The sequence below is a fragment of the Argiope bruennichi genome, chromosome X1 (assembly GCF_947563725.1).
Source record: "Argiope bruennichi chromosome X1, qqArgBrue1.1, whole genome shotgun sequence".
NCBI lineage: Eukaryota > Metazoa > Arthropoda > Arachnida > Araneae > Araneidae > Argiope > Argiope bruennichi.
This window is the reverse complement of record NC_079162.1, coordinates 47,324,515-47,396,603: the sequence shown is the minus strand read 5'-3', so window position 1 is coordinate 47,396,603 and position 72,089 is coordinate 47,324,515. Positions and strand designations below refer to the sequence as shown.

The window sequence follows — 72,089 nt, the reverse complement described above, 5'->3', positions numbered from 1 at the left end:
AGAGTTAGAACTAGCTATGTAATGTTTTAACTTATTTTAATTAATGTACTTGGTCGAACCATCCGGCAATTTAATTAAAAAAAGAGTGGGGATTACGTTTCTCAACGATGGTTGCAGGACCTTGCCATCTGGCAAGTCCTTATTATTCGAATCTGGTATTAACAATATCACCTGATCTCCAACTTTGAACACTCTGTTAGACGATCTTAAATTGTGATAATATGCTGCTTTTTCCTTTTGTACTCCTGAAACAAGCTTAGATTGCTCTACAGCCTTCTCAAGTTTTAATTTCAGATCTTCCAAATATTTGGAAACGGAAGTACTATTGAATTATACATTATTATGTTTTCCAGTCAACGTAGATTTTAAGATTGTCAAAAGACCGTGTGGTTGTCTACCATACAGTAATTGAAATAGAGACACACCAGTGGGTGAATGGGGTATTTCTCTGTACGCCCATAGCACATAAGGAATTTGTAAGTGCCATCCTCTATTTTCTCTCCTAACTACATTATCTAGCATGTTTTTCAAGGTTCTATTAAACCTTTCAACCATTCCATTTGATTGTGGATATCCTGGAGTAGAGAACCTTGGAGTGCTCTCTATTCGTTTTCGAATTCTTTTATCAGTTAGGCTATGTAATTCTTACCGATATCAGACGCGATAACATTCGGTATATCTGTCCTTGAAAATATACTTAAGAAAGCTTCACACGTTGCCTTTACACTAAAACTAGTCCACGGTATGGCTTCGCCTCACCTAGTATGCTTATCAACCAAGCACAATATGTATGTATGCGCTTTCGCACTTGGAGGATCAATCGGACCTATCAGGTCTATATTCACTACCTGAAATGATAATTTAGGCCTTACGACAGGTGTAATTAGCGTTCTGTCACTAAATATAACTGTTTGAGTAAGTTGACACTCATTACACGAGTCGTGAAATTTTTTGACAGCAGTCCTCATATCTTCTCAGAAGAATGAGTACTTGATTCGTTCTAGAGTCTTTTTAAGACCCATATGACAACTAAATACTGAGATATGAGCAAGTTTCAGTACCTCATTTCGTCTACATTTTGGAATTACAAGCTGGTCAATACTCTCGTCGAGTATTTTGTCTCTGTGAAATAGATAACCGTCTACTTCATAGTAGTTACTTTTGCCTTCTTTAGCATGCTTCTAGTCATTGCTAACTCGGCACACTGCTCATGCTCAGAACGAAAAGTATCAGCCACAATACTTCCCTTACCCTTCCCTTCCATCAAAATTTCCTGAGTCACCCCTCAGGTACTGAGAACTCTGAGTCAGTGAATTTTCTTCACTCCGGGGCCCTCTCAACAGGTATAGGACATCCGGTGGAAGTAACACATCCTCCACCAAAACAATTGCTAAAGCACATAAAACTTGCTGATACACCACACTAACCTGGTCACCAGTAACAAGACTTAACGGAACGTACATCAAAGAACATTTAACTACTAGAACAAAAATACTCTTCAAGTACATTGTAAAAGCTCCTTCGACTAAATTTCAATAACTAAGTCCCGTTTGACAACCGTAATTTCCGCATCAGAATCCATCAATGCTTCAGCTAGTATCCCAGTTACACTGATAGATGTCTTTTCCAGCTTACTAGATTTGTCTTCAATAGTCTGCCCAGGAATAACTTAACTAAGTAAATCTACCCTAGCAGCTACTGTACTGAAATGTTCTGAAAAACTGTCATTACTGAAATAATACATAGGTGTACGTACACACTTGAAGATTTTTTTTTAAATTTTAACTTTAAAAATCCAGTTTTTTCACAGTAGGTTATTAATATATGTTTAAACTCATTTCAGTGAGAAAAAACCATATTACACTAATTATTAATTAATTAAATAATATTTAATGAGCTAATTAGCCTATTTTTTGAAACATGATATCTTGAATTCTAATTTGTACAGACACACAATTCTAGTTGGGAATTATGCCTAATATTAGTCTTCATGTTGTCTGCCTCAAACAAGTTATAAAAATGTATAGTTTTTTTTAAACAATTTTTTCATCAACAATGAATAGAAAAAACGAGATTTTTTCTGCAATTTTAACTTTTAAACAGCTATTAAAAATTTATTTCTATAAATATAACTTTGATTGAGGCACAAAACATCCGCTATTTCATAAAGATTATTTTGATATATAAATAACTGTGTTTGGTTCATTTCTTGTTGAGCTATGATTGTTTCAATGAAGCAACATAGTGGAAAAATATCATTCTCCATAAAATGAGTTTTAAAAACACCGTAACTAGAGTTTTTAATAAAAGCACCTCAAGAAAAATAATTATAACTCGAGAAATATTTCGAATATTGACAACATCTTGGTATCGTTTGAAAGCTAAAGGATCACAGAACATTATTAAACAATAAAAAAAAAAAATTCGATATTTTGAACGATGTTCGAAGTTTCAAGTGTGTACATACACCTTTATAATATGCCGAAAATGATAACTGCTACTACAAAGCTTTAATGTTTATGTATTGAATATTTTGAAGAAACACTCCTTGCATGGAACCTGAATATTACAGTATTTTCTTTAAAACTTCTTCTTGTAATGCTGGGAATATCCGTCTTTATCTTAAATTTCTGTGTCTGCTATATTAACGGAGAAAAAGTAATATATTTTTAGACTTTGTTTTTCGCACCTATTTACAAAAAAAAAAAAAAAAAAAAAAATTATGAACAAAACTGTTCGCATCTCTGAAGGAAATGAATGTTTTTGGTGTTTTTCAGCATAGTCATATTTTTTATCCTTTTTTTTTTATTTTCAGATGACATGGAGATGGATTTTGAAAGTTCTCAATCAGTTAATTGTGTGAATCTCTTTTTAAAAATTGCAATCGTAAAATCAAATGAGATTGAAATACTATTTCATAAACATATTTTCAAGTTATTTAATTATTCTCTCATATATATTGCAGTATTTACTGTAACACTGTCATCATTGAAACAATGTATTCAGTAAAATTTGCATAAAATTACAGCTTCTACTACAAAGCGATTGACAAAAGAATTTTTATTCTTTACACATATGTGTTGGTTGTTTTGAAGAGACAGTGCTTGTATTGAAACTGAATTTTACAGGCCTTTCTCTAAAATTGCTTCTTGTAATACCAAGAATATCCGTCTTTATCATCAATTTATATGTGTGGTATGCGAATAGAAAAAAAAAGTAATATGTCCGAACAATATTTGGACTTTGCTTGCCGCACCTATATTCAAAAATATTTTACAGTAAAGATATTTTATGAACCAATTTAAAAATCTGAACTAGAACCGATGTAATGTTTTAATGTTTAGGAACTAGGGAATTTTATTTAGGTGTCGTATGAGACGTATTAAGCCAAAGTATTTCACTATCAAAAGTATTTACTTGCTCTTGATTTTTAAAGATATTTTACGGTGTACCTTCAAATGCTGTATGAGTATGATTCAGTATAATGAAAAAAATATTTCACAATTTCGCCTTTCTTATAAATAAGCTTTGGTGCAGTAGTGATTTAGCTTGTAGAGTTAAGTAAATTTTTCGTATAATTATCTTCAGAGATTTTCTTTTTGCAGTTGCTCCTCTATCGTTAATGGAATCTTTCAATGCATAGGGATTTTAGCATATTTGCATTGATTTTCTTTCTGATTGTAGTATTTATATATTCTTATTTTTCGTCATTTTAGAAAGAAACCCTGACACTGTTGCTGATGCTGGTAAATATGTTGTGAATTTTTTATGAGACCTAAGTAACTTATTCTATAGTTGTTACTTGTAATTGGGAGAATGTCCTCCTTTTTCCTTAGATTTCTGTCTCTGGCATATTAATGGGAGAAAATCATATTTTATAATAATTTGTATGGTTTTCTGATTATACAGTCACAAAAAATTTATTGTGCACAAATAACTCTTAAGCAAAACAATTAGATTCTTTATTATCTTTGAGATGTTGTACTCCAATTTAGAAGGTAAATACTTTTTTAGTGTTTGTGAGCATTATATTATTATTTTAATATTTCGCCTAAAGCATATGCATTTGACCCCATAGTGTGCACGTGAGCAGTTTTATGACCTTGTCAATGGACATCAAGGAAGAATGCTAGCTAGCGAATGATATGCTAGGCATGCTATGTTATATAGACAGATACCTCATTTGAATATTAATGGAAACATTAGTTTGTTTAGAAAATATAATATTAAATACAAACGAATAACGACGATTAATGAAATTAATATTTTCTTACTGATACTTGACGTCTCGTCGTTTTTACCATATTTCTTATTTCAAGAGATATCTTCTCCTTATTTATTCATTTCAAAACTGTGGTATAAACCTTTCTTATTTCCTTTCGTAAGTGACAATCAAATCATTAAGTGCTTCTAAACACGGAAAAAGTTTCGCATGCCAATTTTTATAGTGCAAGAATTCAGCAAAATCAGGAATACTGAAAATTGAGCTATACGATTGTAACTTTCCGAGAAAGAAAACAAAATGTACATAAAATAGCTAATGATAATATTTACAATTTCTAAATTTCTTAAATGATGAACCATGCAGTATCGCTGCATCATTTAAAATCGGAACCGTTTGAATTGCTTTTCTGCGGACATGGTAGGGAATTGTCTGAATTATTCGAAACGTATTGAGATAAAGTATTTGTTTTTCATCAATACTTGCTCTTGACTTTTAAAAATATTTTACGGATTGTTTTTGAGAATAATTCTAGACTTATATCAGAATTAAACCAGTGAATTTGATTACTTTTAACAGTTGATTTGCCTTTTAAAATGTTTTACAGTTCATCTTGTGCGTTTCAGTATTTTATCAATTTTAATAACAAATAAGGCTGTACAGTTTCACCTTCCTAACGCATAATTTTTAATTTTATGATTTAGCGTTCATACGGAATTAAATTTTTCAAATGAAGTTGTTTTTTCTGGTCGATTTTCTTTTTGTATTTGCTGTTTCTTTGTTAACTGAAAATATCAATAAATTCAATTTTGCTATAAACAAAAATAGCATTAACTTAATTCTGTCATCTAATACTTTTTATATTTATATTTTTATTCTTTTGTATTTTCAGAAGATGCGGGTGAAGAAAATGCATTTAACTTCGGTAAGTTCATGGTTTTTTGTTTGTTGTTTTGCAAATTAAAATTGTAAAATCAAATGCTTTAAAAACAATTTATTAAAATATATCTGTAAAAAAAAGGCCCTCTTCGCGTAATAATTCTTTAGTGTGAGCAGTAGATACAGTGATCATTTCAAAATTTAGTCCCAAATTTTTATTCAAATTTTTGATAGGGATACAACACAAAAGTAAAACAGAAAATACGAAAAAACGCAAACACTCACTTTCATAGACCACCATTTTCATGTTCGGTTCCAGTCCACTTCTCTCACTCTGCGTTTGGAAAGCGGGATTGTCAAAATTGGCGTGCCTTACACGCCCCACTTAAGCTTACAATTAGCCCACATTGGCTGATTTTATTATATATATGTATACAAAAATACAATCACATAACTTGCAAAATCAAAACAAATAAATTCAAAAAGGTAAAAATGAACACAATTTATACTCAGGAACATACATATGCAAATATCAAAAATACAGAAAAATGTAATGTTTGCATGTTAAAAAAGAAAGAAATCATAAATATTCATATATATATATATGGTAACAAATAAGGCTGTACGATTCCACCTATCTAACGTCTAATTTTTAATTTAGATATGATTTAGTGTTCATATTGAATTAAATTTTTCAAGTGATGTTTTTTCTGAAATATTTTCTTTTTGTAGTTGCTCTTTCTTTCTTGACCGAGAATTTCAATAAATTCAATTTTGCTATAAACAAAAGTAACTTTAACTTAAATTCTGTCATCTAATGCTTTTTATATTTATATTTTTATTCCTTTTGTATTTTCAGAAGATGAAGTAGAAAATGTTTATGGCTTCGGTAAGTACATGTTTTTTTTTTTTTTTTTTTTTTTTTTTGCAAATTAAAATTGTAAAAGCAAATACTTTAAAAAAAATTATTAAAATATATTTATAAAAAAAAAACCTCTTCGCGTAATATTTCTTTAGTATGAGCTGTAGATACAGTGATCATTTCAAAATTTAGTCCCAAATTTTTATTCATATTTTTGATACGGGGTACAGCACAAAAGTAAAACATAAAATACGGAAAAACGCAAACACTGACTTTAAGAGACCACCATTTTCATGTTCGGTTCCAGTCCACTTCTCCCACTCTCCGTTTGGAAAGCGGGATAGTCAAAATTGGCGTGCCTTACACGCCCCACTTAAGCTTACAATTAGTCCACATTGATGATTTTATTATATATATGTATACAAAAATACAATCACATAACTTGGAAAATCAAAACAAATAAATTCAAAAAGGTAAAAATTAATACAACTTATGCTCAGGAACATACATATGCAACTTTATCTTAATTTATAGCCCATCGTAACTTCATTCTAAAAAATTCTCTAATTTCTTGATCCAATTCTACTTTCGGTCTAATTAATCCCCTTGTAAAAATAATTCGCCATCAGAACTACGTTTCAAATGAGAGTGATACTTCGGTACCGTTGAAAAGGTGTCAAAGGTCATTTCTTCGGCGCGTGGCCGGAAATCCTATGTTATATAAAGCAGTGATCATCTGTTCGTCCCTTTTTTCGCTCTTCTGCTTTGTGCAACGCTGCGTTTTCTTTTATATGATCATGCCTGCCACTCTGAATAGAATAAAACGAAATAAAAAATACCAAGTCTCTTCACTGTTTCGATATATATATATATATATATATATATATATATATATATATATATATATATATATATATATATATATATATATATATATATATATATATATATATATATATATATATATATATATATATGGTAACAAATAAGGCTGTACGATTTCACCTATCTAACATCTAACTCATAATTTTTAATTTTGATATAATTTAGTGTTCATATTGAATTAAATATTTCAAGTGATGTTTTTTCTGATCGATTTTCTTTTTGTAGTTGCTTTTTCTTTGTTGACCGAGAATTTGAATAAATTCAATTTTGTTGTAAACAACTTAACTTAAATTCTGTCATCTAATACTTTTTATATTTATATTTTCATCCCTTTTGTATTTTCAGAAGATGAAGTAGAAAATTATATTCCCTCCGACGGTAAGTGCATGTTTTTTTTTTTTTTTTTTTTCAAAATAAAATTGTAAAATCAAATGCTTTCAAAAATTTAATAAAACATATTTTTATTAATTCCATTAATACTACAGAATATACTAAAATACTGTCATTATTGAAATAATATATTTATATAATATGCTGAAAATGATAACTGCTACTAGAAAGCTTTAATATACATATATTGAACGTTTTGAAGAAACACTCCTTGCATGGAACCTGAATATTACAGGATTTTCTTTAAAACTTCTTCTTGTAATGCTGGGAATAGACGTCTTTATTTTAAATTTCAATGTCTACTATATTAAAGGAGAAAAGTAATATATTTCTAGACTTTGCTTTTCGCACCTACTTACAAAACAAATAATTTATGAACAAAACTGTTAAATTCTAAATTATCTAAAAAATGTGGCATTTGCATCGCTGTAGGAAATGAATGTTTTTGGTGTTTTTAAGCGTAATCATAATTATATCCTTTTTTTTTAATTTTAAGATGATGTGGAGATTATTTTTGACAGTTCTCAATCAGGTAAGTGTGTGAATCTCTTTTTATAAATTGCAAATGTAAAATCAAATCAGATTGAAACGCTATTTCATAAACATATTTTCAAGTTATTTAATTGTTCTCTCATATATATTACAGTTTTTACTGAAAAACTGTATTCATTGAAATATTACGTTCAGTAAAATTTGCTTCAAATGATAGTTTCTACTACAAAGCCAGTGATTTTTTTTATTATTATTTTTCCTTTGAATGTATGTGTTTGACGCTTTGAAGAGGCACTGCTTGATTTGAAACTGAATTTTACATAACTTTTTCTAAAACGTTGTTGTAATACTAAGAATATCCGTCCTTATCTTAAATTTCTATATGTGGTATGCGAATGGAAAGAAAGTAATATATACGTATAATATTTAAACTTTGCTTTTCGCACCTATTTACAAAATTATTTTACAGTACAAATAATTTATGAACCTATTTAAGAATTTGAACTGTCTGTTTGGTTGACTACTAAATAGTATCTGTGTGAATAGCTGGATACGTATAATCCAACGCATTTGATTATCAAAAGTATTTGCTCTTGATTACCGTTCCATATGTACCTTTAAATATTGTATAAATATAATTTAGTTTAATGAAAAAAAATAATATTTCTCAATTTCGCCTTTCTAACAAATAAGTTTTATTGCAGAAGTTATTTAGCGTGTACAGTTATGTTAATTTTTCAAATAATTGTCTTGAGAGATTTTCTTTTTGCAGTTGCTTCTATATCGTTAATGGAATGTTTCAGTGGATACGGATTTTAGCATGTTTACATTGATTTTCTTTCTGATTGTACTATTTATATATTCATATTTGTCGTTTTTTCAGAAAGAAGCCCTGATAAGGTTGCGGATGCTGATGCCGGTAAATATGTTACAAATTTCTTGTGAGACTTAGGTTACTTATTCTACGACTGTTACTTGTAATTGGAAGAATATCCTCCTCTTTCCTTAAATTTCTGTCTCTGGCATATTTTGGGGGGAAAATCAGATTTTATAATAATTTTTAACAGATAACTCTTAAGCAAAACAATTAGATTTTTAATTATTTTTGAGATGTTGCACTCCCATTTAGGAAGTAAATTAAATGGTGTGTGTGAGTGAGTATTTTTCTATTATTCGATTATGAGTGAGTGAGTGTTATACTATTATTCCAATAGTTAGGCTAAAGGATACGCATGTGACCAATAGTCTGCAAGTGAATATTTTTATGATGTTGTCATTGGATATCAGAGTAGAATGCTTGCACGCGAAATATATGCGTTTTATGGACAGATAACTCATCTTGATCAGATATATCAGGCAGAAGTCAGGAGTATTCGTTAAAATGTCTAAACATCAGTGGAAATTAGGAATGGGGGATTTCATGCTAAGCATGCACCCTATCATCGGTTTTGAGCTGTCATTTCTGGACAAACGATTGCTAATATTGCGAAATCGATCTTAGCAACAGGAAACGGACAGCTTGCTTTGAAGTTTATGGCGACATATTGGATTTTGATTATGATAAAAGGAGTGATAAGCCGATAAATAATGCTAACAGCAACCCTAATGAAACTTTTCGAGCGATCGGTTTTCACTTTCCAAAGAACAGAGAGAGTGAATAAATTATGGTTTTACATGCTTTCATCTTAGAACCTTGCAATCGTGTCATATCATTGTTAGTGTTCATGTTGAGAGAAAACTTTTGATTAATAAAAATTGTCAGTGGGTGAATAACAAAAAGCAAACTCTCGTTGCAGGAAGAATAGTTTATAATAGCATTCAAAAATACAGTATGATAAGAAATTTTGAAGTGTCAAAACAGTTGATTTTAAGTATGAGGAATTTATGGGCGAGATATGAAGCGTATAAGGAGAATGTATGAAATAAAGGAAAGGAATTAAGTGAAAATTTTGAAGAAAAGAAAAAGTAAAGGAAAGTATCATCCCAAAGAATTAATAGCAAATAATAAACTTATAGGTACTTGTGATAAAGCTGCGCTCTACAGGACAGAGCGTTTGATCTTCCAAATTTGGCTCATGTATAATTTGGTGTGTACCTGGGAGCGATTTTTAGAATTTTTAATTTGAGTTTTAATTAATTAAACATTAAGTGAAATTTCAGCATTTTTTTACGATAGCTTTCGAAAATATTATCGCAAAAAAATGATTTTTACATCAAATTAAAATTCAAAAAAATATCATTTTAATTGTACTAATGTTTTTAATCTATAAATTAAGTTAACGAGTTTTAAAAAAAATTTTAACCATATTTTTCATCAATTTATTTCACAAGAAATAAAAATAAAATTTAACCTGCACGAGCACGTTAAGCGTCAATGGGTAAAAATTAATCTTTATTAACAAGTTGCCATCTCATTGACAAAAGCTCAAATTAAAAAAATAAATCAATTATTATTGCAAATTAAACGTATAAAAGTGTAATTTTCAGCACGTGCCTGTACGAAATGAAATAAATATGAAATATGATATTTTCTAAAAAAATAAATTCAAGAAAAAATTTTCTATCTCCTTTTGCAATATCTATATTATTAATTCAATAAATCAGTTTTATTTAAGACATATGTGGTATATTTTATGTAAAATCAACAAATAAATATTTTGATGCGTTGCAAATTTTAGATTTTTACAGAGATCCTCTGATATATAAATCATATTTATAAAATATTTTTTAAAAGCTAATATTTTAAATTTAAAAAAGTTACAATCGAATTAACTGAATCAGTCACTAAAATGGAATGATTTATGAAAATCGGAATATCACTATTCTATAAAATCGGACGATTTTATATCTTTTCGTCCATCGTCGTAAAGAAAATACTCCAATCAGCGCCTGGAATTTCACCAAGGGTGATTATTAGATGCATGGGTGTCTGTGTTAGCGCGCGTGTGTGTATGTGTTGGCGCTTTATACGCCAGATCATATGACCTTGAGCTACCAAACTTGGCCCATATATACTTTGGAAAGGGAAGTGTGCTCCTCACATTCTTTTTTTAAAGTTTTATAAAGTAAAAGGTAACCATAATTCTGACGATAACTTTCGAAAGTAGTACAACTCAAAACAGATTTTCACATAATCAGAAAGTTCAAAAAATAATGTATTCAATGATATCAATGTTTTAAGAAATAAATTATTTATATTTTTAATGATTTTTTAAAAATATTTTATTTAGATTTTCCATTGGGGATGTTTTTTTCTGAAAGATTTTCTTTTTGTTGTTGCTGTTTCTTTCTTGACCGAGAATTTGAATAAATTCAATTTTGCTATAAACAAATGTAACTTTAACTTAAATTCTGTGATCTAATGCTTTTTATATTTATATTTTTATCCCTTTTGTATTTTCAGAAGATGAAGTAGAAAGTGTTTATGGCTTCGGTATGTACATGTTTTTTTTTTTTTTTTGTTTTTTTTTGCAAATTAAATTTGTAAAATCAAATGCTTTAAAAACAATTTATTAAAATATATTTATAAAAAAAAAACCCTCTTCGCATAATATTTCTTTAGTGTGAGCTGTAGATACAGTGATCATTTCAAAATTTAGTCCCAAATTTTTATTCATATTTTTGATACGGGATACAGCACAAAAGTAAAACATAAAATACGAAAAAACGCAAACACTCACTTTCACAGACCACCATTTTCATGTTCGGTTCCAGTCCACTTCTCCCACTCTCCGTTTGGAAAGCGGGATTGTCAAAATTGGCGTGCCTTACACGCCCCACTTAAGCTTACAATAAGCCCACATTGGCTGATTTTATTATATATATGTATACAAAAATACAATCACATAACTTGGAAAATCAAAACAAATAAATTGAAAAAGGTAAAAATTAATACAACTTATGCTCAGGAACATACTTATGCAAATATCAAAAGTATAGGAAAATGTAATGTTTGCATGTTAAAAAAAGAAAGAAATCATATATATATGTGTGTGTGTGTGTGTGTAATGATATTTTAATTCTAATTCTAATTTTATTAATTTCCAAAACTTTATCTTCATTTATAGCGCATCGTAACTTCATTCTAAAATATTCTCTTATCTCTTGATCCAATTCCACTTTCTGTCTAATTAATCCCTTTGTAAAAATAATGCGCCATCAGAACTACGTTTCAAATGAAAGTGATACTTCGGTACCCTTGAAAAAATGTCAAAGGTCATTCCCTCGGCGCGTGGCCGGAAATCCTATGTTATATAAGGCAGTGATCATCTGTTCATCCCATTTTTCGCTCTACTGCTTTGTGCCACGCTGCGTTTTCTTTTATATAATCATGCCTGCCACTCGGAATAGAATAAAACGAAATTAAAAATACCAAGTCTCTTAACTGTTTCGGAACCTGCATTCTACTTCAATCAAAATATGTTACATATTATTTAGCCGACAGGATTTTACGAAATTCATTACATATTATTTAGTCGACAAGGATAGTTTTCTGTGAAAAAAATGTTCAAATGAATGAAAGGAATTAAATCCCTGGAATGAGAGGCAATTTGATGTTACGGCACGGCTCCTTGATTCGCCGGTAATCTGAAGATGATTCCGTGCTGGCTTTTGCCGGGTTAGCGTATTCAAATCATGGCATAACTTCTTCAGATAGATTCTCCACGTAGCTGAAATTCTACTTCCGTTTTTGTTACCGCATCTTCTTTACTCCTGCCGCATAAACCTGTGACATCATCCGACACTCTGGCTCAATAACATGGTGTCTTTGTACTCCTTGTCATCATGGGGAAGTTCCGGTTAATCAGTGTTCAAAATTACCTTTTGGGATTTCTTAAAAAGACGATTCGTGCTTCATGGGTCAACGGGTGAAGGTAAAGATTTTTATTGTCTGATTTTCTTTTAATTTTCATATTTTGATTTTATTATTATTGCAAATTATTTTATAGTATTATTTAAAATATTGAATTTTTAGTCTTTTATCGAGTCTATTTTTAAAATTGTGTGCATAAATTAATAATGTTTTTTATGTGAAAAGTATTTTAATGTTGTTAAGATCTGGAAAAATGGCTGACCAAGATAAAACAAATGTGTCTGACCCTCAAAATTCAGAAAATAAAATTGATAAAGAAGAAAATGATCAAATAGAACCCTCCATAATCCCTTTTCATTCCGAAAATGGGATGAAAATGGATTTATGGTTGGGATATTTCAATAAAATTTGTCAAGAAAATAACAAAACTGATTTGTGGAAAATTAAAAATATTGCTAAATTTTTAAAAGGGTCAGCTTTAACTCATTATATAAATAGTTGTTTAAATATTGATAATTTTGATGATTTATGTTGTATATTAACTGAACAATTTATTCAACCCAATATTGTTAATTTTTCTGACTTTTCACAATTGAAATTTGATTAAAAAAATGTTAAATTAGTTGATTATTTTCATCAAAAATTAAATTTTGGCAGACAGTTGGACCCTACTCCACAACTGATTTTAGAAGGTCCTACTGATGAACTGCCAATTCAACTAAAACAATTAGTTTGCATAAAAGCTCCTAATACACCTACAGAATGGCTTACAATAACAACTAAACTATTGAAAATGGAAGAATCTTCAGAACCAAACCCAGGCAGGGTAATGAAATTAAAATCAGAATAAGGCAACCAGCACCTTTCACACGTAGGCATAATTTTAATTATAAATTTCAAAATTCTTTTACTCCTCGAGCTCCTAATAATTTTATACAAAATTATCATAATTCAATAAAGCCACGTCCCAATAATTACAATAATTATAGTCATAATTTGCATTTTCAACAAAGATTACCCTCTTCGCCATGTATAATTTGTACTCAAAAAGGTATTCCAAATGCTTATCATTGGACCCAAGTATGCCCTTTCATCAACCCCAATTTATGGCAAATGTTCCAATAAGAGCCAATTTGACTTCCTCGTGCACAGAAGTCCCCCTTGGCTGTTCTCAAAATCCTGGAGCAAGACAAAATTCTCCTAATGAGGCCTCTGGCCCAGCACAGTTACAATTATTAGTGTCCGGACACATCTCAACTTTACCAAGTCTAGCTAACTTGGACAATGTTTATAACCCTTATAGTAATATAAATATTGTTATTGACACAAGATCCACTCTTTCAATTATATCTGCAGATATTGTAAAAAAACTGAACTTGACCAGAAAAAATGTAAACCTTATTAGAGTCAAACAACCTCATGGAACGTTCCAATTAACCCAAATTTGTGATGTATATTTAAAAATTGTCCAAATAAATAAGAAAATCATATTATATATTATGGACAATCCTTTACCATATATCATTTTAGGACTTCCAGATTATAGTTTATATAAATTAATTATCGATTGTGATAAAAACAAAATATTTCAAAATGGAAAAATAATCACAAACTTGCATACTAATAATAATTATATGTCTTTACATATTGTTGAAAAAAATAAAAGCACTGGTGATAATAAGGTCAAGGTAGTGAATACCTCAGAGGAAATGTTTCCACCTCTGACTGTAAACAAACTATCTGGACCTGTGTTATCTCTGGTGTCAGAATATTCTCATGTGTTTGCAAAAAATAAATATGATGTTGGTAGAATACGAATGGAACCCTCTAGAATAAATTTAACATCTGATTTACCAGTTTCACAAAGGGCTTATAGAACATATGCTACCGATGAAATTGAAATAAGTAAGAAAATTAAAAATTTGTTAGATGCAGGTTTAATAAAAGCATCTACTAGTAACTATTCCTCCCCTGTAACTTTAGCATATAAAAGAGATGAAAATAGAAAAAATCGTCTTTGTATTGATTATCGTAAAATTAATTCTCTTTGAAAATCAAGCAGAGACTCTCCCTGGAATAGATACCTTATTAGATAAATTAAGTACGGCTAAAGTTTTTTCAACTTTAGATCTTGCATCTGGATATTGGCACATACCCTTGCATGAACAAGATAAACATAAAGTAGCATTTGTAATTACTGAAGGTTTATGAACAAGATAAACATAAATTAGCATTTGTAACTACTGAAAGTTTATATTAATTTCAAGTCCTACCTTTTGGCTTTAAAAATGCACCTGCAATATTCAATAGAACTATTCGTAGAATTTTAAATAAACATAAATTTTCAAATTTTGCATGTCACTACTTTGATGACATAGTAGTTTTCTCTAACTCATTAGAGGAACACTATGATCATTTAAAACAGATTTTTCAAATCTGTGAAAAAGAAAACATTAAATTAAAATTTTCTAAATGTGTGTTTGCTCAAGCTAAAATTAATTTCTTGGGGTATGAAGTCAAAGAAGGATGCATTTCTCCTGATAATCATAATATTGAAAGTATTAAAAAATTACAACCTCCAAAAAATGTTAAACAACTTCAAGGTTTCTTGGCTCTGTAAATGTTTATAATAAGTTTATTGATTCTTATGCTAAAATTAGAGAACCCTTAAATAACCTTCTTAAAAAAAATACATCATGGCAATGGACAGAAGACTGTCAAAAAGCTTTTGAAATGTTAAAAAATAAATTGATAACTAAACCAGTGTTACAACTATATAACCCTAATTTACCTCTTCACGTTTTTTGTGATGCATCTCAGGTAGCCATTGGAGCTGTCCTTAAACAGCCCGATTGTTCTGGTAAATTACATCCTGTATCTTATCATTCAAGAACTTTACGCCTTTATGAAAAAATTTATTGTATAACTGAGTTGGAATGTTTAGCAATAGTAGATGCTCTTGATAAATTTTATTACTATTTACATGGGAAAAAATTCATAATTCATACTGATCAGGCTGCTCTTGTTTGGCTTAAAAATGTAAAAAATTTAAGGGGAAGATTGTTTCGTTGGTCTTTAAAACTAAGCACGTTTGATTATGAAGTTAAATATTTAAAGGGAACAGCTAATGTTGAAGCTGATATGTTATCGAGGCATCCTACTGCTCAGTATGTCCAACATTCTGTGCATTTATTGGAATTGGATGAGATAAAACACTATCAAAATTTAGACAATTTAGATAATAATAAATATAAAAATATTAATGATGTACTTGTAGTTAAAAGAAAAATTTGTTTAAAATAGTTGTACCTTTTTCTCTTAGGAGAAAAGTTTTGCAAACAGCTCATGAACAATTTGGGCATTCAGGCACTCAAAAAATGATAAATTTAATTACTCCTCAGTATTATTGGCCCCATATTACTAAAGATATTGCACTTTTTGTTAAACATTGTGATATTTGTCAATTAAATAAAAAGAAAAAGCAAAAAAGATTTGGCCTTTTACAGATTGTGCCCCCCCCCCACAGATCGTCCTTTTGAATGTCTTTCTGTCGATACTGTTGGTGGATTTAATTATTACAATTCAACAAAAAAAAATTCTTCATTTAGTAATTAACTAGATATGCAACTAGATATTTAATGCAACTAGATATGTTTGGGCTTTTCCTTCCAAAAATGAAAATTCTGAAACTTATATTAATATATTAAAACAAGTTTTTCAAATTCAAGTCCCCTCCAAATTATTAACTGATAGAAACGGTGCTTTTACCTCATCTAAATTCAAACATTTCCTCAGAAATTACAGTGTCAAGCATCTGTTAACATCTTCACATCATCCACAAACTAATGGGAAATGTGAAAGAGTTAACCAGTCAATAGTAACCAAATTAAAGTGCAAAGTTAATTCTTCTTCTACTAAAATTCCTTGGACTAAACTTTTAGAACAAGTAATTAATGAATATAATTTAACACCCCATTCAGTTACAAAATTTCCTCCTGCATATTTGTTATTTGGCACTTTACCTTATCCTCCTCCCTTAACTCAAAATCAATTCTATCCTCCATTAGAAGAAGCTAGAAAATTAGCTAAAGATAATACAATAAAATATCATGCTAAAAATAAAATAAGATATGATGCTAGATTTATAGATTCTCCATTCAAACCTGGTGACATTGTAATGTATGAGGAATTTAATTTCCCAAATCGTAGAAAATTATCTCCAGTATTTTCAGGTCCATATGAAATAGTAACTAAAATTTCAGATGTAAATTATAAAATAACTAAACCAAATGCATTAACAAATAAAGCTACTGATATTGTCCATGTATCAAAATTAAGAATATATTATCCTCCAGAAAAATTAAAATTAAGTCATGAATAATAATTTTTAAAAAAAAATTCTTTTATTTCCCATGTTTTTTCCAAATAATCCCCAACTTAGGTTGGCCCGTTGTCTCCACTCGTAAGAGTTTCTTTTCGTTTCTTCATGATGATGATGTGATAGACGCCATCACAACATAAATTCAAATACAGCAGTCTTATTGAGATGCAAGTAAAGTATCAACCTCACAATTAATTTCTATCTCTTTCTATTTTTATCCTGGATATGTTGTTCTCCACTCCTGGATGAGAGTAGAGGGAGAATAAGAATTACGTTCCCCCTTCTTGATGTCCTAATTTTAGGTCATTAAGTTTCACCCACTACTAGAACTTAGTGGACAAGGTTTAACTATGCACCACTAATTAGCTGACTAGTGGGTTAAAAAAATTTTTTTTCTTTTAAAATTACACATTTTTATGTCATTTATTTTGAGTATTAATGTTTATAATAAGAGTATTTTTAATCTCACATTATTTTCAGATTAACGTGTTACATTCGAAAATCAGAACTGTGTTGATATATTGTTATTATATAAGTTGATATTATTATATATTATATACATTATTATTAAATAAGTTCAATTTGTTATTCCATTATTTTATATCCCATTTGATGATTTTGGTGAGCTTTCTACTGTTTAAAGGACACTGTGTGCAAACATTCTTTAGAGACATTTCTCACCAAATAGATACAATCTTGCAGACTGAGAGACAATTGACTGAGTTTCTGCAGAAAACCATTTTTTTTTATATTATACATTTTAATATATTTATTTTGGTGTAGTTGAATATTTAAATTTATCTAATATTTTCACAGATATCACTTCATATTTTTTCTGTTCTAAATAATCTTGTTGGCTGTATGGAAAAATGATGTCTTTATTAATGTTTGTATAATGTAAATGTAAGGGAAACTGTGGTGTCACTTTCAGTATACCTTTAAAATTAAACTTACTCAGCAATATACTTTTAATTTTTCTTACTTGAAAGCCACTGTAGGGTGCGCCGGTGTGTCGAGGGCCCCGATGCACTTACATGGCTTGCAGTGGGGGGGGGAAATGTAATGATATTTTAATTCTAATTTCAATTTAATTAATTTCCAAGATTTTATCTTAATTTAGCCCATAGTAACTTCATTCTAAAATATTCTCTTATTTCGTGATCCAATTCCACTTTCGGTTTAATTAATCCCTTTGTAAAAATAATGCGCCATAAGTACTACGTATTAAATGAAAGTGATACTTTTACCCTTCAAAAGGTGTCAAAGGTCACACGTGTATTGAATTGGTGCCTGGCCAGAAATCCAATGTTATATAAGGCTAGTGATCATCAGTTTGGGCCCTTTTTTCCCTTTTCTTACTTCTGCTCTGTGCCACGCTGCGTTTTCTTGTATATAATCATGCCTGCAACTCGGAATAGAATAAAACAAAATTAAAAATACCAAGTCTCTTCACTGTTTCGAAACCTGCATTCTACTTCTATCAAAATATGTTACATATTATTTAGCCGACAGGATTCGACGAAATTCCTTACACACACACACACACACACACACACACATATATATATATATGGTAACAAATAAGGCTGTACGATTCCACCTAGCTAACGCATAATTTTTAATTTAGATATAATTTGGTGTTCATATTGAATTAAATATTTCAAGTGATGTTTTTTCTGATCGATTTTCTTTTTGTAGTTGCTGTTTCTTTGTTGACCGAGAATTTGAATAAATTCAATTTTGTTATAAACAACTTAACTTAAATTCTGTCATCTAATGCTTTTTATATTTATATTTTCATCCCTTTTGTATTTTCAGAAGATGAAGTAGAAAATTATATTCCCTTCCCCGGTAAGTGCATGTTTTTTTTTTTTTTTTTTTTTTTTGCAAATTAAAATTGTAAAATCAAATGCTTCCAAAAATTTAATAAAATATATTTTTAAGTTAATAATTTCATTAATACTACAGTATATACTGAAATATTGTCACTATTGAAATAATATATTTATATAATATGCTTAAAATGATAACTGCTACTAGAAAGCTTTAATAAACACATATTGGATGTTTTGAAGAAACACTCCTTGCATGGAACCTGAATATTACAGGATTTTCTTTAAAACTTCTTCTTGTAATGCTGAGAATAGACGTCCTTATTTTAAATTTCAATGTCTACTATATTAACGGAGAAAAGTAATATATTTCTAGACTTTGCTTTTCGCACCTACTTACAAAACAAATAATTTATGAACAAAACTGTTCCATTCTAAATTATCTAAAAAATGTGGCATTTGCATCGCTGTAGGAAATGAATGTTTTTGGTGTTTTTAAGCATAGTCATATTTATATTCTTTTTTTTTAATTTTCAGATGAAGAGGAGATTAATTTTGAAAGGTCTCAATCAGGTAAGTGTGTGAATCTCTTTTTAAAAATTGCAATTGTAAAATCAAATCAGATTGAAACGCTATTTCATAAACATATTTTCAAGTTATTTAATTGTTCTCTCATATATATTACAGTTTTTACTGAAAAACTGTATTCATTGAAATATTACGTTCAGTAAAATTTGCTTCAAATGATAGTTTCTACTACAAAGCCAGTGATTTTTTTTTATTATTATTTTTCCTTTGAATGTATGTGTTTGATACTTTGAAGAGACACTGCTTGATTTAAAACTGAATTTTACATAACTTTTTCTAAAACTCTTTCTTGTAATACAAAGAATATCCGTCCTTATCTTAAATTTCTATATGTGGTATGCGAATGGAAAGAAACTAATATATGCGTATAATATTTAAACTTTGCTTTTCGCACCTATTTACAAAATTATTTTACAGTACAAATAATTTATGAACCTATTTAAGAATTTGAACTGCCGTTTGGTTGACTACTAAATAGTATCTGTGTGAAAAGCTGGATACGTATAATCCAACGTATTTGATTATCAAAAGTATTTGCTCTTGATTACCGTTCCATCTGTACCTTTAAATATTGTATAAGAATGATTCAGTTTAATGAAAAAAAAAATAATATTTCTCAATTTCGCCTTTCTAACAAATAAGTTTTGATGCAGAAGTTATTTAGCGTGTACAGTTAAGTTAATTTTTCTGATAATTGTCTTGAGAGATTTTCTTTTTCCAGTTGCTTCTATATCGTTAATGGAATGTTTCAGTGGATACGGATTTTAGTATGTTTATATTGATTTTCTTTCTGATTGTACTATTTATATATTCATATTTTTCGTTTTTTCAGAAAGAAGCCCTGACAAGGTTGCGGATGCTGATGCCGGTAAATATGTTACAATAGGTTACTTATTCTACGACTGTTACTTGTAATTGGAAGAATATCCTCCTCTTTTCCTAAATTTCTGTCTTTGCCATATTTTTGGGGGAAAATAAGATTTTATAATAATTTTTAACAGGTAACTCTTAAGCAAAACAATTAGATTCTTAATTATTTTTGAGATGTTGCACTCCCATTTAGGAAGTAAATTAAATGGTGTGTGTGAGTGAGTATTTTTCTATTATTCCATTATGAGTGAGTGAGTATTATACTATTATTCCAATAGTTAGGCTAAAGGATACGCATGTGACCAATAGTCTGCAAGTGAATATTTTTATTATGTTGTCAATGGATATCAGAGTAGAATGCTTGCACGCGAAATATATGCGTTTTATGGACAGATAACTCATCTTGATCAGATATATCAGGCAGAAGTCAGGAGTATTCGTTAAAATGTCTAAACATCAGTGGAAATTAGGAATGGGGGATTTCATGCTAAGCATGCACCCTATCATCGGTTTTGAGCTGTCATTTCTGGAGAAACGATTGCTAATATTGCGAAATCGATCTTAGCAACAGGAAACGGACAGCTTGCTTTGAAGTTTATGGCGACATATTGGATTTTGATTATGATAAAAGGAGTGATAAGCCGATAAATAATGCTAACAGCAACCCTAATGAAACTTTTCGAGCGATCGGTTTTCACTTTCCAAAGAACAGAGAGAGTGAATAAATTATGGTTTTACATGCTTTCATCTTAGAACCTTGCAATCGTGTCATATCATTGTTAGTGTTCATGTTGAGAGAAAACTTTTGATTAATAAAAATTGTCAGTGGGTGAATAACAAAAAGCAAACTCTCGTTGCAGGAAGAATAGTTTATAATAGCATTCAAAAATACAGTATGATAAGAAATTTTGATGTGGCAAAACAGTTGATTTTAAGTATGAGGAATTCATGGGCGAGATATGAAGCGTATAAGGAGAATGTATGAAATAAAGGAAAGGAATTAAGTGAAAATTTTGAAGAAAAGAAAAAGTAAAGGAAAGTATCATCCCAAAGAATTAATAGCAAATAATAAACTTATAGGTACTTGTGATAAAGCTGCGCTCTACAGGACAGACCGTTTGATCTTCCAAATTTGGCTCATGTATACCTTGGTGTGTGCCTTTGAGCGATTAATTGAATTTTTAATTAGAATTTTAATTAATTAAACATTATGTGAAATCTCAGCATTTTTTTACGATAGCTTTCGAAAATATTATCGCATAAAAATGATTTTTACATCAAATTAAAATTTAAAAAATATCATTTTAATTGTACTAATGTTTTTAATCTATAAATTAAGTTAACGAGTTTTTAAAAAAAATTTAAACCATATTTTTCATCAATTTATTTCACAAGAAATAAAAATAAAATTTAACCTGCACGAGCACGTTAAGCGTCAATGGGTAAAAATTAATCTTTATTAACAAGTTGCCATCTCATTGACAAAAGCTCAAATTAAAAAATAAATCAATTATTATTGCAAATTAAACGTATAAAAGTGTAATTTTCAGCACGAGCCTGTATGAAATGAAATAAAACTGAAATATGATATTTTCTAAAAAAATAAATTCAAGAAAAAATTTTCTATCTCCTTTTGCAATATCTATATTATTAATTCAATAAATCAGTTTTATTTAAGACATATGTGATATATTTTATGTAAAATAAACAAATAAATACTTTGATGCTTTGCAAATTTTAAATTTTTACAGAGATCCTCTGATATATGAATCATATTTAACAAAATATTTTTGAGAAGCTAATATTTTAAATTTTAAAAAGTTACAGTCGAATCAACTGAATCAGTCACTAAAATGGAATGATTTATTAAAATCTGAATATCACTATTCTATAAAATCGCACGATTTTATATCTTTTCGTCCATCGTCGTAAAGAACATACTCCAATCAGCGCCTGGAATTTCACCAAGACTGATTATTAGATGCATGGGTGTCTGTGTTAGCGCGCGTGTGTTATGTGTTGGTGCCAGATCATATGACCTTGAGCTACCAAACTTGGCCCATATATACTTTGGAAAGGAAAGTGTGCTCCTCACACCGATTTTTTAAAAAAATTTTTAAGTAAAAGGTAAGCAAAATTCTGACGTTTATCCATAATAACTTTCGAAAGTAGTACAACTCAAAACTGATTTTCACATAATCGGAAAGTTCAAGAAATTATCTTTTCAACGATATCAATGTTTTAACAAATAAATTATTTATATTTTTAATGTTTTTTTTTAAAATAATTTATTTAGATATTCCAACAATTAATTTCGCACAAAATGAAAATAAAAGTTAGCGTCCACGCGCACGTTTATGAGTGCGTGGAAAAAATTAGCTCTTATCAACGCGTTGTCATCACTTTAACAAAAACGCAAATTGAAAAATTAAGTTAACTCTTATTGTGAATTAAACCTAGTAAAGTGCACGTGTTTGTATGAAATATAATAAATATGAAGTGTTATATTTTCTAAAATAAAAGAAAGCGAGAAAGTTTTCTGAGACGATTTAAAATAACTATTAAACTTAATAATTTAAAATAGCTTTAAATAACTATTAACTATTATTTAAAATAACTATTATTATCATTAATTAAATAATTCTGTTTTATTTACGACATATATAGTTTAATATATACAGGATAGCCGCTCTAATCAAGGCCCAATAGTTAATTTCTAAAACTTTTAGCTGGTATATGTATCTAATAAAAATATGGTCTAAATGAAATAATTACTTTTAATGCAGTTTGAATCGATGAATATTTTGACGAATTATGAATTTTATATTTTTATGCAGATCCTCTCTTCTGTGAGTCATATTATATAACATATTGTTGAGACACTAATGATTTAAAAAAAAAAAAAAAAACTTTTCTTCAATAAAAACTGATTTAGTTATGAAAATTTGAATGTCTATATTCTAAAAAACGCGCGACTTTAGACCTCTCTATCGACAATCTTGAAGAAAATACGTCATTCTTGGCTTGGAATTTCCCCAAGACAGATTGTTTAAAATAATGTAATTGTTGATTGTCATAAAATAATTATTTTCAAAGTTTTATAACTCGGTCAAGCTTAATCTAATAAGTTTGAAATGTTAGACTGTCAATATAATTTTACTGAATATGATTTATAAGATCGAAGGGGTTTTTAAAATTTGTACTTCATAATTTTTTCGAGATGTGCATTTATTGACTTCCATAAAATAAAATATTATTTACCGCATTTAAATCTTTTTGTAGGTAAAATTGAAATTTATGACGTATCAAAAAATTTTATTCAATAATTCTTGGAAATATTGCATAAATTATATAAAAAAATATATTCTGTGGTACACATAAGATTACAATTCTGAAGAAATCAGATTTCTGTACAGTTAAGTTAATTTTTCAGATAATTGTCTTGAGAGATTTTCTTTTTGCAGTTGCTTCTATATCGTTAATGGAATGTTTCAGTGGATACGGATTTTAACATGTTTATATTGATTTTCTTTCTGATTGTAGTATTTATATATTCATATTTTTCGTTTTTTCAGAAAGAAGCCCTGAAAAGGTTGCGGATGCTGATGCCGGTAAATATGTTATTAATTTTTTATGAGACTTTGGTGATTTATTCTGTGACTGTTACTAGTAATCGGAAGAATATCCTCCTCTTTCCTTAAATTTCTGTCTCTGGCATATTTTTGGGGAAAATCAGATTTTATAATAATTTTTAAGAGATAACTCTTAAGCAAAACAATTAGATTCTTAATTATTTTTGAGATGTTGCACTCCCATTTAGGAAGTAAATGCTATGTGTGTGTGCGTGTGCGTGCGTGCGTGCGTGTGTGTGTGTGTGTGTGTGTGTGTGTGTGTGTGTGTGTGTGTGTGTGTGTGTGTGTGTGTGAGTGAGTGAGTGAGTGAGTATTTTTCTATTATTCCATTATGAGTGAGTGAGTATTATACTATTATTCCAATAATTAGGCTAAAGGATACGCATGTGACCCATTGTCTGCAAGTGAATATTTTTATGATGTTGTCAATGGATATTAAAGTAGAATGCTTGTACGCGAAAACTATGCGTTATATGGACAGATAACTCTTCTTGATCAGATATATCAGGCAGAAGTCAGGAGTATTCATTAAAATGTCTAAACATCAGTCGAAATTAAGAACGGGAGATTTCATGCTAAGCATGCACCCTATCATCGGTTTTGAGCTATCATTTCTGGACAAACGATTGCTAATATTGCGAATTCGATCTTAGCAACAGGAAACGGACAGCTTGCTGTGAAGCTTATGGCTGAATATGATTTATAAGATCGAAGGAGTTTTTAAAATTTAGACTTCATAATTTTTTTGAGATGTGCATTTATTGACTTCCATAAAATAAAATATTATTTACCTCATTTAAATCTTTTTGTAGCTAAAATTGAAATTTATGACGAATCAAAAAATTTTATTGAATAACTCTTGGAAATATTGCATAAATTATATTAAAAAATATTCTGTGGTACGCATAAGATTACAATGCTGAAGGAATCCGATTTCTGTAATCTGTTTTTCTGTTTCCAAACATATTTTTGTTCTTTAAAAAAAAGTTTGGTTTCAAATTCAAATCTTACTGGAGCTGACAGAAAATTAGAGAGAGATATAGTACAATGCACTGGATATTGTAAGGCTTCTTCTTCTATAATAGTATGAGTTTTATTATTACCAAAATTTGAAGCTTAAAAATATTTTCCTGGTGACGCTATTAAGAGACCAAGGTACATAAATATTTAATTGAAAATTTCAGAAAGCATTAGTCTTGGCGAAACAGTTGGTCATCAAAGACGATTAGTAAATAGATAAATTATTGAGGCACTTAAAAAAGAGAGATTTAAGATTCGAGGGAAATTTTTTATTAGTACTCTAATAATTGATATTTCAATTTTAAAATTTAAAATTGATTAAATTATTTGTATTTTTTTAAATTTAGAAATTGTAATAGGAAAATATTTCATATTTGTTACATTAGTCATTATCATTAAATTAGCATCTTACATCTAGCGCTATTTTTAAAAATAAAAGAAATTAAGAAACCTATTATTCATTTATAAAAGCACAAGTGTTTGATTCAAGGTCGTAATTTCATAGGATTTCTTGAAGAAAAAAAATTTGAACCAATATTTTGGAAGTTTCTTTAGCTTAAATCTTTGCTAAAATATTTATTATCAGGTACACATGATCACACTATTTTTATATTTATGCTGGAAAATGTAATTTTCATAATCATACAGACAGTACTAAATAGTTATTGAACTATTTAAAAATTTTGTGCAAGATTCTTAATAACCTTTACTGTGTGTAACATATTTTAACTTGAATTGCAAAGAAAATTTTTAACGTTTCTTTGAATTCGTACGCTCTTTTAGAAAAAACGTATTTTACTAAAAATTCCAGTATTTCTCCCATATGATAAATTAATGTTTTAATAGTTTATTTAAGATATTCACTGCATTTTTTAAGAATTTAATGTCACTGAAATATGTGCTTTTCTTTGTTTTCTATTCTATGTTTTTCATATTAGTCAAGTCGCAAAAATGTTTTCAGTAATATATGTTTTACTCTTATGGTTATTCTGAGTTGAGAGAAAGTCGGCAAACTCATATAACTAATAGCCGTAAGTCAGAGAAATATTTCAAGTTAAGTCAGGTAAATTTTTGTATAGTTTCTGTAACCACCCAGTATTCAAAAAGACATCAATCATTGGTTATATAAAATTTAAAAATATGAAAATTTTGATTACGCTTCCTATTTAATTAAAGCTTTTCTGCCTGCACCTCATATTTTAATAATTTCTGTCAAAGCAAGAGTTGTTTTCTGTGTTAATAAATTGATAGTAATTATTTATATTGGTTTCTTCCGTTCAATTTACAAGTAGAAGTAATTGAAATATTCAATTATTTTTTAGAGTTTAATTATGTCATTTGTATTCTTTTTCCATTAAATGCAATTAATTACTATATTGATTTCGCTCACTGACATGTTATGAAAATTTTTGAAATATATGTGATGAATTCACTCTTCTATTCTCGTTTTATAAATTCTAAACATTTTTCTATGAAGAAATCGTTATTACTGTGTTATTGTTTGCACTCATTGCAAACAAAGAACATTCTGTGGTGGCTTAATGCCTTGATATTTAATCACTAATGTTTTAAACATTTTCACTTATCAAAAAGATTCTGTTTCTTTCTTTATATGAATAACATTTGTGTCGCTTTTCAAGCTCTAATATACAGTGGTGGCCAAAAGTGTGGACATTTTTTGAATTTTTCATGTTTTTCAAATTTGCGTGCTTGTAGAATATATTAATTTTCACTTAAATACAAATGTTTATATATAAAATTGAAGGTAATTTAATGTAAAATTTAATAACAAAAACAGTTTTACAATATCTGTATTACAAAAAAAGTTACGTTCATTTTAGTAGAACAAACAAATACAAATTGTTTTGAATAATGACGTGCTTTGTAATAAAAGCGTACTAGCCTATCACAAACACTGTTCTGAGGACCAATCAAATGTCTGTAACTATAGTTTAGGTTATTTGGATGGTAAAAGAGTTACTGTTGTGGAAATAATTTGCGGAATGATGCATACTAGTACAATTAAATAGAGTATTGCTGTTTTTGAATATTTTAAGTCCTTTTTTTAATTAAACTAATTTTAAACAACGTCAACAACAAGAAGAACTGATTGGACATCTACAAAAACAAGCAGAATTATCATATTGAGAGAAAATGGCCTCTCTTATGCTGAAATTGAAAGACAACTTGGTGGTTCAGTAACTTGTTCTGGTGTACGAAAGTTCTGTTTACGTTATGGAAAAACGAAATCAGTGGAAAATAAGGCCAAATCAGGCCGAAAAAATGCACAAGTGCTACTGCCGATAGAAAAATTAAACGGCTATGCCTTCAAGATAGAAAAATTTCATCAGATGCCATTAGATGTGAAGTGAATGCAGCGGGTATTGCAGTAAATTCAAGAACAATAAGAAGAAGGTTATCAGGATTTGGACTACAAGCTAGAATTCCAAGGAAAAAACCATATTTAAATCAAAAGCAATGTGAAAAACGAGTTAAGTGGGCAAAAGAACACATTAAATGGTCAGAAAATGAATGGAAGCAAGTAATCTGGAGCGATGAGACTAAAATGTCGCTCTTTGGCAGTGATGGTAGAAAATACGTGAGATGTAGAGTAGGTGAAGCGCTTCATCTTGATTGGATTGAGGCAACTATAAAAACAACAACAAATGCCATGTTGTGGGCATGTATGTCTGCAGATGGTATGGGCCGAATTCAAGTGATTGATGGCATCCTGAATGCCAAAAAATACATCGAAACCGTCCTGGAACCAAAATTGAAACCTTCCATCAGAGATTTCTTCCCCAACAAAGCACCGTTTATTTTTCAGCAGGATTCAGCTCCATGCCACACAGCAAAAGCATGCAAAGCATGGTTTTAAAATAAAGGCATAGATGTATTACCATGGCCAGGAAACAGCCCTGATCTCAATCCAATTGAAAATTTGTGGCGACGTTTGAAAATTCTTGTACGAAAAAAACGTCCATCCAATAAAAGACAACCTATTGAATCTATAATTGATTCTCGGCACCATGTGATTACGAAAGATGAACTCCAAACACTCGTTCACTAGATGAAAAGACACTGTGAAGCTGTCTTAAAAAATAAGGGTTATCTTACTAAGTATTGATTGTGTAAGTATCACTTTAAAAAAATGCAAATCTAAGATAGATCTTACTAAAATGAGCGTAACTTTTTTTATAATACAGATATTGTAATACTGTTTTTGTTATTAAATTTTGCATTAAATTACCTTCAATTTGATATATAAACATTTGTATTTAAGTGAAAATTAATATATTCTACAAGCACGCAAAGTTGGAAAACACGAAACTTTCAAAAAATGTCCACACTTTTGGCCACCATGTATATATATATATTAAAACTCTAATTTCAGTTTAATTAATTTCCAAGGTTTTATCTTAATTTAGCCCATAGTAACTTCATTCTAAAATGTTCTCTTATTTCCTGATCCATTTCCACTGTCTCTACTTAATTAATTCCAGAAGCTTCATAAAATTGCTGAATCGGCTCAAAGCATAACTTTCCCACACTCCGCGTGAAGGGCTAGAAAAATGTCAAATAAGGATATTCTTTTTTAAAAGATACCTGTGTTTCCCTTACTTGGGATTGACATGCGTCAGAAATCCCTATCAGAATCTTAATAATATATTAGCATTGTAAAAAAATATTTTTCCTATCCCTATCTCATGTTATATAAGACGAGGGATAATTTATTTCGCTCTTGTTCCCGACTTCTGCTTTTGCAACGTGCTGTGGCGGACGTGCCTTGTCCGCGCCTTCTTGTAAATAATCATGCCTGCCTCCCGAGAGAGAATAAAACGAACTTTAAAATACAAAGTCTCTTTACTGCTTGTCACACCTGCATTCTGCTTCACATAAAATAAAGCTTACATATATAGAATCGAATAGAATAGAAGCTCCATAATATGTTAAACTTATATTCAATTTTAATTTTTTTAGTGAGACAGTCGGAGAATTTAAGATAAATAATATTAAGAAATGTTTTTAAATTAGTCTTACGATAAATCAATGGCCTTTTGAAAAGATTCAAAGGAAAACAAAATAATAATTTGCACTCCAATAATATGCAAATACGTCTTGTACATGACAATTTGTTAAGCTCAATTTCATTTATGTTTTATTGAATTACATTCCCGAGTGTAAAAAGCTGATATTTTTGATAATTTGTAAAAATTTGTGCCATCCGATTTTCCGTCTTAAGCAATCTTAATTCGTTGTCGTTTTGCTTTATGATAGTTTTGAAAATGGCTTTAAAAGATTATTTTTCATATATTTAAATAAGAACAGGGTTTTTTTTACATTATATTTGTGTATAATACTTATGATATTTCTGAAAAACAACATTAGAACAATGCATTTATATATATTATTATATAGAACTATATATTTATTCATCGGAAACATTCACTGCAGTTATTTTTAATCACTATTATTTAAGAATTAATAAATATATTTACATCTATATATGTAGAATTTTGTATCACATTCTATTTTTTATTCTGCTGATAATTCCATTTTAATAATATTATAGGTGCTCCAGGATATTCCAGAAGTTGCAGAGGTAAATATATCTGCCTAATTCTATTTAAGATTCAAAATTACTCTTTCGAAATCTTTCATAGGGACAATTCTCTCTTTTTTTTTTATTATTTTATTTGTTCGTCTCGCATACCACTGTTTATCATTTTCGGTGATTTTTACAGTTCTACCCTCTCCAAAGATAAAGGAGCCTGGTGACATCGATGGTAAGGAGATTTTTATAGATATCTTTAAATGAGTTTTTCTAATAACTATTTAAGTGTTGTCATTTCACATCGTCTCAGCAGCTAAAAATTCTTCATTCCACATTCGAGTTTCTACCTGAGGAGTTCGTGGAATGAATAAGTGACTAATTTAGTAATTTCTTCTTATAATTTCGTTAACTATCAATATAGTTCTCGATTAAAATTTTAATTGTCTACTAATATCCTTTTAGCAGGAAAAATCATAATTAGCAGCTTCTGTTAATTAATTTCAAAATTGTTATATTTTAACTTACATAATACACTTAACCAAGAATTTTTTAATAATTTAAAGTTTAATGTGTAAAATATTAAAAATAAAAGAATATTAAACACTATTTCTTTAATGTAACAATTAGTAGGAAACGATATTTCTTTATTGAAAACCAAGGAGTACTGTAAAGACAGAATATAATCTGGAAAAAAAATATTTATTCATTGGAAACATTCACTGCAGTTATTTTGAATCACTATTATTTAAGAACATCAAGAATTAAGAAAAATATTTACATCTATACATGGAGAATTTTGTATCTCATTCTATTTTTTGTTCTGCTGATAATTCCCTTTCAATAATATTATAGGTGCTGCCGGATATTCCGGAACCCGCAGAGGTAAATATATCTACTTAATTCTATTTAAAGGTCAAAATTATTCTTACTATAAAAAAAATTCTGTTCCACCCTAACTTGGCAGTAGAGTATATTCTAGGCATGCCATATCACAGTCGCTGTCAGGGGAACTGGGTTACTTTAAACTAGAAAGTTACAAGAAATGCAGATCGCTTTCGAAACTTTATTTCGCAAATTTTTCACCAAATAGTAAATATTTATTAACTTTATTATCATTTTAAATCAGAGAATTAATTTTTTTTTCCTTATTCTGTTCAATATTATTGATACATTATTTTAATAAATCATTAAAATTATTTCATTTCGTTTCATCGTTTTTCAAAAGAAAACCCCAAATCTTTCAATATTCTGTAAAGCATAGTTCGGCTAATGTTTTTCGAAAAGATATCTGTATCATCGTTCACATCTTTTAAAACTTTATCTAATGTTGGGATCTCATTTCTCCGAAAAAATGCATGGATTTTTTGTCAAATACAGGATAATGTAAAATCATCATTTTTTATAAGACTTGAATGTTTACCTACTGAGCCTGGTCGTTTCTTTCCATGTTTACTTAAAGGACTGGATGCCTTTATTTCTTTTTTCAAACGGAAAACTGCTCTGCGAAACACTAGTAAGATGCGAAACTTTATCGACGATTTGGTTGATAGAATCTTGAGGGTTTTCTTCTCGGAATCGAGAATAAATATTTAATAAAATGTTTCTGCGTGCTGCACTTTTTGTTGGTTTCAGTCGTCTTGAAGGCGTGTACAGCGCTGCCGGTGATAACACTTTTTCAGACATTTTAGTAGTGAATAGAAATGACAAATTGAATAAATATTCAACAATCGAAACTTATAACTACTAATGTTATTAACAGTATCAAAAATATCAGCTGGTAAAAAAGCGAGGATAAAAAAGTACGAGTTATGATAATAACGGTTGCGAACTGAATGAATCAAAGTTGGCGGAAATGTACAAGAAACACGCGCCAAATATTTGACCCTGATGACCGGTTCTAGTCAAAGTGGAATTCATTATGTCAATTGTTGGTTTTATTCGTTCGCTTTATTTACAAAATACTTAACAGATAAGCACTTTTAACTTGAAAATAATATTAAATAAATTCTAATAAAAAAAGGATTTCTGTAATTTATGATATTATTTGATAAATTTCTGCGTATTTTAGCTATTTTAAAGTAAAAATGGAGGGGAAACTCTCCCCAACGCGGAACGTCACATTTACTGCCTTTTACAATACGGCCAAGCAAGGGTGAAATAGAGTATAAATCTTTCAAAGGGAAAACTTTCTTTCTTTTTATTTATTTATTTTTTTATTCATTCTTTTTCCATGCTACTGTTTATAATTTTCGTTTATTTTTACAGTTCTACGCTCTCGAAAGATAAAGGAGCCTGGAGAAATCGATGGTAAGGAGATTTTTATAGATATCTTTAAATGAGTTTTTTTTTTATAACTCTTTAACTATTGTCATTTCACATCGTCTCAGCAGCTAAAAATTCTTCATTCCACATCCGAGTTTCTACCTGAGCAGTTCATGGAAAGAATAAGTGACTAATTTAGTAATTTCTTCTTATAATTTCGTTAACTATCAATATAGTTCTCCATTAAAATTTTAATTGTCTACTAATATCCTTTTAGCAGGAAAAATCATAATTAGCAGCTTCTGTTAATTAATTTCAAAATTGTTATATTTTAACTTACATAATACACTTAACCAAGAATTTTTTAATAATTTAAAGTTTAATGTGTAAAATATTAAAAATAAAAGAATATTAAACACTATTTCTTTAATGTAACAATTAGTAGGAAATGATATTTCTTTATTGAAAACCAAGGAGTACTGTAAAGACAGAATATAATCTGGAAAAAAAATATTTATTCATTGGAAACATTCACTGCAGTTATTTTGAATCACTATTATTTAAGAACATCAAGAATTAAGAAAAATATTTACATCTATACATGGAGAATTTTGTATCTCATTCTATTTTTTGTTCTGCTGATAATTCCATTTCAATAATATTATAGGTGTTGCCGGATACTCCGGTAAAAGCAGAGGTAAGGATATCTACTTAATTCTATTTAGGCTTAAAAATTACTCTTTCGATATCTTTCAAAGAGAAAACTCTCTTTTTTTTTATTATTTATTCTGTATACTAATGTTAATAATTTTCGGTGATTTTTACAGTTCGAAGCACCCGAAATCGAAAGGAGCCTGGTGACATCGATGGTAAGGAGATTTTTATAGATATCTTTAAATGATTTTCTTTAATAACTCTTTAAGTGTTTTCATTTCACATCGTCTAAAGAGATTAAAATTTCTCATTCCACATTCGGTTTTCTATCTGACGAGTTCGCGGGATGAATAAATGGCTTATTTAGTAATTTTTTCTTATAATTTTGTAAATACAACTCTCAATTTAATTATTTATTAACATATCAATTTAACAGAAAAACTCACAATTAGCAGTATCTATTAATTATTTACAAAATCCTTAAATTTTAGATTACAAAATACACTTAACCAAGAATTTTTTAATAATATAAAGATTCGTTGTCGTTTTGCTTTGTGATTTTTTTTTTAAATGGCTTTCAAAGGATTTTTTTTAATATATGCAAATAAGAACAGGGAATTTTTTCCATTATATTTGTCTTAAATACTTATGATATTCTCAAAAGCAACATTAGAACTATGAGTTTAATTATTCATTGGAAACGTTCGCTGCAGTTATTTTTAATCACTATATTTAAAGAACCATCAAGAATTAAGAAAAATATTTACATCTCTATGTGTAGAGTTTTGTCTCACATTCTATTGTTTATTGTGCTTATAATTCCATTTTAATATTATTATAGGCGCTGCCGGATATTCCGGAAACTGCAGAGGTAAATATATCTACTTATTTCTATTTAAATGTCAAAAGTATTCTTACTAAATCTTTCAAAGGGAAATTTTTTTTTCCTTTTTTCTTTTATTCATTATTTTCCCATGCCACTGTTTGTAATTTTCGGTGATTTTTACAGTTCTACGCTCTCTAGAGATAAAGGAGCCTATTGAAATCAATGGTAAGGAGATTTTAATAGATATCTTTAAATGAATTTTTTAAATAAATCTTTAAGTGTTGCAATTTCACATCGTCTCAGCAGCTAAAATTTCTTCATTCCACATCCGAGTTTCTACCTGAGGAGTTCGTGGAATGAATAAGGGACTAATTTAGTAATTTCTTCTTATAATTTTGTAAATTCCGGTCTCAAATTAATTATTTATTAACATATCAATTTAACAGAAAAAACTCACAATTAGACGCATCTATTAATTATTTACAAAATCCTTAAATTTTAGATTACAAAATACACTTAACCAAGAATTTTTAAATAACATAAAGATTCGTTGTCGTTTTGCTTTGTGATTTTTTTTAAAATGGCTTTCAAAGGATTTTTTTTTAATATATGCAAATAAGAACAGGGAATTTTTACCATTATATTTGTCTTAAATACTTATGATATTCTCAAAAGCAACATTAGAACTATGAGTTTAATTATTCATTGGAAACGTTCATTACAGTTATTTTTAATTACTATATTTAAAGAACCATCAAGAATTAAGAAAAATATTTACATCTCTATGTGTAGAGTTTTGTCCCACATTCTATTGTTTATTGTGCTTATAATTCCATTTTAATAATATTATAGGTGCTGCCGGATATTCCGGAACCCGCAGAGGTAAATATATCTACTTAATTCTATTTAAATGTCAAAATTATTCTTACTAAATCTTTTTTTTTTCTTTTATTCATTCTTTTCCCATGCCACTGTTTGTAATTTTCGGTGATTTTTACAGTTCTACGCTCTCGAGTGATAAAGGGGCCTAGTGAAATCGATGGTAAGGAGATTTTTATAGATATATTTAAATCAGTTTTTTTAATAACTATTTAAGTGTTGTCATTTCACATCGTCTCAGGAGCTAAAAATTCTTCATTCCACATTCGAGTTTCTACCTGAGGAGTTCGTGGAATGAATAAGGGACTAATTTAGTAATTTCTTCTTATAATTTCGTTAACTATCAATATAGTTCTGAATTAAAATTTTACTTGTCTACTAATATCTTTTAGCAGGGAAAATCACAATTAGCAGCTTCTGTGAATTAATTTCAAAATTCTTATATTTTAACTTACATAATACACTTAACCAAGAATTTTTTTTAATAATTTAAAGATTAATGCTTAAAATATTAAAAATAAAACGATATTAAACACTGTTTCTTTAATGTAACAATTAGTAGGAAATAATATTTCTTTATTGAAAACCAATGTGTACTATATAGACAGAATATAATCTGAATAAAAAAAAATTATTCATTGGAAACATTCACTGCAGTTATTTTTAATCACTATTATTTAAGACCCAACAAGAATTATGAAAAATATATACTTCTCTATGCGTAGAATCACGTTCTATTTTTTGTTGTGCTGATAATTCCATTTTTGTAATATTATAGGTGTTGCCGGATACTCCGGTAAAAGCAGAGGTAAGGATATCTACTTAATTCTATTTACGGTTAAAAATTTCTGTCTCGATATCTTTCAAAGAGAAAAATCTCATTTTTTTTATTATTTATTCTTTTCCCATACTAATGTTTATAATTTTCGGTGATTTTTACAGTTCGACGCACCCGAAATGGAAAGGAGCCTGGTGACATCGGTGGTAAAGAGATTCTTATAGATATCTTTAAATGATTTTCTTTAATAACTCTTTAAGTGTTTTCATTTCACATCGTCTAAAGAGATTAAAATTTCTCATTCCACATTCGGTTTTCTATCTGACGAGTTCGCGGGATGAATAAATGGCTTATTTAGTAATTTTTTCTTATAATTTTGTAAATACAACTCTCAATTTAATTATTTATTAACATATCAATTTAACAGAAAAACTCACAATTAGCAGTATCTATTAATTATTTACAAAATCCTTAAATTTTAGATTACAAAATACACTTAACCAAGAATTTTTTAATAATATAAAGATTCGTTGTCGTTTTGCTTTGTGATTTTTTTTTTAAATGGCTTTCAAAGGATTTTTTTTAATATATGCAAATAAGAACAGGGAATTTTTTCCATTATATTTGTCTTAAATACTTATGATATTCTCAAAAGCAACATTAGAACTATGAGTTTAATTATTCATTGGAAACGTTCGCTGCAGTTATTTTTAATCACTATATTTAAAGAACCATCAAGAATTAAGAAAAATATTTACATCTCTATGTGTAGAGTTTTGTCTCACATTCTATTGTTTATTGTGCTTATAATTCCATTTTAATATTATTATAGGCGCTGCCGGATATTCCGGAAACTGCAGAGGTAAATATATCTACTTATTTCTATTTAAATGTCAAAAGTATTCTTACTAAATCTTTCAAAGGGAAATTTTTTTTTCCTTTTTTCTTTTATTCATTATTTTCCCATGCCACTGTTTGTAATTTTCGGTGATTTTTACAGTTCTACGCTCTCTAGAGATAAAGGAGCCTATTGAAATCAATGGTAAGGAGATTTTAATAGATATCTTTAAATGAATTTTTTAAATAAATCTTTAAGTGTTGCAATTTCACATCGTCTCAGCAGCTAAAATTTCTTCATTCCACATCCGAGTTTCTACCTGAGGAGTTCGTGGAATGAATAAGGGACTAATTTAGTAATTTCTTCTTATAATTTTGTAAATTCCGGTCTCAAATTAATTATTTATTAACATATCAATTTAACAGAAAAAACTCACAATTAGACGCATCTATTAATTATTTACAAAATCCTTAAATTTTAGATTACAAAATACACTTAACCAAGAATTTTTAAATAACATAAAGATTCGTTGTCGTTTTGCTTTGTGATTTTTTTTAAAATGGCTTTCAAAGGATTTTTTTTTAATATATGCAAATAAGAACAGGGAATTTTTACCATTATATTTGTCTTAAATACTTATGATATTCTCAAAAGCAACATTAGAACTATGAGTTTAATTATTCATTGGAAACGTTCATTACAGTTATTTTTAATTACTATATTTAAAGAACCATCAAGAATTAAGAAAAATATTTACATCTCTATGTGTAGAGTTTTGTCCCACATTCTATTGTTTATTGTGCTTATAATTCCATTTTAATAATATTATAGGTGCTGCCGGATATTCCGGAACCCGCAGAGGTAAATATATCTACTTAATTCTATTTAAATGTCAAAATTATTCTTACTAAATCTTTTTTTTTTCTTTTATTCATTCTTTTCCCATGCCACTGTTTGTAATTTTCGGTGATTTTTACAGTTCTACGCTCTCGAGTGATAAAGGGGCCTAGTGAAATCGATGGTAAGGAGATTTTTATAGATATATTTAAATCAGTTTTTTTAATAACTATTTAAGTGTTGTCATTTCACATCGTCTCAGGAGCTAAAAATTCTTCATTCCACATTCGAGTTTCTACCTGAGGAGTTCGTGGAATGAATAAGGGACTAATTTAGTAATTTCTTCTTATAATTTCGTTAACTATCAATATAGTTCTGAATTAAAATTTTACTTGTCTACTAATATCTTTTAGCAGGGAAAATCACAATTAGCAGCTTCTGTGAATTAATTTCAAAATTCTTATATTTTAACTTACATAATACACTTAACCAAGAATTTTTTTTAATAATTTAAAGATTAATGCTTAAAATATTAAAAATAAAACGATATTAAACACTGTTTCTTTAATGTAACAATTAGTAGGAAATAATATTTCTTTATTGAAAACCAATGTGTACTATATAGACAGAATATAATCTGAATAAAAAAAAATTATTCATTGGAAACATTCACTGCAGTTATTTTTAATCACTATTATTTAAGACCCAACAAGAATTATGAAAAATATATACTTCTCTATGCGTAGAATCACGTTCTATTTTTTGTTGTGCTGATAATTCCATTTTTGTAATATTATAGGTGTTGCCGGATACTCCGGTAAAAGCAGAGGTAAGGATATCTACTTAATTCTATTTACGGTTAAAAATTTCTGTCTCGATATCTTTCAAAGAGAAAAATCTCATTTTTTTTATTATTTATTCTTTTCCCATACTAATGTTTATAATTTTCGGTGATTTTTACAGTTCGACGCACCCGAAATGGAAAGGAGCCTGGTGACATCGGTGGTAAAGAGATTCTTATAGATATCTTTAAATGATTTTCTTTAATAACTCTTTAAGTGTTTTCATTTCACATCGTCTAAATAGATAAAAATTTCTCATTCCATATCGTCTAAATAGATAAAAATTTCTCATTCCACATTCGGTTTTCTATCTTAGGAGTTCGCGGGATGAATAAATGACTTATTTAGTAATTTCTTCTTATAATTTTGTAAATACAGCTATCAACTTAATTATTTATTAACATATCAATTTAACAGAAAGACTCAGAATTAGCAGCATCTATTAATTAATTTCAAAATTCTTCAATTTCAGATTACAAAATACACTTAACCAAGAATTTTTAAATAACATAAAGATTCGTTGTCGTTTTGCTTTTTGATTTATTTTAAAATGGCTTTCAAAGGATTTTTTTTTAGTATATTCAAATAAGAACAGGGAATTTTTTCCATTATATTTGTCTTAAATACTTATGATATTCTCAAAAGCAACATTAGATTTATGAGTTTAATTATTCATTGGAAACGTTCACTGCAGTTATTTTTAATCACTCTTTTTAAAGATCCATCAAGAATTAAGAAAAATATTTACATCTCTCTGTGTAGAGTTTTGTCTAACTTTCTATTGTTTATTGTGCTTATAATTCCATTTTAATAATATTATAGGTGCTGCCGGATATTCCGGAACCCGCAGAGGTAAATATATCTACTTAATTCTATTTAAATGTCAAAATTATTCTTACTAAATCTTTCAAAGGAAAAACTTTCTTTTCTTTTCTTTTCTCTTATTCATTCTTTTCCCATGCCACTGTTTGTAATTTTCGGTGATTTTTACAGTTCTACGCTCTCGAGAGATAAAGGGGCCTAGTGAAATCGATGGTAAGGAGATTTTTATAGATATATTTAAATCAGTTTTTCTAATAACTATTTAAGTGTTGTCATTTCACATCGTCTCAGCAGCTAAAAATTCTTCATTCCACAATCGAGTTTCTACCTGAGGAGTTCGTGGAATGAATAAGGGACTAATTTAGTAATTTCTTCTTATAATTCGTAAACTATCAATATAGCTCTCAATTAAAATTTTACTTGTCTACTAATATCTTTTAACAGTAAAAATCACAATTACCAGCTTCTGTGAATTAATTTCAAAATTCTTATATTTTAACTTACATAATACACTTAACCAAGAATTTTTTTTAATAATTTAAAGATTAATGCGTAAAATATTAAAAAATAAAAGGATATTAAACACTGTTTCTTTAATGTAACAATTAGTAGGAAATAATATTTTTTTATTGAAAACCAATGTGTACTATATAGAAAGAATATAATATGAATTAAAAAAAAATTTATTCTTTGGAAACATTCACTGCAGTTATTTTTAATCACTATTATTTAAGACCCATCAAGAATTATGAAAAATATATACATCTCTATGTCTAGAATTTTGTATCACATTCTATTTTTTGTTGTCCTGATAATTCCATTTTTGTAATATTATAGGTGTTGCCGGATACTCCGGTAAAAGCAGAGGTAAGGATATCTACTTAATTCTATTTAGGGTTAAAAATTTCTCTTTCGATATCTTTCAAAGAGAAAAATCTCATTTTTTTAATTATTTATTCTTTTCCCATACTAATGTTAATAATTTTCGGTGATTTTTACAGTTCGAAGCACCCGAAATGGAAAGGAGCCTTGTGACATCGATGGTAAGGAGATTTTTATAGATATCTTTAAATGATTTTCTTTAATAACTCTTTAAGTGTTTTCATTTCACATCGTCTAAATAGATTAAAATTTCTCATTCCACATTCGGTTTTCTATCTGAGGACTTCGCGGGATGAATAAATGACTTATTTAGTAATTTTTTCTTATAATTTTATAAATACAACTCTCAATTTAATTATTTATTAACATATCAATTTAACAGAAAAACTCACAATTAGCAGTATCTATTAATTATTTACAAAATCCTTAAATTTTAGATTACAAAATACACTTAACCAAGAATTTTTTAATAATATAAAGATTCGTTGTCGTTTTGCTTTGTGATTTTTTTGAAAATGGCTTTCAAAGGATTTTTTTTAATATATGCAAATAAGAACAGTTAATTTTTTCCCTTATATTTGTCTTAAATACTTATGATATTCTCAAAAGCAACATTAGAACTATGAGTTTAATTATTCATTGGAAACGTTCGCTGCAGTTATTTTTAATCACTATATTTAAAGAACCATCAAGAATTAAGAAAAATATTTACATCTCTATGTGTAGAGTTTTGTCTCACATTCTATTGTTTATTGTGCTTATAATTCCATTTTAATATTATTATAGGCGCTGCCGGATATTCCGGAAACTGCAGAGGTAAATATATCTACTTATTTCTATTTAAATGTCAAAAGTATTCTTACTAAATCTTTCAAAGGGAAATTTTTTTTTCCTTTTTTCTTTTATTCATTATTTTCCCATGCCACTGTTTGTAATTTTCGGTGATTTTTACAGTTCTACGCTCTCTAGAGATAAAGGAGCCTATTGAAATCAATGGTAAGGAGATTTTAATAGATATCTTTAAATGAATTTTTTAAATAAATCTTTAAGTGTTGCAATTTCACATCGTCTCAGCAGCTAAAATTTCTTCATTCCACATCCGAGTTTCTACCTGAGGAGTTCGTGGAATGAATAAGGGACTAATTTAGTAATTTCTTCTTATAATTTTGTAAATACCTGTCTCAAATTAATTATTTATTAACATATCAATTTCACAGAAAAAACTCACAATTAGCAGCATCTATTAATTATTTACAAAATCCTTAAATTTTAGATTACAAAATACACTTAACCAAGAATTTTTAAATAACATAAAGATTCGTTGTCGTTTTGCTTTGTGATTTTTTTGAAAATGGCTTTCAAAGGATTTTTTTTTAATATATGCAAATAAGAACAGGGAATTTTTTCCATTATATTTGTCTTAAATACTTATGATATTCTCAAAAGCAACATTAGAACTATGAGTTTAATTATTCATTGGAAACGTTCACTACAGTTATTTTTAATTACTATATTTAAAGAACCATCAAGAATTAAGAAAAATATTTACATCTCTCTGTGTAGAGTTTTGTCTCACATTCTATTGTTTATTGTGCTTATAATTCCATTTTAATAATATTATAGGTGCTGCCGGATATTCCGGAACCCGCAGAGGTAAATATATCTACTTAATTCTATTTAAAGGTCAAAATTATTCTTACTAAATCTTTCAAAGGGACAACTTTTTTTCCTTTTTCTTTTACTCATTCTTTTCCCATGCCACTGCTTGTAATTTTCGGTGATTTTTACAGTTCTACGCTCTCGAGAGATAAAGGAGCCTGGTGAAATCGATGGTAAGGAGATTTTTATAGATATATTTAAATCAGTTTTTATAATAACTATTTAAGTGTTGTCATTTCACATCGTCTCAGGAGCTAAAAATTCTTCATTCCACATTCGAGTTTCTACCTGAGGAGTTCGTGGAATGAATAAGGGACTAATTTAGTAATTTTTTCTTATAATTTCGTTAACTATCAATATAGTTCTGAATTAAAATTTTACTTGTCTACTAATATCTTTTAGCAGGGAAAATCACAATTAGCAGCTTCTGAGAATTAATTTCAAAATTCTTATATTTTAACTTACATAACACACTTAACCAAGAATTATTTTTAATAATTTAAAGATTAATGCTTAAAATATTAAGAATAAAAGGATATTAAACACTGTTTCTTTAATGTAACAATTAGTAGGAAATAATATTTCTTTATTGAAAACCAATGTGTACTATATAGACAGAATATAATCTGAATTAAAAAAAAAAATTTATTCTTTGGAAACATTCACTGCAGTTATTTTTAATCACTATTATTTATGACCCATCAAGAATTATGAAAAATATATACATCTCTATGTGTAGAATTTTTTTATCACGTTCTATTTTTTGTTGTGCTGATAATTCCATTTTTGTAATATTATAGGTGTTGCCAGATACTCCGGTAAAAGCAGAGGTAAGGATATCTACTTAATTCTATTTAGGGTTAAAAATTTCTCTTTCGATATCTTTCAAAGAGAAAAATCTCATTTTTTTTATTATTTATTCTTTTCCCATACTAATGTTTATACTTTTCGGTGATTTTTACAGTTCGACGCACCCGAATTTTAAAGGAGCCTGGTGACATCGGTGGTAAAGAGATTTTTATAGATATCTTTAAATGATTTTCTTTAATAACTCTTTAAGTGTTTTCATTTCACATCGTCTAAATAGATTAAAATTTCTCATTCCATATCGTCTAAATAGATGAAAATTTCTCATTCCACATTCGGTTTTCTATCTTAGGAGTTCGCGGGATGAATAAATGACTTATTTAGTAATTTCTTCTTATAATTTTGTAAATACAGCTCTCAACTTAATTATTTATTAACATATCAATTTAACAGAAAGACTCACAATTAGCAGCATCTATTAATTAATTTCAAAATAATTAAATTTTAGATTACAAAATACACTTAACCAAGAATTTTTTAATAATATAAAGATTCGTTGTCGTTTTGCTTTGTGATTTTTTTGAAAATGGCTTTCAAAGGATTTTTTTTTAATATATGCAAATAAGAACAGGGAATTTTTTCCATTATATTTGTCTTAAATACTTATGATATTCTCAAAAGCAACATTAGAACTATGAGTTTAATTATTCATTGGAAACGTTCGCTGCAGTTATTTTTAATCACTATATTTAAAGAACCATCAAGAATTAAGAAAAATATTTACATCTCTATGTGTAGAGTTTTGTCTCACATTCTATTGTTTATTGTGCTTATAATTCCATTTTAATATTATTATAGGCGCTGCCGGATATTCCGGAAACTGCAGAGGTAAATATATCTACTTATTTCTATTTAAATGTCAAAAGTATTCTTACTAAATCTTTCAAAGGGAAATTTTTTTTTCCTTTTTTCTTTTATTCATTATTTTCCCATGCCACTGTTTGTAATTTTCGGTGATTTTTACAGTTCTACGCTCTCTAGAGATAAAGGAGCCTATTGAAATCAATGGTAAGGAGATTTTAATAGATATCTTTAAATGAATTTTTTAAATAAATCTTTAAGTGTTGCAATTTCACATCGTCTCAGCAGCTAAAATTTCTTCATTCCACATCCGAGTTTCTACCTGAGGAGTTCGTGGAATGAATAAGGGACTAATTTAGTAATTTCTTCTTATAATTTTGTAAATACCTGTCTCAAATTAATTATTTATTAACATATCAATTTCACAGAAAAAACTCACAATTAGCAGCATCTATTAATTATTTACAAAATCCTTAAATTTTAGATTACAAAATACACTTAACCAAGAATTTTTAAATAACATAAAGATTCGTTGTCGTTTTGCTTTGTGATTTTTTTGAAAATGGCTTTCAAAGGATTTTTTTTTAATATATGCAAATAAGAACAGGGAATTTTTTCCATTATATTTGTCTTAAATACTTATGATATTCTCAAAAGCAACATTAGAACTATGAGTTTAATTATTCATTGGAAACGTTCACTACAGTTATTTTTAATTACTATATTTAAAGAACCATCAAGAATTAAGAAAAATATTTACATCTCTCTGTGTAGAGTTTTGTCTCACATTCTATTGTTTATTGTGCTTATAATTCCATTTTAATAATATTATAGGTGCTGCCGGATATTCCGGAACCCGCAGAGGTAAATATATCTACTTAATTCTATTTAAAGGTCAAAATTATTCTTACTAAATCTTTCAAAGGGACAACTTTTTTTCCTTTTTCTTTTACTCATTCTTTTCCCATGCCACTGCTTGTAATTTTCGGTGATTTTTACAGTTCTACGCTCTCGAGAGATAAAGGAGCCTGGTGAAATCGATGGTAAGGAGATTTTTATAGATATATTTAAATCAGTTTTTATAATAACTATTTAAGTGTTGTCATTTCACATCGTCTCAGGAGCTAAAAATTCTTCATTCCACATTCGAGTTTCTACCTGAGGAGTTCGTGGAATGAATAAGGGACTAATTTAGTAATTTTTTCTTATAATTTCGTTAACTATCAATATAGTTCTGAATTAAAATTTTACTTGTCTACTAATATCTTTTAGCAGGGAAAATCACAATTAGCAGCTTCTGAGAATTAATTTCAAAATTCTTATATTTTAACTTACATAACACACTTAACCAAGAATTATTTTTAATAATTTAAAGATTAATGCTTAAAATATTAAGAATAAAAGGATATTAAACACTGTTTCTTTAATGTAACAATTAGTAGGAAATAATATTTCTTTATTGAAAACCAATGTGTACTATATAGACAGAATATAATCTGAATTAAAAAAAAAATTTATTCTTTGGAAACATTCACTGCAGTTATTTTTAATCACTATTATTTATGACCCATCAAGAATTATGAAAAATATATACATCTCTATGTGTAGAATTTTTTTATCACGTTCTATTTTTTGTTGTGCTGATAATTCCATTTTTGTAATATTATAGGTGTTGCCAGATACTCCGGTAAAAGCAGAGGTAAGGATATCTACTTAATTCTATTTAGGGTTAAAAATTTCTCTTTCGATATCTTTCAAAGAGAAAAATCTCATTTTTTTTATTATTTATTCTTTTCCCATACTAATGTTTATACTTTTCGGTGATTTTTACAGTTCGACGCACCCGAATTTTAAAGGAGCCTGGTGACATCGGTGGTAAAGAGATTTTTATAGATATCTTTAAATGATTTTCTTTAATAACTCTTTAAGTGTTTTCATTTCACATCGTCTAAATAGATTAAAATTTCTCATTCCATATCGTCTAAATAGATGAAAATTTCTCATTCCACATTCGGTTTTCTATCTTAGGAGTTCGCGGGATGAATAAATGACTTATTTAGTAATTTCTTCTTATAATTTTGTAAATACAGCTCTCAACTTAATTATTTATTAACATATCAATTTAACAGAAAGACTCACAATTAGCAGCATCTATTAATTAATTTCAAAATAATTAAATTTTAGATTACAAAATACACTTAACCAAGAATTTTTTAATAATATAAAGATTCGTTGTCGTTTTGCTTTGTGATTTTTTTGAAAATGGCTTTCAAAGGATTTTTTTTTTTTTTTTTAGTATATTCAAATAAGAACAGGGAATTTTTTCCATTATATTTGTCTTAAATACTTATAATTTTCTCAAAAGCAACATTAGATTTATGAGTTTAATTATTCATTGGAAACGTTCACTGCAGTTATTTTTAATCACTCTTTTGAAAGATCCATCAAGAATTAAGAAAAATATTTACATCTCTCTGTGTAGAGTTTTGTCTAACTTTCTATTGTTTATTGTGCTTATAATTCCATTTTAATAATATTATAGGTGCTGCCGGATATTCCGGAACCCGCAGAGGTAAATATATCTACTTAATTCTATTTAAATGTCAAAATTATTCTTACTAAATCTTTCAAAGTTAAAACTTTCTTTTCTTTTTTTTTTTTTTTTTTCTTTTATTCATTTCTTTCCCATGCCACTGTTTGTAATTTTCGGTGATTTTTACAGTTCTACGCTCTCGAGAGATAAAGGGGCCTAGTGAAATTGATGGTAAGGAGATTTTTATAGATATATTTAAGTCAGTTTTTCTAATAACTATTTAAGTGTTGTCATTTCATATCGTCTCAGCAGCTAAAAATTCTTCATTCCACAATCGAGTTTCTACCTGATCAGTTCGTGGAATGAATAAGGGACTAATTTAGTAATTTCTTCTTAAAATTCGTTAACTATCAATATAGCTCTCAATTAAAATTTTACTTGTCTACTAATATCTTACAGCAGGGAAAATCACAATTACCAGCTTCTGTAAATTAATTTCAAAATTCTTATATTTTAACTTACATAATACACTTAACCAAGAATTTTTTTAAATAATTTAAAGATTAATGCGTAAAATATTAAAAAATAAAAGGATATTAAACACTGTTTCTTTAATGTAATAATTAGTAGGAAATAATATTTCTTTATTGAAAACCAATGTGTACTATATAGACAGAATATAATCTGAATAAAAAAAAAAAAAATTATTCATTGGAAACATTCACTGCAGTTATTTTTAATCACTATTATTTAAGACCCATCAAGAATTATGAAAAATATATACATCTCTATGTGTAGAATTTTTTTATCACGTTCTATTTTTTGTTGTGCTGATAATTCCATTTTTGTAATATTATAGGTGTTGCCGGATACTCCGGTAAAAGCAGAGGTAAGGATATCTACTTAATTCTATTTAGGGTTAAAAATTTCTCTTTCGATATCTTTCAAAGAGAAAAATCTCATTTTTTTTATTATTTATTCTTTTTCCATACTAATGTTTATACTTTTCGGTGATTTTTACAGTTCGACGCACCCGAAATGGAAAGGAGCCTGGTGACATCGGTGGTAAAGAGATTTTTATAGATATCTTTAAATCATTTTCTTTAATAACTCTTTAAGTGTTTTCATTTCACATCGTCTAAATAGATAAAAATTTCTCATTCCATATCGTCTAAATAGATGAAAATTTCTCATTCCACATTCGGTTTTCTATCTTAGGAGTTCGCGGGATGAATAAATGACTTATTTAGTAATTTCTTCTTATAATTTTGTAAATACAGCTCTCAACTTAATTATTTATTAACATATCAATTTAACAGAAAGACTCACAATTAGCAGCATCTATTAATTAATTTCAAAATAATTAAATTTTAGATTACAAAATACACTTAACCAAGAATTTTTTAATAATATAAAGATTCGTTGTCGTTTTGCTTTGTGATTTTTTTGAAAATGGCTTTCAAAGGATTTTTTTTTTTTTTTTTAGTATATTCAAATAAGAACAGGGAATTTTTTCCATTATATTTGTCTTAAATACTTATAATTTTCTCAAAAGCAACATTAGATTTATGAGTTTAATTATTCATTGGAAACGTTCACTGCAGTTATTTTTAATCACTCTTTTTAAAGATCCATCAAGAATTAAGAAAAATATTTACATCTCTCTGTGTAGAGTTTTGTCTAACTTTCTATTGTTTATTGTGCTTATAATTCCATTTTAATAATATTATAGGTGCTGCCGGATATTCCGGAACCCGCAGAGGTAAATATATCTACTTAATTCTATTTAAATGTCAAAATTATTCTTACTAAATCTTTCAAAGTTAAAACTTCGTTTTCTTTTTTTTTCCTTTTATTCATTCTTTTCCCATGCCACTGTTTGTAATTTTCGGTGATTTTTACAGTTCTACGCTCTCGAGAGATAAAGGGGCCTGGTGAAATGGATGGTAAGGAGATTTTTATAGATATATTTAAGTCAGTTTTTCTAATAACTATTTAAGTGTTGTCATTTCACATCGTCTCAGGAGCTAAAAATTCTTCATTCCACATTCGAGTTTCTACCTGAGGAGTTCGTGGAATGAATAAGGGACTAATTTAGTAATTTTTTCTTATAATTTCGTTAACTATCAATATAGTTCTCAAATTAAATTTTACTTGTCTACTAATATGTTTTAGCAGGAAAAATCACAATTAGCAGCTTCTGTGAATTAATTTCAAAAATTAACTTTCATAATATCCTTAACCAAGAATTTTTAAAAATAATTTAAAGATTAATGCGTAAAATATTAAAAATAAAAGGATATTAAACACTATTTCTTTAATGTAACAATTAGTAGGAAATAATATTTGTTTATTGAAAATCAAGGAGTGCTATAAAGACAGAATATAATCTGAAAAAAAAATTATTCATTGGAAACATTCACTGTAGTTATTTTTAATCACTATTATTTAAGACCCATCAAGAATTATGAAAAATATATACTTCTCTATGTGTAAAATTTTGTATCACGTTCTATTTTTTGTTGTGCTGATAATTCCATTTTTGTAATATTTTAGGTGTTGCCGGATACTCCGGTAAAAGCAGAGGTAAGAATATCTACTTAATTCTATTAAGGGTTAAAAAATTACTCTTTCGATATCTTTCAAAGAGAAAACTGCCTTTTTTTATTATTTATTCTTTTTCCATACTAATGTTTATAATTTTCGGTGATTTTTACAGTTCGACGCAACCGAAATGGAAAGGAGCCTGGTGACATCGATGGTAAAGAGATTTTTATAGATATTTTTAAATTATTTTCTTGAATAACTCTTTAAGTGTTTTCATTTCACAACATCTAAATAGATAAAAATTTCTCATTCCACATTCAGTTTTATATCTGAGGAGTTCGCGGGATGAATAAATGACTTATTTAGTAATTTCTTCTTATAATTTATTAAATACAGCTCTCAATTTAATTATATATTAACATATCAATTTAACAGGAAAATCTGACAATTAGCAGCATCTATTAATTAATTTCAAAATTTTTCAATTTCAGATTACTAAATACACTTAACCAAGAATTTTTTAATAATTTAAAGATACGTTGTCGTTTTGCTTTGTGATTTTTTTGAAAATGGCTTTCAAAGAATTTTTTTTAATATATGCAAATAAGAACAGGGAATTTTTTCTATTATATTTGTCTTAAATACTTATGATATTTCTCAAAAGCAACATTAGATTTATGAGTCTAATTATTCATTGGAAACGTTCACTGCAGTTATTTTTAATCACTATTATTAAAGAACCATCAAAAATTAAGAAAAATATTTACATCTCTATGTGTAGAGTTTTGTCTAACATTCTATTATTTATTGTGCTTATAATTCCATTTTAATAATATTATAGGCGCTGCCGGATATTCCGGAACCTGCAGAGGTAAATATATCTACTTAATTCTATTAAAGATTCACAATTACTCTTTCGAAATCTTTCATAGGGAAAATTCTCTTTCTTTTTTTATTTATTCATTCTTTTCCTTTTTTCTTTTATTCATTCTTTTCCCATGCCACTGTTTGTAATTTTCGGTGATTTTTACAGTTCTACGCTCTCGAGAGATGAAGGAGCCTTGTGAAATCGATGGTAAGGAGATTTTTATAGATATATTTAAATCAGTTTTTTTAAGAACTATTTAAATGTTCATTTCACATCGTCTCAGCAGCTAAAAATTCTTCATTCCACATTCGAGTTTCTACCTGAGGAGTTCGTGGAATGAATAAGGGACTAATTTAGTAATTTCTTCTTATAATTTCGTTAACTATCAATATAGTTCTCAATTAAAATTTTACTTGTCTACTAATATCTTTTAGCAGGAAATATCAGAATTAGCAGCTTCTGTGAATTAATTTCAAAATTCTTTTATTTTAACTTACATAATACACTTAACCAAGAATTTTTTTTAATAATTTAAAGATTAATGCGTAAAATATTAAAAATAAAATGATATTAAACACTGTTTCTTTAATGTAACAATTAGTAGAAAATAATATTTCTTTTTTGAAAACCAAGGAGACAGAATATAATCTTTAAAAAAAAAGTATTTCTTGGAAAATCATTGAAATTGAATACATATGTATTATAATTAAGATTAAATTTTCAGTTTAATCGGAATATTTCTAACAGAATCTTACGATTTTTTTTTTTTCTAAATTTCAACACAAATATTTGTTTTAAGAAATTTAATTCGAAAGAGAAATCAGTAAAAAGTAAAAAAAGAAAGAAAAAAAAATTGAATTCATCTCAATGAATGGAATACTGCTAATGCGAAATAGAATATTTAGCATTCTGTTGTATGTATATAAATGATGCTATAAATTAGAATATTTCATCATAAAAATAATAGAAGGTAATTTTATATAACTTTAAAACTTAGTGTAAACAAAAGGAATCAACCTATTATAGCGTTTTCCGTATGTCATTGCAGTGTCAACGTTAACGCATCGATAAATGATTATCGTGAAAAATAAATTAAAAAATAAGGAGTAAGAATTCAGTAAAGATGCTTTTAAGTGTCTACTAAAAATAGAATATTTTTAATCAAAAATATGGAAACCAAAACAAAAAGCTTTAAACATGGCGGGACGAAACAAACTAAAGAAAGCTTTGAAGGCACAATGAATGTTATTAGGTCAAAAACATCTCAATCATCGATTAAATAAATATTAAAATGCAGTATAAATTTGAATACGATTCCTATTTAATGAAAGCTTTTCTACCTCCATTCTTATTTTTAACGATTTTTGTAAAAACAAGAGTTATAATCTGTGTTAATACATCGGTAGTAATTTTTTTTATATTCGTTTTATCCATAAAATTAGAAAGTTGAATCTCATTAATTTAATTTAATTATGTCATTTTTTTATTTTATTACCTCAGATTGTAATAAATTTTCTATTGATTTTGCTCAGTCACATGTTCAAAAATGTTCTGAAGTATATGTGGTAATGTCACTCCTCTCTACTTATTGGACAAATTCAGAACTCTTTAACATTTTTCTTTGAAACTATCGTTACAACAATATAATTCTTTATTCTCATAGGAAACAAAGAAAACGTGGTGACTGCTTATTGTGTTGATAATTAATCAATAAAATTTTCACTTATGAAAAAAAATTTGCTCGTTTGTTTTATATGCAGAATATTTCTCTCAGATTAATTTACTAAATTTTTGAAAATTTTTAACTTATTAAAAAATTATTGCATCCTTATATGCCTAATATATGAGTATTATTTCATTACTTATATAGCATATATTCAATTTTTAATATATTTTTTAAACAGGGAAATCTGGGATCGCTTATACTAGCGAAATTTTTTGAATTCTACATATGGCTAATCAGTAATCTTTTGAAAAGGAAAAAATAATTTATTTCTTTTTGCGTAGATTATTATTTCTCTAGTATTACGCGATTTTACAGCACATTTTTATTTATTTATTATACGTTTCTTTAAATTCACGATTGCAACAGTCAGAAATATTCAATAATTTTTAAAAATTACTTTATTTGTGATATCTAAATTTTAGCTTTCATCTATCTTAATTCATTACCATTTTGTTTCCTACCAATTTCATAAAATGACTTTTCAAAGATATTTCTAAATAATGTATAACAGTTTTTTTTCTTCTTTTTTTGCATTGAATTAATCTTGAATATTTATTATATTTCTATAAAGCAATTGCTAGAACTATCCAGTTTTATTTACTCGTTGGAAGCATTCACTGCAGTTATATTTAATAAGTATTATTTTAGAACCATTAAGAATTAAGAAAATTGTTTGTATCCTTAAGTGTAGAGTTTTATCCCCCATTTTATTGTTTATTGAATTTATTTTCCCTTTTAATAATATTATAAGTACAACCGAAGTCTCACAAACCACTCCAGGTAAGGAAATCTGACTAATTATTTTAACGATTCAATATTAATCTTTCGATACCTTTAACGGCGTAAAACTTTGTCTTTCTTTGTGAAGTGTCCGTCTTGCCTGCTATTGTTTACCTATCTTGGTCCCAAAAGATTATCATATAATCATCGAAATTGCAACACTCAGTTTTTAAAAAATTCTATTAAATTGTTTTATGCCAAGTATTTTTTTTTATTGGTTCTCTAATAATTGGTATTTCAATTTTGAAGTTGGTTATTAAACTTTATTTGCAATTTTTTTTTATAGAAATTGTAATAGGAAAGTTTCTACTATTTATTACTTGAGTTATTATCCACAAATTAGTATCTTTTGTCTAGCATTACTTCTATTAATAAAATGAATGAAAAAAACCTTTATACATTTATAAAAGCATAAGTGTTTGATAAGTGGAAGTAATACCGTATGATTTGTTAAATGAAAAAGGTTTGAAGTTTCTTTTGTTTAAATATTTAGTAAAATATGTATTATTATGTACACATAATCACAATACTTTTGTATTTATGCTGTAACATGTTATTCTGGGACTTACGTAGATAGCACAAATTAGTTATTGACTATTTAAATTTTATGCACAAGGATCATAATGAACTTTATTGCGTAACATACTTCAAAATGTATTACAAAGAGTAATCTTTATGTTTCTTAGGATTCTTCTGTAGTTTTAGAAGCAACAAATTTTGCTAAAATTTCCTGTATTTTTTCTATATAAGAAATGCTATATACTCTTTTAATAGTTTTTTAGGGTGTTCATTCCATTTTTTTAATAAATCATTACAACACTCAAAAATTTTGAAAAAAGAAGCTTTAAAATTTTTTTTAATTCAGTTAAATTGTTCTGTACCAAGTATTATTATTATTATTATTTTGGTTCTCTTATAATATGTATTTCAGTTTTGAAATTGGTAACTGATTTTTATTTGCAATTCTTTGTATTTAATTTGTAATAAGAAAGAATCTGCTATTTGTTACTTACTATCCTCAAATTAGTATCTTACATCTAGCATTGCTTTTACTAATAAAAAGGAATGAAAAAACATCTATAAAATCATAAGTTTTTGATTAGAGTAAGTAATATCATATGATTTCTTAAGGGAAAACGTTTTGAAGTAATATTTTGATATTTCTTTTGTTTAAATCTTTGGTAAAAAATATATTATTAAGTATTCAATATCACAATATTTTTATATTTATACTGCAACATGGAATTCGGATACTTGTGCAGATAGCACTAATTGAACTATTCGAAGATTTTGCACAAGGATCATAATGAAGTTTACTTTATACATATTTTAACTTGTATTGCAAAGAGCAATTTTTATGTTTCTTTGAATTCTTATGCAGTTTTAGAAACAACATATTTTGCTAAAAATGTCACTATTTTTTCCATATCAGAAATGTCATATACTCTTTTAATATTTTTTTATGGTCTTCATTCCATTTTTTAAGAATTAAATTTCAAGAAAATATGTATTCTTGCATTTGAAATAACTCTTAAAAGTGTTTTAAAAATGTGTATAGTACACATATAATGATTCTGAGTAGAGAGAAAGTCAGGAAACTAATATAATTAATAGCCGTTAGTCAGGGAAATGTTCCAAGTTAAATCAGATAATTTTTTTCACATTTTTTGTAACCACCTTGTATTCGAAAAGTCATCTTAATCATTGGTTATATAAAAATTAAATATAAGTAAAAATTTGATTATGTTTCCTAATAAATTAAAGTTTTTTTTGTCTGCATCTCAAATTTTAATAATTTCTGTAAAAGCAAGACTTTATGTTAATAAATTGATGGTAATTTTTTATATTTGTTTCTTCCATTTAATTTGCAAGTAGAAGTAATTAATGTTTTTATTGATTTTTAACAATTTACTTTTATTATGTCATTTGTATTCTTACTATCATAAATTGCAATTAATTACTATATTGATTTGGTAATTGACATGTTAAGAAAATTTTTGAAATATGTGATGAATTCACACCTCTGTTCTTATTCTTAAGTTCTAAAGTCTTAAACCTTTTCCTATGAAACCATCGTTATAACTGTGTTATTTTTTGTACTCAATGAAAACAAAGAACATTCTGTGGTAGCTCATTTCTTTGATAGCTAATCACTAAAATTTTAAACAGTTTCTCTTATCAAAAAAATTCTGTTTATTTCTTTATAAGCAGAAAATTTGTCACCGTTTATAATGTTCAATTTGAATATATTTAGTCAGAGAGTCGGATTGTTAGGATCACTAATATTAAGAAAATATATGTAAATATTATATTTTTAAATATATTCTATTAAAAGCAGGATTATTATTATTATTATTATTTTGCATTAGATTTGTGATATTTCTCTAAAATTACCATTAGAACTATGCAATTTTTTTACTCGTTGGAAACATTCACTGCAATTATTAAACTTCACTGATTAATTACTATTACTTAATAAGGATCATGAATTAAGAAAAATATTTGTATCTTTGTGTGTAGAGTTTTGTCTCACTTTCTATTGTTTATTGAGCTTATAATTTCACTTTAATAATATTACAGATGTCGCCGGAGAATCTGGCTGCAGTAGAGGTAAGGATAACTAACAAATTCTATTAAAAATTCAACATTATTCTTTTGAAATTTCACAAGGAAATTATTTTGTTGTTGTTGTTTATTCGTCTCGCACACCAGTGTTTATAATTTTCGTTGATTTTTACAGTGCTGCGACGAAGAAAAGGAAGGATGCCTCAAAATGGACCTTACAAAAGTAAAAAAAAAAAAAAAAATTATAGATATCTTTAAATGATTTTCTTTAACTCGAAAGATTTTATGATTTTTAATTTTGCTTCGTTTGAATAGGCAAAAATTCTTTATTCCATAACCGTGTTTCTATCTGAGGAGTTTTCAAAATAAATTAAGTAGCTAATTTATAATTTTCTTTGTGTGCTTTTTGAAACTTTTAAGTTCTTTATTATATTTAAAATTTAACTTTAAAATCATTCTGAAATAATTTGTAATGTCAATGATTTTTAATTACCATAGTTTGATTTATCTTCATTTATTTAAATAGAGATCTCTAATTCCCCACACCCTATGGGATTCCTTTACATCGTCTGAATAGACTGCGACTATTTCAATAACAGACATTTTTAGTAAGTCACAGTTTGAGAAGAATTTCGAGAATAACGTTGAAAAAAATCTGGGGTGTTTATATTTTCTGTACATTTCTACGTATTACTCAGAGAAAGTTGTCCAGTTAATAGGATATTAGGTATAGTTAGGCACCAGATGCATATCTCACTTCGAATAATTTTGTTTTTCTCGCTCTGCCTATTCCTGCCTATCAGTTCACCGTTTTATTTTATCTTATTTTTGTTTTAAAAGACATATTTATTTTATCTAGATGCTACAATAACGAACTTTTAAAATATCAACAATGAAATAATTCATATTTTACAATTATTAAATTATTTTTTAAACATTTACATATTTTAAAACACGAATATAATGAAAATGTTTAATGGTAATTTTTTAAAAGTTTATTTTAATTTCATATATTAAAAATTGTAATTTCAACTTAAAATGATTACGTGGATAAATATAATATGGTTTTGACCTTCTATTTTGTGACCTTCTATTTCAGACAGATATTTGTACGTACTGAGAAGGATAGAGAACATGTTGCAGAAAAATGATAGCGTTGCAATATGTATGATTCTGTTCAATTCAACGTATTTTATCCTTACTTCGCTACAGAAAATTATTGGAGAAATTAGTATTACGAAGAAGCGAAACGCTGCCTGATCGGGCAAATTTTGCTTTCCGTCCATCTTTTAACATATTAAAATCAATTTATGTCATCTCGGACAGTTTATTTATCACACTCAGACTAACATTTAAAAAATATCATGTATTTTCAGAATCAAAATACATACTGTTTAAATGTTGGTAATTGCAATGTTTTGGCCATTTCCGGCAGTGACTTGCTAGAAGCGTATTACTTTTATTTATTTTAAATACCAGTAATAGTTTCGAGTCCAAGAATAAGGCAAAGATTGCGTTATTTTAAGGACGTATCTTTCAATTTTATTTTTTGTGAAATAAAGTAATAAGCACAGACGGAACAGCGTTCGCTACACTCGAATATATAATTCCAATTTTTATCAGTTAAGATTAAAATGAATTAATTTTGAATAAGTTAAAATAAAATGCTTAAATCAAACAATAGTAGTTCGAGTAATGCAATAAAGTATTTGATTTCTTCCGCTCAGTCAGGCATGCTTGTTTTCATCGATTTCAAGACATAAAGTATTTCAAATTAATAGTAAGCCTGAAATACATTGTTTAATGTGAGGCTTTTTACCGACTTAATTTCCATTATACATCTACATGCAATCAATACCGAGATGCAGATCATAACATCCACATTGGTTTTTAAAATGGTACTGAATGAAAATGTATAATATCAAATAAGTGCTAATGTAATGATGAATGCATTTATTTCTTTACCAAATATATACCAAGACAAATAAATAGCCAACTTTTTTTCTTGTTAAATTTATAGAATATCATCAGTAATGGTGTTTTTATCGGAACTTTCGAAATCTAAGCTCTTTTCTAGTACAGACTTTTTCTTTCTTTCAATTTGAACGCTTTTCTTTGGATAAAAATTATATGAAATATTCCTGAATGAAATGAAATCCTGAAATTGAGAAGTCTTGATTTCTTCTACACTTTCATTCACATGTATTTTTCACTGAGATATAAATATGATATGGAAAATTTGTACTTTAGTTATTTTTCCTTGAATAACTGTTTTTTAATTAGTAATTTCTATCAGTATTATGATTTTGATTTTACCATGTCCTTAATTCTTCTTTTAAAAAAATCTTATATTTTTTCACTTTTAAAAACTGATATTCCTTAAACTGTTAGAAATAAACTAATTCTTTTTTTTTTTTTTTTTTTTTTTTTTTTTTTTTTCATTTCTACAGACTAGTGAAATCTCATGTATCTTATCATCTGTAGAATAATAAAACTGTAAGTATGCAATAATTACATTTTTTATATATTTTTAATAGGTAATTACTCATATATTGCTATTACAAATATTTTTGCATCTACGTTCGAGAATAGAATCTTGGATAAAAATTATATTTTAATCAAATGATTTAAATATTTTTCACAAGTTAAGTATTAGCAATTTTAAATACAGATGTATCAAAACTAAACACTAACGAAATTTATCAAGCACTTTAAAATTTGCTAGGTGAGTTAAAATGATTGAAAATTTATTGCTTTTGGAAAATCTAAAACACTGCGAATTGCTTGTTCTGAATCTATCATAGTTATTTGGTTATATCATGGTAATCGTGTGCTTGTCTCAGCCATTACAATTAAAAACCATTCTAAATATTTCCATAGAAAATCATATATACTTATTTCTTAATCACTTAACAAAACATAAATTTTGATTTCACTTTTCTTTTAAATCATTATAGATTAAAATTTGTTTGCAATGATATTGTAGGGGTATAGAATAAATATTGTTATAGACAAGATATCTTTCCAGTAGTTGAACATTTTTGCATCAAATGTTGATTAAAGTGTGCAATGTAGAAATAGTGTAGTTTTATTGCTGCTGTAAATTTAACAAGTACTCGTGGATATAAAATTATATTTTATATATATAAAATTACTTCAAATATTTTTTAAAAATTTAAATTGAATAATTTAGTTTACATTATTATTATTTACATAAGTTTCCATAAAAATAGATAAAAAGAGGAGAACTATCCACTCACGGAAAAAGAAAAGTATCCATTGTTAGCCTGGGAATCGTTGTTACCTCACAACGATGCGAATTTTCTTACGTTATCAAAAAATTTTTAGTCCTTTAATAGACAAGTTTTACCCTCTCATCTATGTCTTTCTTCCATTGTAGTGTACCTCTGTGCCAAATTCCGTGGCAACACAGTGAATACTTTTTCATTTTTCGCAGATTTTATGTTTGTGACCTTAATTTTGGACATGAGTTTATTTCCATCTTTGGAAGAACATATGGACGGAAATAATTTCTTACACTTGTGTAAACAAATAAGTTTCCCTTCAGGTCTCAAATGACTAACATTTACCTTAGATAGTTTCGAAACTAATGAATGCGGACAAGATATATTTTGAAATAAAAATAGTTATTGAAAAGTGCTGTCAAATGTCAGGGGGAAAAAATAATAACTTCATCATTAAATTAACTCTTCGACATAGGTAGCTTTTGATATTATTAATTATTTTCAAAGTTTGATTTGATTATTTTTACATGTTCATATCAAATGTTTTAGATATTTTATTAAAATATATTAATGTATTCTTTTCATTTTTTTTGCAGGTATTCGCACTTGTCATGTTTTTTAAGTGGTTCAAACTTTTATCAAAGAGTGTATTATTTGCCAACAGATTCTAAAACCCTCTGCGCTTTTGCTCATGAGTTAGGCTGGTTACACACACAGCGGATTTTTTCCGACGTGGTTAGTTCACCGTCACCTCCATAACAACATTAGTGTATTGAATTATATTAGAGCTTACACGTTGGCGGAAAAATAAAACGTGTGGTCAATTTGTCGTTGGTGGATGCTATGCAGACGTCGGCTGCCACTGACGGCAATGGTATTTGGCATTGGAGAATAAACACACAATTTAATCCGTTAAAAACCATAAATTTCATTAATAACATTTAACCCTTTCTTGGGCCATGGTAAGTATGCTTCCCACCAAATTTATCAATCTTTGTATGAAATTATGTAGTTTGGCATAAGTTCTGACAAATTTTTTTAGTAAAACAAAAACTAAGATACTTCAGTTCTTTATCTTACACAAAATGATGTCTTGATTTGTTACTTAATTATTAATTAACCAAATTAATTAATTAATCAAATTAAATTTATATAATAAGCTAAATGAATCTCTTTTCTTATTCTAATTTCAAACCTAAAAATATTTAAACATAATATGACTAGAAAAAAATTGCCCTTTAAAGGATTAAAGCACTTTTACTGCTTGGTGAAGTTATATGGGGTACACATCTGTGATCAACCAAATCCAAAGATTGAATTGCAGCAAAATCAAATAGAAAATGACAACATTGGCAATGTTCCATCAGACCTTTATTTGAAATAATAATAATAATGCCAATGTCACAGGTGTAATGTATTTGAGTTGAACAATTTGATCTCCTGTTGCCAAGGCCACAGGTAGCCCCCTACCAGCAACAGCGAGAGTTAACTGTACTTAGGGTTAAATTTCACGCTTCGACCGTAGTGAGTCACTGTCCTCTATTCATCAGCTTGCGCTCCAGATCCTACTGCTGGCAGTTTTTGTTTGATGTTTTTTACTGGGACTGCTTCTGACTGATAGGATGAAGTATCACTACTCACAACAGCTAGACTGTCTGCTTTCTTTCAACATGTAGGCAGGTTTCAGTTTGTCTATATTGACCGATACCTCTTTCTCATTTCTTAAGAGCTTAAAAATTTTGTCATTGCGGCTAACCACTTCAAAGGGGCCCACGTATGAAGGTTCCAAGCTATTTTCTAATATTGCCCGACTGCAGAAAAACATTAGTGCACGCAGTCAGCTACTTATTCACAAAAACGGCATGTCGTCCGTGATGTTGGATCGTCAAAGGTGAAAGCTATTGCATTGCTTCCCTGGGCCTTCTCACAGAGGTAGCAGTATCAAGGATGTTTTCTAGGTGGCAGAGAAATTTACCAGGAAGGCTTATAGGAGCTCCATAAACCAACTCTGCAGTTGTTACTTTCAAATCTTCCTTCCATGTAGCCCGAAAATCCAATAGAATCGTGGGAAGCACAGTATTCTACCGAGCACTGCAATGAGCCATTATAGCTGCTTTCAGCTGTCGATGAAACCTCTCAACTTGCCCATTTGCAGCCGAATGGTAATGAGTTGTGCGGCGCCTTGAGGTATCCAAAAACTTCATTAGGGCATCAAAAAGGGATGACTCAAACTGTGTTCCCTGGTCAACCTGAGGGGTATACTAAACCTGGAGATTCAGCCAGAATAGAAAGTTCTTGCTACGGTTTCTGAGGACATCTCTACAATCGGAAATGCCTCCGGCCAGTTAGAGAACCGATGTACACAGGTAAGGCAGTAACTAAAACCCTCTGATGGAAAAAGAGGTCCTACTATGTCAATATGCACATGCTCAAAGCGAGAACTTGAACAAAATTTCCAACCTTACTTCTTGTCTGTCGAGAAACCTTTGCTCGTTGACACTGCAAACACGTGCGAGCCCACAATGTAACATTCTGTCTCATTGATGACCACATATATCGCTCCGCAACCAACTTCAGGGATGCTCTTACTCCTAGGTGTGAGAGGGAGTGTAGATTGTTAAAAATTTCTCTTCTCAAATACTCAGGCACAAATGGACGAATACGCTCGCCTGAAACATCGCAGTGGAGAATGACTGGAGGTTTACCCATTGGAAGAGGTTGTAGCCTGAGGGAAGTTCAAGAAGCATCAGCCAATATGTCTTGCAAATGAACATCTTTCTGTTGCTCTTCTGCCATTTTTTTTAAATAAACAGCAGATGGTGTATTAATTGTTGAGATATGTACACGACATAAAGCATCATCTACTACATTTTCGGACCCTTTCAGATAGCGAATATCTGTTGTAAACTGACCGATCAGATCCAACTATCTGTTTGCCGTGGCGAACATTTATCATATTTCTGCATGAATGCATACACCAGAGGCTTGTGATCGGGGAACAGTGTAAAACTCCGTCCCTCCACCATATGCCTGAAGTATTTAATTGCCATGTAAGCAGTTAGCAGCTCTCTATCATATGCACTGTAGCACCAACCGCAGTGTCCGTAGGTGCTGATGAAGCAGCACCAACCGTATCTGTTGCTGGGTGGCCCAGGATTGTGGCCTCTGCCAGAACCTTTTTTCACTTCTCAAACACAGAGCCTCTTCTGACCAGCTGATGGCTGTTCTGTCATTTTTCTTGACCCTCTTAAAACAGTCATTCAATGCTGCCTGTATCCTGGCAGTTTGAAGTATAAATCTCCTATAAAAATTGCATATTGCTAGAAACCTACGAAGTTCTTTTATGGTTTCTGGTTTTGGAAAGTTCAAAATAGCTGCAGCTTTCATTGGTATTGGAGAAATGCCCTCTGCTGACACAATATGTCCAAGAAATCTGACAGATGCTTCTCCTAGAACATATTTTGAAGCATTGCGAATCACACCATACATTTCAAACCGCTGAAACACCTGTTTAAGATGCTACAGATGTTGGTTCTCATTCTCCGATGCAACTAGAATATCATCGAAATATGGTACACTAATATCCATACCTCAAGACATGGTGGATGAATCTCTGGAATATAAAAGCCGCATTTGACAGACCATATTGCATATAGAGAAACTCGAAAAATCCAAACGGCATAGCAACAGCCGTTTTAGGAATGTTCTGCTCCTGTACTGGCATTTGGTAGTAAGCTTTTGCCGAATCTAGAGTTGAAAAAAAAATTTCCTTCCAGCACCTGCAAGCAGTCCTGGATATGGGGGGCTGGATACCTATCTGGGACTGTAACACCATTTAGCTTCCTGTAATCCCAGCAAGGACTCCAATCTTTTTAGGCACCATGTTAAGTGGTGATGCCCAACAATTGCTTGGCGGTCTGTAAATTCCTGTATCAACAAGATACTGGAACTCTTGCTTCTCAGATAAATAACTTAAACTTCTCAGGAGGCAAATGTCTTGGCTTTGAGAAAACTGGCGGTCCCCTAATTAGTATTGTATGCTTCACCGCATGCTTTACTTGCCTTGGGGTTGAAACGGCTTGTGTAAGAGCAGGGAATTCAGGAAGCAGCTTGTGAAACTTTGTATCAACATTAACTACCTTGATTGCAAAATTATTTCTTTGCAGTATCGTTCACAGGGACTGCAAGTTCGTTACAGAATCCACCAGGCATCCCTGACGAATATCAACCAAAATTCCATAGTGGCGCAGAAAATCAGCCCCGATTATCGATTGCGAGACATCAGAAATTCAGAAATAATAAACGGCCACCGGAACACTCTGCATAGGTCCAAGTCAAGCGATAATAGCTGCTGACCGAAAGTCCAAATGACAGTGTCATTTGCCGCGAACAACTTGAGCGAAACCGGCCGAAAATGTTTTGGTGCCGCTGAACGAGGAATGACCGAGTCTTCGGCGCCAGTATCAATCAGATATCTGGAGTTAGTAGATTTATTGGAAAGATACAATCGGTTTATCTAAGCTGTGTCGCCGCCGCTGGTTCGAGTGACGGCCGTTCTAGTTTTCCGGCTGAAAGGAACATGGCTTGGTACTCTTCGTTGCACGTTCCTTGAAACATAGGTGGTACCAACAGTGTTCGTGGTTTCTGGAGTCTCTGCTGACCGAGCGGCGACGGAAACGCCCTCGGGAGGTAGAAAGTTTCCATGTGAGACAGGCGCGATGAAATATCCATAAGCATGGTTTTTAGCTCCATGTCTACCGCTTCGACTGTTTTAATGATGGTGTATTATACGCAGCTGCCATAATTCCATCCGCCATCTCAGCTAACTTTTCCACTCCATCATCAGAGATAGCAAGAATCTGCTGTACGTTGGTTGGCAGACGCTTCAGGAAAAGGGATTTAAGCGAATTATCGGAAATTCGGTTTCCAGCCTTGCTTCTCATCTCCAATAAAAAACGTGAGGGCTTGCGATTCCCGAGCTGCATTCCAGAAATGAGGTCTCGGAGGCGTTGTTCTTCAGTATCGGCGTATTGCGAACGCAGCCGGGCCCTGAGTGCAGTGTTCGGATTTTCTGCCGGCGGTTTTAAAATGAGATCATCCACAATAGTTAGTTCTTCAGGCTGTAAAACGAAGACAACATGGTGAAATTTCGTAATCTCCATGGTAATTCCAGCTAGCAAAAACTGGTTTTCCATCTGGCCGAACCAAATCTGGACCCACCGGCCAAAATAGCGGAGCTTTTACAGCTACCCAAGCTATGTTGCCAGAAATTTTGCTTTCCTCTTGCGACATGAATAACTTTGCTTATTTTTGAAATTTATGTTACACAAGGTGTAGCAAGCACTACAAATAAGACCTAAGCTGCAGAAAGTTCTTTCGGTGAAGCAACTAGCGGATGTAAACAGATTTAAGCTCACGTATTCCAAATCCACAGGTCACCAGTTCGGCAATGGTGAATAAACATACAATTTAATGCATTGAAAACCATAAATTTAATTAATAGCATTCAAAGCACTTTTACTGCTTGGTGAAGTAATATGCGATACACATCTATGATCAACCCAATCCAAAGCTTGAACTGCAGCAAACTCAAATAGAAAATGACAATATTGACAATGTTCCATCAGACCTTTATCTTAAATAATAATAATGTATTTTAGCTGTTGTTGCCAAAGTCACAGGTATAATGTATTTGAGCTGAACAATTTGAGCTCCTTTTACCAATGTCGCAGGTACTTTGATCGTTGCAGTCCAAGTACTTGCGCACATAATCAAATGTAAGCTTGCACACACGGCGTTTTTTAACGTCTAGAGTTGCTTTTTCACAGTGAATTTTATCTTCCTGCGTGAAATACAATTTTTCTTTTAGCACCAGTAGGTTTTCATCTATTATGAACATGAATGAGTTAAATACCGATAATGAAATTATAATTGCTTTAATCCAAGAAAGGACTGTTTTGTGGAATTTTAAAGACAGAAACGCAGCGGTTGCATGAAATTTGTAACGACTTTGATTTATTTGAAGAAAAAGACTGAAACGTTTTATGAGAATTCTACACTTTCTCATATGTACTTACGAGAAAAAAGATGGAGTCGTAAAAAAAATCTTATTTTAAGATTTTAGAAATGACTGTAGTAACAGTCTCTAGTTCCAGAGAATTTTATTTGAATTGCACTATTGTTTCTGGACTTAATTATGAATAATTTTTATTTCTGATCTGACTGTTATTAACAATTTTTTTTAAATTTTTTTTTTTGTAAAAATATAAACATTATAGGAAAATTAGTTGCAATATTACGTTTTTCAAAAGAGTTTTATTATGCTTTTAACTTATTTCTAATAAATCAAAAAATGTTTTAAAGTAAATAAAAAATAATGCGAAGAAAAACGTTTTTTCTTGCAATGCTTGCTTCAAATAAGAAAGCGGCTTATTTTACAGGTATCTCTCGCTAATATGCATTAAGAATATTTTTTTATATTGTAGATGTATGCCAGGAAACCATGCCTGCATTTGAAATAAAATATCTACATAGAATGTTTCTCATATTGTTTGCTGTGATGTCTTCTCTTGTAATATTCTCCCCTTGAATACCTTTCAATCCTATAATTAATATTGTATCCTCAATCATGTATCCATCTCTATCCTTAACATAATTTTGAAGAATAATACAGGCTTTAATAATGCCGCATTGAAGAAAGACAGTCGAATCTTCATGGCCAAATGGTCATGGCACTGATCTCATAATCAAGAGATTGTGAGTTCGAATCCCGCTAGAGACAATGCGATTCATAGTATATGTAAATATTTAATTCCTTGATTTTATGTTTTCCTTTATTTCCTGTTCCAGAAGATACTGGAGATTTCTTTAGTTTACCAGACAAGTGTTCTGGACTTTTCTTACTGTCTCCAGAAAAGTATTCTGGAACTTTCCCTGCTAGTATAAAAGCAGATTTGTCAGTCACTGTGTTGTGAGTTCAGAGTTGAGTTAATAAATTGGTTTAGCTCTACTTCTTGTGTGTGTCATTGAGTTCCGCACTAGAGTATCTACGTGACAATAATATCATGCACAAATTGTGATAGAGCATTAAAAGGATGATGGAATATTCTCCATTTATTGCTGAATATCAAAAGCGCATTCTATGTATCTTCTTTCTTGATAAATCATAGTTGAATATTTTATTTTCGACTGTCAAATGTGTTCCAGCATATGGCCTTAGCAAATTTCTGTGCAGTCCAAATGCTGCATCAAAAACAAAAAAGTATGAAACTTCTGGACTTTCTGTGCCTGACAAGCACAAAATAAAACGGTATTTACTGTAGGCAATGTCCATTAGCACAACTGAATGGTAATATTAATATATATTAATTTTTAATTGTATATTTATGTGTATAAATCGTAAGGTTCTATTCATGTTTGTACGCTTTTATGGAATTGCATCAATAAACAAAGTTACGTTCGAAACTTTGTAATAACAATGTACGAAAATAATTGGAAGTAAAACATTTACTTCCACAATGCAATTTAATACACCAATAGATTTCAAAAACTATTGCCAGCATTTCTATAAGAATTCCTCATTTTGGTATTTTTGGGCGAATATCTTTTAGCCGCCCATGTAATCTCTCAAAGGAAGTCTTCATTCTGAAATAATTGAAGAATTTCAATGCCAATTTCTTTTGCCTCAAATCTTCAAATAACGTGTAAAAAGCTCCTAACTCCTTCCTTTTTTTCATTAAATGAATAAATACAAATAAGTCTATTTTTTCCTCTTCAATCAACGACAAAATAACAATAAAGATGTAATCTGCATTCTATTCATTGCCTACTCTTACGTCGGAAATTTTACCACCGTGTGTGTAAACCTTCGATTTCTGTGATCGGTAATGGTAAAATATCTGCAGCTGGAAAAAACGCTGTGTGAGTAACCAGCCTTAGGATGGGTTTAATTCGCCAAAATAGGGGTGAGAGGAAAGGAGGAGTGAGAGAGAACAGCCGAAAAGTAGTCGTTTCAGAATACTGAAACGAATTGTATATATGTACATTTTGTGAATGTGTCAAATTTGTAAGAAAATTTAATAAAATTTGTGTTCCTAACATCCTGGTCATGGTTCTTTTAGTCAGCACATTTATTACACACGCACAATTACATATATAGGGAAAACGAATAAAAATTTACGCAGCATTTTCATTTCGGTATCATAGACACACAGCTACATCTACAAGGCCTCAAAGGGTTGAAGACAGAATGATTGGGAAGAAGGGAACGTAATCATGAAGATATTCATCCGCACACAGATCCTTCAGAAAAAATAATTCGCTCTCTTCATCCCAACAAACTCCTTCTGTGAATGTTACATTTTTCAAATAATTCTAATGCTAAATACACAAAACGTAAATACATATAAATATATGAAAATTGTGAAATTAGTGAAATATTTTTCATGAAATTTTTTAACTTTTCATCGTTAACAGCCTTTGTAAGAAAATCTGCAATTAGCATTTCAGGTCGAACATATTCCAGTGTAATTGAATTGTTTTCCAACAAATAATTCACAGTATAAAAAAGTAAATTCATATACCTTCTTTTAGTCGAAGACCTAGAGCATTTAATCCGCTGAATTCCTGTTTGACTATCTGAATTTAAAGTTACTACATTCAATTCGGTTAATAAATTTACAATTCAAATAATACCTTCAGAAATTGCATGTAACTCTGCCTCACATGTTGAGATATAACACGCTTTTGTTTACGACATTTCCAGGAAATTAATGAATTGCCTAATAAAATTTTGCTAACGGAAAATAATTTACCATTTTCCATCTTTTTCTACGAGTACCAGAACTAGCTTTCAGATAATCAAATTTCTTATCACAAAACAATTTATATTTTATAATCAAATATCTTAATACTTTTTTTTAGTTAAATTATAATGCATTTTTTTCTAGTTTATGGTTAAGTATGAAAGAAAAATTTTTACAGTTGATATTTCAGGGCACTTCCTATTAATTGAGTATAAAAGCTATTAATTAATACCTCATACATATTAATATCAATCAGTTCATTTAGAATAAGAAAATTTTTATTTTGAGTTTTGACACTTACATTTTTCTAGATTATGTTTTTTTTTTTTTTTTTTTTTTTTTTTTTTTTAACAAATAATGAATCAATATATTCAGATAGTGGAAAATTGATTCATTTTCATGTTTTACGCCGAAAAATTTAGTAGTTTTATTCTGATGCAATTCAAACACATTTTAAATTTTCGTTACAATCTCATGTCACATTTCCTTATTATTACGGAAAATATTAAAAACATCTACATACGTAAGGTAATTTTGACCATCATTCTTAATGAAAACTCAATTGTTAAAAACCAAATGCATTAATCCAAACTTTTCTCATTCGTCTTTTACAGTCATGTACAAATTTCTACCCGATTGTGGTAAATACTCTTTTTCATCTCCATTTCTGAATAACCTGGTAGAGGTAACATATAAACAGTTTCTTCTAGGTTACTATACAAATAAGCAGTTTTAACATCAAATAACTGTTAGAACCAGCCTGAAGACACTTAAGTGAACATAACAAACAAGGAGAACGAGTGACGAGTCTGGAGTTAAGAGAAATGTGCGATATTGGTCTGTGAAACTGTGTATAATACTGTGGGTTATCTGTCATTGAATGATAACCATAGTTCTGGTAGCGTAATGATATTTACCCTAATTAATAGTAATTCTTATTTAAGTGTGCTATGTGTTTGCGTTAAATATCGGATAATTATTAATCGAAACCGAAAATTCACGTGAGTAGAATTATATTTATACTTTTTAAAATAACTGTGAAATTTTTGTGATTTATTTATTTTTAGTGTCAAGTTCATTTGAATATTATCAAAGAATATAATTGCTGCTATTTTGAGTTTGAATAAATTAATATTGCGGACCAAAATTGCAAAACTGTGCATCTAGCGTTATTAATTAACTTCCAACTATGGAAATTTTAGCTAAAGATCGTAAAGTTGAATTTAATAGAGATTGCTTCGGAGTTAGGCGAAGTAATTACATCCTTATGTAAGCTTGTGGATTTGAGGCGCGTTATTACAGAAAGCAAATTTCTGATGTAAAATTTGTAACAGTAATGGTAGATAGTACCATTAGCAACAGAACTAATCGTGAAAAAGATTCATTTCAACTTGAAAAGTTAAAACTAGAAACCGCATCCAGTGTAAACAATGAAGTGAAATTATCCCAATAAGAGTTGTGTAACGTAATAAATAAATATGATTCAAAAGAAAGTGATATTAGTTACTTTTCGATTTTGTTTGAACGTCAGGTTCGAAAAATAGATCTTAAGGAAAACTTTTGGGTTTCACAATTATCAGAACTATTGCCTTACGAAAATAATCTGTCTATCGGCCGCGAAAGCGAAGACTGTCGTGTACTCGCCTATGGTACACGGGTTCTTTTACTGTGATTGAAAAAAACTACTCTCCTTGAAAAAATAAACTATAACATTTATTTCTACGACAAGACAAGTTATTCTATATAGATATTAAGTTTAAATGACTGCATTTCCGAAAGAAAATAGTTCAGAATCTTTTCAACTGCTGATCACAACGCTGTTCCGTTTTTCAAGTTTTTGATTCCAAGTTGTTTTTCTTTCAATACGGAGTTGAGTTGTTACTCGCTTCGTCGAAGATCACGGATTCATGCGACAAAGACAAAACTAATGACTATAATCATATTGAAAAATTACTTCTGAAAAGATTTAAACTGAGCCCAGAAAAGTTCCATCAAAAGTTCGCTAATCATATCAAATCATCCCAGAGTTCGTGGAAGGATTTTTCCTTCGAATTAGCAACTTATTTTCAAGACAGGCTGAGTGGTTTTCAAATTACCGATTTCGAATCCTTAAAAAAACTTATCATTGCTGAATCAACTGAAGAAGAAGGTATCCAATGTTATATTCAAATATTTTATTGATGACTGGTCAAATATAAATGATCCTGATATTCTCACAGAAAAACTCGATGAATATGAGACTGTTCAGAAAGAAACCAAAACGTCAAACTCTGTAAATTTGAAAAGTTATCCTAAAGTCAATCAGGGAATGAATAATAACAATTCACCAAGAATATTTAGGCAAAATAATACTCCAGAGCATTATCCTAAATATTTCCGTATAGTACAAACCCAAAACCTCAATCATAATCTAATATAAGAAACGAAAAAGAAAAAAAAAAAATTAAATGTTCTAATAGTCGGGAATATGGAAACCGTATCGCTAAATTTAACCCAAAACCAAAAGTTGGAAACTCGGAACTTATAAGAAAGAAGAAACACGATCTTACGCTGTCTGCAAAATCAGAAATGATTCGCAGACAGAATCACCTAATAATAAAACGGCCAAAATGAATTACAGTAAACCAAGTCTGTGCCTTTGCGATACAGGAAATAGCATTTTCCTTTTGAAACATTCTGTTGCGCAGTCGTTAAGTTTGGCTTTTATTCCAGAAAATAAGAAAATCCATGGAATTGGGGACATGATGAATCCATCTACGGTAACCTTCGGAAGGGCATCTGTTAGTTAAGATTTATATGTTAATTTAACTACTCATTTTACTATAGACTTCTTCTTCTTGCGTACAGCCGACCACCCCGCCACCACTGAACGTAGCAGTATCGACAGGATTTGTTGTGGCCGACTGCTATATCATTTTACTATAGACTAGCCACCTTTGGCGACCAGCTGGTTCGCCAATCTTAATGCTCGATAAAATTTTAATAATTAAATATTTCATGTAATTCTTACTTTAATAGCTTCTTCGTCAAAATATTTTAAAACTTCAAATTTTGATAGTCATATAATTCACTCATAATATTATAAAGGCGTTCAATCATAACATTATATGTATCTCTCTAATTTTCTGTTAGCTCCCGTAGAATTCATGCTTAGGATTAATTAAGTGGAAAGGATTAATCTGAAATTAATATAATAATATTTTTTACTGAAATAAAGCATTTTTTTATAATATGAATACTGAAAGCAGAGTCACTGAGCGTTTAAACTTTATGGGCACTAAAGAATATCTTTCTTAATGTTGTTACTTTTCAATAAATCTCACCATGGTTCTTGAAGACAGCACATTTATTAGACATAGAAAACGAAGAGAAAAGAACACACGTATTGACAATTACGCACACAGCATCATATTAACCCTTTAAAGGTATTAATATTTTTAGGCTTGAAATTAGAATAAGAAAAGGGATTCATTTAGCTTATTAAATAAATTTAATTTGATTAATTAATAATTAAGTATCAAATCAAGACACATCATATTGCGTAAAATAAAGAACTAAAGCATCTAAGTTTCTGTCTTTCTAAAAAAATTTGTCAGAACTTATGCCAACCTACATAAATTCATACAAAGATTGATAAATTTGGTGGGAAGCATACTTCCCACGGCCCTAGTTAAAACAGTTCGCGGGAGGAATGCGCCGGAATGAAGCGCCAGAAGCGTAATCACACAGATATTCCTACGCGAGAAAAATAGTCCGCTCGCTTTATCCCAAAATACCGCTCCTGCAAGTGGCATTTTTTAAGCATTTATAATACACAAAAAATACAAAAAAAATTATATGTGTGTACGAAAATTAAAAAATTAACGAAATACTTTTCACAGAATATTTTAGCTTTTCTTCACTTACAGCTTTTGTAAGAAAATCTGCAATTAAACATTCTGTTTGAACATATTCTAATTTAATTGCATTATCTTCCAACAAATCTTTCAGAAAATGAAAACGTAAATTCATATGTCTTCATTTATTTGTAGACTTGGTGCACTTAATCCACTGAATTGCTGCTTGACTATCTGAGTTTAAGGTTACAGCATTATTTATAAATTGTTTACAGTTTAACTCAATTAATAAGTTTACAGTCCAAATAATGTCTTTACATATTTCAGAAATACCAAATAACCCATCTTCACATGTTGACAAACTGACACTTTTTTGTTTATGACATTTCCATGAAATTAATCAATTACCTAATTTAATTACACCACCAGAAAATTATTTGCCATTTTCTGCATTCCCCCAACTAGCATCAGAACTTGCATTAAGAAAACCAAACTTACTGTCATAAAACAATTCTTCATCTTTTGAACCCATTAAATATCTTAGTACTCTTTTAGCCAAATTATAGTGCCTTTTTTCTGGTTTATGATTAAATTGTGACAAATATGTTGTTACAAATAATAAATTAGGCCGAGTTCTATTAGCTAAATATAAAAGTTCACCAATTAATTCTTGATACATCGTGATGTCAACCAGTTCACTTGTGGAAGGGAAACTCTTATCTTCTCCTTTTACAATTGGAGTTTTAACACTTTTACATTTTTCTAGATTATGTTTAACCAATAATGATTCAATACATTCATATTGACACAGACTAATACCATTTTCATGTTTAACAATTTCTGTACCTAAAAATTTACCAGTTTTGTTCTCATGTAATTCAAATATGCTTTTGGTGCTATTTACAATCTCTTGATACATTTCATATAAATATGCAGTTTTAACATCAAAGAACTTAAAAAATAAATTTAATTTAGATGCAAGTGCTTTTAATATTCTGAAAGAATCGATGTTCACAACGGGTGAATAAGACTCGGAATAATCTTCATTTTTTATTTGATTAAAACCTGCTGCTACAAGCCTCGCTTTATATTTTGTTTCACCAGAGTTATCTTGTTTTAAAGAATATACCCATTTGCTTTTTATTAATTTTGTCTTTGCAGGCTTATTTACAATTTCCCAAACTTCGTGTTTATTTAACGAATCCAATTCATTTTTCATTGCGTTTTCCCAGTTCTTCCAATCAGCACTATTTTTTCCCTCTAAGTATGTATTCGGAATGTTATAAACTACATTAGCTGACATAGCTTGTTTAGATTTGAGCCTTTCCGAAAGTCACACTGGAATTTCATTTACGATATTATGACTACTTGATTCAACATCTGGTGTTTCTTTTTCATCCCCCATAGCGGCGTCTGTCTGACGCGAAGTTCCACTATGGTATAGAATTGATGAATCACTATTCTCTCCCTCTGCCGATTCGTCAGAAATTTCTAAACTAGATATTTCACTTTTTTTTTTTTTTATTTATCTTGCATGCCGTTGGAGAAGAAATAGTTTCTAATACGTAACAATTAAAGATTCTTTTAAATTGTTATTATTGAAATAAATTATCGATAGCCCTGAAGCGTTATTTTCCTATTTGATTTTACCCAGCTCGATTATTATTATCAATCTATTAATATTATAAAAATGTTAAATTCCGAAATGATCATATTGAAAGGTAGCTATTATACATAAATATATACTGTATGTCAAATAAAGTGCATTAATTAAAAGCCATTTTTAAACATTTATCATTCTTAAAAGTTAACCTTTTGCACGCGGATGGTGCCTCTCACTCACCATTCCAGACAGTGCATCATTTTGAAGTTTTATTTATTAATTTTTCAATTTCGATTGTTAAAAACACCTACAGAATGGTAAAAGGATGTAGATTAATTTTGCAAATAAATTCGACTTAAAACAATTATGTATAATTATTTTTCAGAGAAATAAACAAATCTTTGAATTAGGTGAATAATTATGCATCGAATTTCTTTTCCGAATGCAAAGTGTTAATTATGTAACAGTGACATTTTTTATTAACCTGGTAACATTCATTTAATTAATACAATATATTTTCAATAAATAATATATCTATGCAATATATTATAATCAGTTTCATACTTCATGAAAAAAACTGATCAACAAATTGAAAAAGAATTTATCATAAAAATATATTTAGTTTTTCTATAAGAAATAATTAAACATCAAATCATATAATGAAAGCGGTCTTACTTTTCTTTTCTGTGGCATAAGAGAAAAAGAAGCTTAAAAAGTTCTGGATCGTTTTACAAAAAGAAAGGAAAAAATGAAGAAGAAATGGATAAACTGGAAGAAAATATGATTGAAAACAATAACAACTGTTGACTTTGAAAATGTTAGTAAACTAAATCATAAGAACAATAGAGTTAGATTAAACTTTTCAGACTTAATTCATTGTGCAAAAAATGTTAATAAATCAATAATATAGGATAATTTTTTTTTATGATTTGTGTTACTTTGAAATAAATACACTGCTCAAAACAATTAAAGGATATTGAAGTTGTGGGTTGATCTTGCATTGGGAGAATTGTTATGAATGATTGATACTTTATCGACAGACGTAGTGAGATAAAAATGAAATTTGTTGACGGAAAAAAATGCGTTTTATTGAGCATTTGGGTACAAAAGGAAAAAAACACAATTTGTGCATACGAGAAAAACAAATAAAAAAAAGGTGTTTCTTAAAAGAAAAACGTTTCTAGTTAGGGGTATGGTTTCCCCGGGCGGCCAAC

At 29.0% G+C, this 72,089-nt stretch overlaps 3 protein-coding genes and 1 long non-coding RNA gene across 4 annotated transcripts; 2 read left to right on the top strand and 2 right to left on the bottom strand.

Moving 5' to 3' along the window:
• The first annotated feature begins 36,635 nt into the window (after positions 1-36,635).
• LOC129958155 (uncharacterized) lies at positions 36,636-37,501 on the top strand. The gene is made up of 3 exons (XR_008783167.1): positions 36,636-36,679; positions 37,295-37,324; positions 37,459-37,501. It is a non-coding gene; the product is annotated as an uncharacterized LOC129958155 (long non-coding RNA).
• A 1,674-nt stretch (positions 37,502-39,175) lies between these two features.
• On the top strand, positions 39,176-58,943 carry LOC129959215 (periaxin-like). Its single transcript, XM_056072038.1, has 16 exons — positions 39,176-39,202; positions 39,828-39,857; positions 40,665-40,694; positions 41,501-41,530; positions 42,366-42,395; positions 43,203-43,232; positions 44,038-44,067; positions 44,911-44,940; positions 45,761-45,790; positions 45,925-45,966; positions 46,634-46,663; positions 47,458-47,487; positions 47,621-47,662; positions 48,290-48,319; positions 53,403-53,432; positions 58,743-58,943. Exons 1-16 carry the CDS (start codon positions 39,176-39,178, stop codon positions 58,941-58,943), a joined length of 672 nt encoding a protein of 223 aa, XP_055928013.1.
• A 761-nt stretch (positions 58,944-59,704) lies between these two features.
• LOC129959214 (uncharacterized) lies at positions 59,705-60,121 on the bottom strand. The gene has a single exon (XM_056072037.1). It carries the CDS (start codon positions 60,119-60,121, stop codon positions 59,705-59,707), a length of 417 nt encoding a protein of 138 aa, XP_055928012.1.
• A 1,265-nt stretch (positions 60,122-61,386) lies between these two features.
• On the bottom strand, positions 61,387-61,827 carry LOC129959213 (uncharacterized). The gene has a single exon (XM_056072035.1). It carries the CDS (start codon positions 61,825-61,827, stop codon positions 61,387-61,389), a length of 441 nt encoding a protein of 146 aa, XP_055928010.1.
• Positions 61,828-72,089: the final 10,262 nt, after the last annotated feature.

What these genes read in the sequence shown, in the direction of transcription:
- LOC129959213 (XM_056072035.1), bottom strand. Translation starts at nt 61,827, where the DNA reads ATGGAAAACCAGTTTTTGCTAGCTGGAATTACCATGGAGATTACGAAA.
- LOC129959214 (XM_056072037.1), bottom strand. Translation starts at nt 60,121, where the DNA reads ATGTATGGTGTGATTCGCAATGCTTCAAAATATGTTCTAGGAGAAGCA.
- LOC129959215 (XM_056072038.1), top strand. Translation starts at nt 39,176, where the DNA reads ATGGAAAGGAGCCTTGTGACATCGATG. An exon ending in ATATTCCGGAAACTGCAGAG is followed by an intron (nt 42,396 to 43,202) that starts GTAAATATATCT and finishes ATAATATTATAG; the next exon opens with GTGCTGCCGGATATTCCGGA. An exon ending in ATACTCCGGTAAAAGCAGAG is followed by an intron (nt 47,488 to 47,620) that starts GTAAGAATATCT and finishes TGATTTTTACAG; the next exon opens with TTCGACGCAACCGAAATGGA.